This window comes from Hakea prostrata, chromosome 1, assembly GCF_041222555.1.
Source record: "Hakea prostrata isolate BN-2017 chromosome 1, UWA_Hpros_2, whole genome shotgun sequence".
NCBI lineage: Eukaryota > Viridiplantae > Streptophyta > Magnoliopsida > Proteales > Proteaceae > Hakea > Hakea prostrata.
In genome coordinates, this window is record NC_142600.1 from 77216969 (window position 1) to 77268107 (window position 51139).

At 37.2% G+C, this 51139-nt stretch overlaps 1 protein-coding gene across 1 annotated transcript; it reads left to right on the top strand.

Moving 5' to 3' along the window:
- The first annotated feature begins 1009 nt into the window (after nt 1-1009).
- On the top strand, nt 1010-31468 carry PGM (phosphoglucomutase). Its single transcript, XM_089142533.1, has 22 exons — nt 1010-1480; nt 1589-1654; nt 1736-1780; nt 1872-1964; nt 2083-2135; nt 3053-3104; nt 3194-3262; nt 3840-3908; nt 5590-5712; nt 5805-5857; nt 13475-13553; nt 13643-13707; nt 13790-13857; nt 18461-18579; nt 18713-18787; nt 18983-19098; nt 25390-25531; nt 29196-29277; nt 29365-29411; nt 29544-29621; nt 29826-29931; nt 30000-31468. Exons 1-22 carry the CDS (start codon nt 1241-1243, stop codon nt 30065-30067), a joined length of 1908 nt encoding a protein of 635 aa, XP_088998659.1. The 5' UTR covers nt 1010-1240; the 3' UTR covers nt 30068-31468.
- Nucleotides 31469-51139: the final 19671 nt, after the last annotated feature.

Below are 51139 nucleotides of genomic sequence, written 5' to 3' on the forward strand. Positions count from 1 at the left end.
ATCAAAAAAGAGATTTGGCATTTTTTTGGGGTCAAGAGCTCATTCATTCATTCAAATGAAACAATTTTAACCTACAGATATGGAAGACAAAAGAGAGAGATTTACAATGAAAACATGGGGAACACCCACCACTACTTACGTGTAGGATTTAAACGAAGCTTAGCACCCTGAGCTAGGAAATCAACAAAATGGATTTGTGACTTGGATCTATAATTAAAAACAATACTACTAGACTTAGAAACAAGCTTATAAATCTCTAAATTAAACTCCTACTCATCCAATCTAAAGATGTATTAAGTCCCAGTAGAGCTTGAACAGCTACCCTAAAATCTGAATTAATTTGTAACTTTTGAATACCCAAGGATCTTGCTAAAATTAGGCCATCACAAATGGTTCCAATCTCCATAACAGTTGCAGAAGAGCACTCACATCCCTTGCATTGTGTTGCTACGTACAAACCCTTCACTATAATCTGGTAGATACAATTCCTTGAAATTTGCCAAAGGTGGTATGTTAAAGTGGTTAAAGCCCCAACTTCCTTAGGGGAGGTCTTGGGTTCGCATCCACTCGGTGGCATTAATATAAAAGCTCCTTTCTGAGGAAGTAAACGTGGTGCACCCAAGCTGGGCTGGATGAACCTCAGTTCAAAAAAAAAAAAAAAAAACCATACTACAGAGCTAGTTAGAACCTTTTCAAGCAAGCTTGCGCCCTCGATTACTTCCTCAGACGGAGATTTATTATCCACAAGAGTTGAACCCATGACCTCTAGAAGCCAATCTACCAACCTGCATCGACATAAATAGAAATTACTATCACGTATCCCTACCCATCGGTGAAAGTACGATAATGCACGTAAAAGCCTATATTTGAATTTTTGGTTTCTTAAAATACACAATAAGGTTAAAATAGGTAGACCAACAAAGAACGAGGGTTAAAAAGGGAAAGAAAAGGGAAAAGAAAAGAAAAGAGAGAGCTTTAAGCCTAGAAAATAACGGAAAAATGAAGATCAGTAGGAGCGGAAATCAAGAAATAGTATTCACAGGACAAGTGGAGTGGCAGCAATGGATTTGGTCAGCAGAGTCAGCATCGAATCTGAAATTGTGGATCTTGGAATTGTTTTTCCATCGTTCAATCGCTGTGTGGGGCTTCTACTCTTCTTAACCTCTCTGCCTATCGACTCCATCTGTTCAACTCCTACAAGCCAGTTGCAGTCACTAGAGTGAATCGAAGAACACCAGCCATGGCGTTTGCTCTGAGTTCGTTTGAGATGAATTTGAAATCGCCGGTCAAAACGACGGCATTGGGAACTCCCAATGCTTCTCTTCCCATTGGTAGCAGATCTTGCTCCTTTCTCTCCTGTTCTTCGCCTTTTCTCATCAATCTTAATCGCATACCCTCGAAGTCATCAACTTTCGTCGTGAAGGTGTCTTCCTCTGCTTCTCCCTCAACCGCTGCTGTGGCGGAGCCTGGAGGCATCAAGGTTTTTTCTCTCTGTTTCTCTCTATCTTGTTGTCGATCACACTAACCCGTTCCGAGTTGATTCAGTTTTTCTACTCTTTCTAACTTTTACGATTCTGTCTATGCTTAGATTTCGTCAGTGCCAACTAAACCCATCGAGGGACAGAAGACTGGAACAAGTGGTCTGCGGAAGAAGGTCTTTTTTGCTGCTTCGTGTTTGTGCTTTCGTTTATCGATGCTTGCTTCTTATTACTGATCATTTCATGCTTATTCACAGGTTAAAGTCTTTATGCAAGATAATTACCTTGCAAATTGGATCCAGGTAAGCTCCACACAGTTCTGTGCTGTAGGATTTATTTGCTTTCACGAGCCTGTATGGATTCTGATGGTATACGTTCCCTTTCGCACTGTAGGCTCTGTTTAATTCTTTGTCACCAGAGGATTTCAAGAACGGTTTGCTTGTTTTGGGGGGTGATGGGCGTTACTTCAACCGTGAAGCTGCGCAGGTCCACTTCTTATACCTCAAACTTTGTCCATCATCGTCTTCTTCACTTACGTCTTTGTCATCTCTCTCTCTCTCTTTCTACAAGTGTAAACTAACTGTTAGCTCGACCCAATATCCAGACAATTATCAAAATCGCAGCAGGAAATGGCGTTGGTAAAATTCTAGTCGGCAGGTGAGTAGCTTCTTTGGTAGCCATTCTTGGTCTTGTATGAATCTGTTTTTCTGGACGATCATTAAGGTCTATGGGTGAAATTTATGGGAATACATTATTTATTTGGTAATTGGAGGCAGAAGTCGGCCGAACTCAACTCCATCTAATGCTTTTAGATATTCTATTTTCACAAGTTCTTTTCTTTCATCAAATCTCTAAACTAGTAGAAAATTGAAGAAGCTTGTCTTTTGTTGGTAGACGACAAGCCTTTTGAATAAAAACTTCACAAACCTAAGACTTGGTGAAATGTTTGCTTGCTTTTTCAATTCCGTTTTTGATCTTGAACATTCAATCTGATTCAGTGTCCAATTTGGGTTTCAATCCTTTGCTATGAAGGCATTATTGTCTCGCAAACATGTGGCTATTCATAAAGATTTTCTTCGATTGTTGATGGAATGATGTAGCTTTTGAAATGCAAAAGAACTCAATGCAAGATATAAGTATTTTAAATCAGCATTCTATACGAGTCCAGGACAAGTATCCACTATCTCAATGACTCCAGATGGTAAAATCCTACTTGGTTGGTGAGTTACTGGATAAAATATTCCCGATTCTCTGTTGAAACAGAAGTATGTTCACAGAAACTATTTCATACAATTATGACCAGGACTGTTAGGATTTTGAGTCATGGTCCTGGTGCCAAAGCAGGAATAGTATTTGGTCCAGTTGCTGAATCAAGTAGACAAGTACCCTACATATTTTGCCAGCAATGCTTCATCCTCTGAAGTATAAACAAAAACTTGAAATTCAAAGCCATTTTTGGTTCAAAATTTCTTATGCATTTGCTTGTTTCCTGCTAATATGGCATTTAGTGTACTCTCTGTGGATTTAGAGGTGAGTTGTATAGAATTCTCAGTATTTTAGTGTCTTTATGGTAGGGATGGCATATTTTCAACACCGGCAGTTTCTGCTGTAATTCGGAAGCAGAAGGTATTTTCTTTATCTATATGCGTTCTGCATGATTATGTCAGAGCATTAAAACCATTATTATTTTTCTTTGTCACATCTTGTTTGGACAGGCAAATGGTGGTTTTATAATGAGTGCGAGCCATAATCCAGGTGGCCCTGAATATGATTGGGGTATCAAGGTGATCTAGTCAACTCATATACTATTCCATATAATAAACCCTTCCTATCAAGGTGGACTTATGTGGTTTTATTTATTTATTTATTTATTTGGTTTGCCAACCCCGGTTTCCAAGGCTTTGCCTTGACTAATCCGTGTTCCACCTGGGTCGCACACCTGGCTGTGGTGGGTGAGTCTCCCAGCGGGGATTTTTTGTATCCACAAGGTTTCGATACCGGAACCTTGCTTAAGCGGACCAAGCTGCTTACCACTTGGACCAACCCCCGTTGGTATGTGGTTTTATTTTTTAGCCACCAATTAATTAAGACTTATATTTCAATTCTTTACTAGTTCTAAAAGTAATATATTGAGGCTTGTTTATTGGAGAATATGTTTCATCAATTTAATTAATTTTCCCACTTTGTTCTTTTAAATCCTGAACTTGCTGATATTGCATGCGTAGTCTTTTCAAGCATTCAGCGTAGAAGTATTGCATGCATAGTCTATTCAGCATAGAAGTTCATTGCATTTACAATGTTAAGTTTACTTAAGATTATATGTAGGTTTTGCTACTTATTTCTTTCTTTCTGTGTTTCCAGTTCAATTATAGCAGTGGGCAACCTGCACCTGAGTCCATAACCGACAAGATATTTGGGAACACTCTGTCTGTATGTTTTTATCAATTCTTCAATTTGCATGATGTTTTAGTTTCCTATTTAATTTTCTTCCAGCATATCAACATGCTTGATTCCTTTCTTGTCAAAAGAACAAATTATTTGTGTTATACGATCACTGTATATCAAAAAATTAAGATTCTTTTAATAAATATTTTTGAAGTCTCTTAAGTATGTTATGTGATATAAAACTGGTGGATGTCTCCTTCTCTCTCTATCTTATGGATCAAAAGGAGGTTCGTGGTAAAAATGAAGATTCAATTGAGATTGTCTTGGAAAAACTGAATCCCAACATGACTAAATTTGTTGGGAAAAGAAATTCAACCATTAATTATTTGTTGTTGGGTTAAGGAGTGTAAAGATGGCTAAGATAGTTGAAACAAGAGGAATCATTCTAGAAAATGAGGGTGTGCAGCAGTAGCCTGTGTAGAAAAAGGGAACCTAGACTTGCTTTCCTAACAACCTATTCTTAATGCAGCCTGTGGGGACCATGTATTTCTAGGCTAAGCACTTGCCAAATTCAACTTCAATTTCTATCCCTGTTTCAAAAATATGGATGATCTCACTGCAGAGCTTCACTCTAATGTGTTAATGCGAAAGAACTAAATTTCATGGGAGTGGTCGGAGAAGAGATATCTGACAGTGGTATTTTCTACAGAGCTTATAAAAAACTGAGCAAACATGTGCATTTGTACGTGTAACTTTCTATATGTGGTGCTTGCTCTCTGAAAATAGAAACTACTTATTCTATGAATAAACTAACTTTGCAGAGAAATCAAACTGATTCTTTCAACACTAGAATAGAAACTCTAAGTTGCAACGTTTTTAAATAGGAACCAAAAAATTAGAACCTAAATAGACTTAAAAGATCTTTTCATGGTCTAGTTTTGGGTTTCAAAGATCACAAGATTTTCTATATCATGGGCACAAAGGAAAAATAAGTGGCTGTGACACTGTTCACGTGAACAATGTTTTGGTCTCCTCTCTCCATGTTTTGTCCTACATCAGAGGGCCTTATGAAGACCTCATATCTTTTAGGGATCACTGTTGTTTTACTTCAGAGGGCCTTGTAGCTTCCAGGTCTGGTGACTGTTTATGGTGCATTGATTATCAAAAGAAGTGCCTTAGTTTTAAGAACAAGGCTGGACCTGCCAACCGGTATGCCTAGGCTAGAGAATCTCCTTCTTGGCTGCTAGTTGCAATAATACCTTCATGGGATAAGTACTTTACAGACTGGATGGCTTATTTTGTATGATTCCCATGCATATGAAGCGTACGTTTCTATTTGTTTTTTTAATTTCTCTTGGACTTGGTATAATCTAGCAAGATAGATATGTACGTATATTTAAATCCATTATAAAGTTTTGTGCTACCAGTTGAAAAAGGGGAGCAACAGCAATAGTTCTCTGATTGGATGTTAAATTGGGCCACATGTGCTGATCTGTCAAACCTAGTGCATCACATGGGTGTGACCTTCTTTGCTTTTCTTACGACCTTTTTGATGGCCATTCCATTAGTTTGTTCTCATCTTTGGCTTGGGTTTGAATCTGCATGGAACTGAATTCCTAATTTCAACCAAGGCACATCCCTTGTCACTTAGCATGACAATGGTTAGTTTAGTTGGTTAATTTATTGTTCAGCATTTGATTTTTGAATGATGGAACTGTATGTACAGATTTCTGAAATTAAGATGGCAGAAATTCCAGATGTTGATCTGTCCCGTCTAGGAGTAACAAAATATGGCAACTTCAGTGTGGAAGTTATGGACCCGGTGTCTGACTATTTGGAGCTACTGGAGGTTTATCCCAAGAACTCTAAGTCTTTAATCTTTGAATGACTATATTATCATCTCTGTGCATCTAAGAGTTGTATGGAAATCTAAATGTGCAGAAAGTATTTGATTTTCACCTTATTAGAAGTCTTCTTTCTCGATCAGATTTCAGGTACGTAATTTTTGTTGCTGGCATGCTCTGTTCCATCATGTACAAGGATGCTCCTTCTTTGACTCTTTGAGAGTAGCATTTCACTGCTTTTCTGTATGTTTTTTAGATTTTGCTACTGTTATTTTATCTTACAAGCTCATAACAGTCTCTCACTTGAACAAAATGAGATACCCCTGGTTCTGCAATGACTTTCTGCTTTGATAAGATCAAATTTTAAGGAGGGGAAGGTTGTAGCATTTAAACAGCTTAGCTGTCCAAATTGATCCCTCACTTATTGTATATAATATCTTACATTTAAATATGCTAATATTTTCTGAATTTTGAAACAATTAGCCAACCAGTAGTCATGGTTCAAGAACTCATGAGACATCTTGTTCTTTTCAAATGGTGAGGCAAGACTAGAGGCAACATGAGGAAGTTGTAAATCTTGGTCAAGTCAAGATCTCAGAAACTCAAACCACCCCATGTTATAAAAGGGTCTTAACTTGATCGAGTTGAGATATTTATATTTGATCTCATGGGGAGGAGGCCCTTCTCCCTTTTGAGCTGCTGCTGGATTTGCTGGAAATCCTCTGTTTGTTTGCTGGATATTTGTTGTGACAACATACTCCACCAGATACTTAGCACTTCAACACCCTCTGTACTTCATTCCGTCCATTAGCAAGCTAATTTACAGAAGGTAAGCCCTTTGTGCTTAGTGCTTATGACATAGGATCAGTCTTGACTCTCAAATTGTAACTTTGTCATTGGGTTATCCTTTGAATTATGAATGTGTATAATGTATAAGACTTGTTTGAAGTTGAACTAATGGGGGGGGGGGGGAGGGGCAGGAATAGAGAAAAAAGAAAGTTAAAGAAGATAGAGGGAAGAAGGGAAAATCCCAGAAGAATCAGTCTTGAAGAAGGGGAAAAGGAGAGGAACACTCATAAGAAGAAGGAGAGGAGAGGAGAGAGGAAGAAAGAAAGAGAGGGGGGCGGGGCTGCAAACCTACACTGCTAAAGCTTCAAGTCATCCTTTTTTCTATTCTATAAGTCTTTGTTATATTGCAATGTAAGGGCCTCTTTAATAGAAACTTAGTAGACTAAAAATAGAAACTAGTATCCTAGTACTAGTGACAATGGAGTTCTGTAAATATAGAAACTAATTAAAATTAGAAACTATTGGGCTTTATATTTCAGCCACATGCACGAATAACTTAAATAGAAACTACCGAAAGAGAAACTAAATTAAGGTCCTAAATCTCCCAAGAATAAAATCTTCATAAAATCTGATCTTGGGCCCACCAATCCTCCATGGGACATTCCTTGTAGGCCAAATAATGGGCTGTGATACTGTTCACGTGAACAGTGTTTTGGCCTCCTTTTTTCATATTTTGAGGTGGCCTTCAATGTTGGTTCGAATTGGTTCCTGGCTGGTTGTCCTGCATCAATTAATGTATGAGTATATGATGTACTAATGTGTATAGGCCATTTTAGGGCCTTAGCAGTTCCATCGTGGGTCCAAGGTGGAACTCACATTACACTACTTCTTTTTCACGTATCTCACAATATGTTTCAAAAGGGCTAAAATAGGCTGGAAAGCAAGTTTCAGCTCTAAATGACCCCTAATACCCGTTGAGTTGGTGGATTGATTTAAAAAAAAAGAAAAGAAAAAAAAAGTACTGAAATATAATTAAAAAAATCCCCCAACTTGGTGCGCTCTTGAGTAAGCTTGTTTTTTAAAGTTGGGGAGATTGTCACGGGGATTGAGTTCCTAACCTATGCTCACAATTCGCCACCCCCTTCTTCTTTCCTCTTCTCCCTCCTCTTATCTTCTCTTTCAAACGACCTAGTTGAACCAAAACTGTTGAAAGAAACGATTGTAGTAGAATGGCTTATTGATCCATGATCTCAAGCCCTCTATTTATAATTAAGTGGAAAGTAGACTATTACAAGGAATAGAAGTTTACATGAATGCAAACTCTAATTTAACTCCTATACAAACTCTTATTAGACTCCTAATAGAATCCAACACTCCCCCTCAAGTTGAGGCATGGATATCACACATGCCCAACTTGACCAAAAGAGTATAAAACATCTATCCAGGTAAACATCTGCAATTTGATCTTCAAACTTATAGATTACGTCTGCCTTATAGACTTTCATTTGCTTTGTCCTCATCTTTACTGCAACTTTATGTCTCCAAGGAAGAACGCCCAAGAAAAAAGGTAGAATCTTCAAATGTTGAGAAGACTAAATTTCTGCCCAAATCTGAGGGAAAATATATTTTTGGGGTAGCAATTGCTAGGGTAAAACAACCAAAGTGAAACTTTTGATTTGTAGCAATGTTAATCTTTAAAGGGAAAGTTTGCCAAGGGACAATCTCCAAAGGTAGGGGAAAATTTGTCAAGATAAGTGACAATCTCCAAAGGTAATAGAGATCAAGTTCTGCAAAGGTCAAACGACAAATCTTTTGCAAGGTTAGATTTTCGAAGGGAAGATGTCAAGTTAATGGGCAAATCTCCAGGGTTAACAGAGATCAAGTTCTGCATAGTCAAAAAGATAGTTCTATAGCAATGTTAGATCTCCAAAGTAGAAGATTGCGAAGGTAAGGGACAAACTTTCAAAGGAGTAGAAGATTGCGAAGGTAAGGGATAAACTTTCAAAGGTAACAAAGATCAAATTCTACATAAGGAAGTCTACATGAAAGGCTTTGAATTGTAGACATCTTCAATCTCCCCCTCACGTGTAGCGTTACACTTGGGAAGATAATAACAAAGGAAATTCCAATGGGGAAACTTGGAAAGGAAGAAATTGTAATGGTAAGATAAAAGTATCAGGAAAACAAATCTAGAGAAAATGAAAAAATTTGAAAGGGGGTTGACCGAGCCTACGGTGCCACTAATGAAGGTCTGATATTACCGAATGGATCGGATTACAAGATGTAGTCAAAGCAGAAGTAGATCCTCCAATCGGCTCGAGCAAATAAAGTCCATTTACCACGACCAATCTCCTTCCCCAGATCCTGAAGTAGCTAGGTAGGAGTTGGTAGGGGTAGTAGAGGAAGCAGTGTTCGAGGCTGTACCGGCAGTAGAAGATTGCAGAATATTTCGCAGAGTAGCGAACTCCTCCTGTGAAAAACCAACGTCTGCAGAGGGTGTGGTGGAAACTGTCTCAGAAAGATTAACCTTTTGTTTTCCCTGTCTTTGTGCTCGTTTTTGCTCAAAATCAGCAGGCTTCCCGTGCAGTTTCCAACAATTTTCCTTGGTATGATATGGTTTGTGACAATGCTCACACTTAACAATCTCCTTAGCCGGATTAGATTTAGTGCGAACAGACTGTAAAGCTGATTTCTCCATAATAGGAGTATGAAGCATGACTAATCGACGACTTTCCTCACACTGAACAAGAGCATAAGACTGTTCTAGTGTAGGAAAGGGAGAACGACTTAAGACTTGCACTCTGATCTGATCGTACTCCACGTTCAAACCCCGCCAAGAAGTCATATACTCGAATCTTATCAATGTACTTCTTATATGTCGCCACATCATCTGGATTAGTGGGGTGATAATCCCCATAATGATCCAACTCTTGCCAAAGAGATCGCAACTCAGCATAATAGTGGGGCACAGTTAGTTCCTTTTGGGTAGTCTCATGAAGCTTCTTTCGTAGCTCATAAACCTGTGCATCATTCCCCAACTGTCCATATGTTTCAGTAGTAGCCTTCCAGATTTGGGCTGCAGTATCAAGTAATAGGTAACCCCGGGCAATATCTGGATGCATGGAATTCAAAAGGAATGACATAATAAGAGAGTCGTTTGATATCCATTTATCCTGTAAAACACCTGCGGTAGTGGGTTTGATAGTAATGCCCGTAATGTATCCAACTAGTCCTCTTCCAAAGAATAGTCAGGTAAGCAGATCGAGACCAGATCAAGTAATTTGTGCCGTCAAATCTTACCGAAAGAGAATGAAAAGTGGAAAAATATTCGGATCCAGTGGGAGCAGTAGTATCATCAATAGGTGTCATGTTGACAAAATTATCTGCAGTTCTTCAGTCTTCACCCTTTCGAAGTAACAGAAACGTCGCAAAATGCAATAGCCAAACAACTCAGACAAATTTTCTCCTTTTTTTTTTATTTTTTATTTTTTAATTTTTTAATTTTTTTTTAGTAGAACTAAAGAAAAAATCTGGTCTGGTCTACTGGTTTTTGGCTAATAGAACCAGAGACAAAAAGGAAAAATATGGTTTGTCTATTTTGGATAATGAGCCAAGAACTGAACCAAACCAAGCTAAAAAACTGAACCAGAGGTTCAACCCAAAAAACCAACCAAATAAAATAACCAACAATATCTTCTTCCTCACACGCTCACACCTGAAAAATTGAAGACTTACCTGGTTCGATGGCAGAGGAGCAGCGATCGATCGAAACTCAGAAGAAGAAGATAGAAGAAGATGGGTTTGCGGAGTTCTTCTGCTCTTCTTCTTTCCTTTTTTTTTTCTTCCTGTTCTTGGTCTTTTCTAATCGAGCTCAGTGCAGCGGAACTTGAAGAACTGCCAGAAAAAAAGGCGATGAGTTTGAAAAAATTAGGAGCTTCAACAGTGTGCGATGTGATTTCTCTTCTAATCAAAAGAAGCAGCAAGAAGCAGCGAAACAGTAGGAAGCAGTTTGTGAATCGGTTCTTGTTCTTCTTCTTTCCCCCCCTTTTTTTTTTTTTTCTTTCTTGGCCTTCCCTAATCGAACCTATGTAGTGCAGCGGAACAAAGAACAAAGAGAGAAAAAAGGACGGAATTGCTAGAAAAGAAGAAAGAAAAGAAGGTCGATGGGTTAGAACCAACAGTGATGGTTCTTCTCTTCGATATTTTTTTTCTGTGGTCTTCTTGCAACAGAAAAGATAGTGCGTGAAGAACGAGAAGAAAAAAAACCCAATCGAATTTGCAGCAGTAACTGAAGAACGAAAAAAGATAGTGCAGAGAAAAAAAAGGAAAGAGAAGAAAAAGATCCTAATCGAATTTAGGCTCTGATGCCATGTTGAAAGAAACGATTGTAGTAGAATGGCTTATTGATCCATGATCTCAAGCCCTCTATTTATAATTAAGTGGAAAGTAGACTATTACAAGGAATAGAAGTTTACATGAATGCAAACTCTAATTTAACTCCTATACAAATTCTTATTAGACTCCTAATAGAATCCAACAAAAACAAATTCAAATCGAGTAACCTGGTTGAAGGTGGAAGTCTCCTGAAAAGTAGTTGCTAGCTTGGATAGAATGGAAGGAGGAAAAAAGAACCATCAATGTCGTCTTAAAATTTAAAGTTGAAAACCCAAAAATTAGAAAAATTCTCCTAAAATCATGGTTGGTTCTAAGTACTCCATGGAATTATATTTCAAGGACCAGGAGAAAAAAATGTAGTGTCATACTTGGCCAGGAGAAAAAATGTAGTGTCATACTTGGTATCAAATTATTTAAAATGTGTCCTTTAAAATAGGGATCCTACACAATCCTACTACAGCACAGCTTCCCCATTTCTTTTTCTGTGCATTCAATTGCTCTTTTGCTTGTTTCACCTTTAATTGTGGGGTGGGGACCCTTTTCTTTATGACTAGTTGGTAGAGGTGGTGAACACTAAATCGAATTGGTTGAGCTGGCGAAAACCAACCAAAAAGCCCTAAAGCAAACTAGTCAGCTTAGGGCTGACTGAAAATGTGACAAACAGAAAACTGAACTGAAACTGACTCCAAACTGATATGAACAGAAACCAAATTGAACTGAAACTGAAAACAAACCTTCTCTTATTGGTTTGGCTTTGGATGCACCCATTCTCATGCCAAAACTGATTCAGGCTGACTGACACATTAACACCTTTAACAATTATGAACCAGTATGTTGCTTAGTTGCCCTACATTGAATTTCTCTCTTTTTATCTTTTACTTCCTTAGGCAGGTATGGCAATACTTAAATACACAGCATTGCACCTCCTTCTTCATCCTTCCACCTTCACCTTTCTTGTTCTCTTGCACCTAAACTCCTCCACAATTCTATTAATCCCATCTTGGCCAGGTGCCTTGCATACTTTCAGCTTCTTAAGGATTCTTTTAGATTAGACATCCTACCCTTTTATATTTATCTATGGTGTGTTGTGTGCTGGTCAATAATGCAGTCTTTCAGGTCATTCTTACTTGAGTAGCTCCATTTAGGAGGTCATAAAGTTACTCTCCCATCTCTTCATAATACCTTCCTCCCTTTAAGTACTCTACCATCATTATCTTCAATACATCTAACATGACCAAATCTCTACTAGCATAATTGAGCACTAATTTCAATTATGAATTTGGTATTCCTTTTTAACTTTTTCCGCACCAATGGGTAATAGAAGATGAAATTCCAACATAGCTCCAAGAATTGGATCTCTCTCTCTCTCCCTCTTTTTGTCTCTCTGTCTGACTGCAACTCCACCCGTATCCCTGCTTCTCTTCCCAGACTGAACTAGAACAAGATGACACCAAGAGTAAAAACCTTCTAAAAGGAATGAATTATCTTGCAGCAAATGGCCTGCATTATCAATTTCTCCTCACAGTGTGGGTCATGAATTCAAAGAGTTATAAGTCAATCTGAGGTTGAAACAAATCCTTGGCAGTCATCTTCAGGTACATCTTGAATCAAAATTTCAGGATGGTCACCGAACCACTACCTGCTCAATCAATTTAATTTGAAGGAAGACTTCTTTTATGTCAAATCCTGCCCGAGCAAAGTTGTCAAGGACAACCAAAGATAACCAATGATCAGAAGGGGGGGGGGGGGAATGAACCAGAGAGTGAGTTGAACACAAATGTTCTAATTAATTTCAACATGAGGGGGAGAGAATCAAAATGCTTGTGAATGTTGTGAATGAGCTTCTCTAGAAGCTGGCTAACAGGGTGCAGCTGGGTGACTCTTTAGAACACCCAAAATATGCTTTCTATATTATGGAGTAATGTTGGGCAAATTGCATAATCGAGATACTGATTTCTTCTCACCTTCTGTTTTTAAGTATGAATATTTCTTTGAAAATCTTAAAAATGAGAGAAGAAAATAAGATGTACTGAGCTTCCAAGCTCTTAAACGAGAGATGCCCAATTAGTTTTGTAACTTTCCCAGCACCTTGACCTTATCAAAGTGAGAAAGATGCAACCAAACAACTTCAATTTCTTGACCAGAAAACTTTCATGACTTGTTTAAAGAATAGACTAGGGTGTTTTCATGTCTATAGTCCATGATTCAATTGGATCTATAGTACTTTTTGGCTTCTGTTATTTAATATACAAAGAGGAAGACAAATGTGGTCTGGAGTCACTGGACTGGATCAGGCTGGGTCGAATTTGCAGCCTGAGTGTGGAACAACCTGGCCTATCCTGTAAAGGCACATCTTTGTGCCCTTGCCTGGCACTAGCCAGGTGGGCCAGGGGTGGGGCTGGATTGAGACTTCCGTCCTTTATTCCAAACAGCATTTTACACTCCTTGTGCTAGTTACATATTGCACTGGATCTAAGACCGCTCATTATTATTTATTGCAATTTTCAGGTACACAATTATTTAATTGATTTTCTCCAAATTGGGTATGAATTCTCTGACATTTAAGTTGGGGCAACTTTTCAGGTTTGTATTTGATGCCATGCATGCAGTAACTGGTGCCTATGCCAAACCTATATTTGTTGATAGGCTTGGAGCCAATCCAGTATGTTCATGAATCTATGGACTTCTATTAACATTTACGAACTCAAGTTAGAGATGAAATTATTCATGGATGTTGGGTACATAATGTAGGATTCAATTGCAAATGGAGTGCCACTTGAAGACTTTGGCCATGGCCATCCTGACCCTAATCTGACGTAAGAAATCAAAATATTTCATAAGAAAATTGATTTTTTGTTGTTATTACTGTTTTGTTAATTTTGTATTCTATTGAAACAGGTACGCCAAGGATTTGGTTGACATTATGTACAAAGAAAATGGACCTGATTTTGGAGCTGCAAGTGATGGTATGTAAGGATAACTAGAAGAGTTTAAATTGGTTCTTAATGGTTCCCATTTATGCTCCTGTGTGCTTTCAAGACTAGTAGTGTTTTAGGTTTTGGATCATATTTCTTACTACAGTTTTTGAGGTTTTCTCTTTCAAAAGGTTTAAGATACTTTAGTTGGCCTCAGTTTGTTTGGCAAAGAAACTGTTAAAAGGGTAGAATCATTGTTGGTGTAATCACGATTCTTATCTAATTCCTACAATTTGCTGCTAATTTGTGGGCCTGTGACACCGATTGAATAGATAAATTGGCTGGTAGAGGCTCCAAATTTGAAGGCTACCTTACGAGCTCATATTGCCCAGATCTACCGCACAGCTCTAATTACTTATGGTTTTTCAGGTCTAACTGCCAGAATTTAAGAAGATAATTTCGAAAAAAAATTCAGGATGTAATTGCTTAAATTCAATATTGGTGACTTGGATTGGGAGAGACAAGGGTAACAAGTATGTTGTGGGGACTGGGAAGACAAAGGTAGGTAAATAAATCCTAAAATCTCATTTCAGAGAGTAGTATTCCACGGATAGGTGGAAAGGGACATCTGTTGTGCTTGTTCAAAGTAGGAGAGAGATAGAAAAGAAAGGAGGGAGGAAATTCACTACTGTGGGGGAGGGAAGAGATGGAGAGGTTGATTACTCAATATACAGAACATATTAGGCAATACCCCCCAAAAGAATCCCCTTTCCTATCTTATAAGGACTCCAGAAAATAAGTTAACTATTTTATATGTCATACTATTATATAAAAGCATGTACTCTTTCGTGGCAAATCTTTTTCTGTCATTTTTTGTCCTTATCTTCTTTTTTAAATACCATTAGTTTTGTAATGTTTTTTTTTCTTTGCTTATTTTTGTAGGGATATTTATGACATTTTAATTTTTAATAATAAATAATAGTAATATATATAATATCTGTATGTTAATCATGTTTTAATCTCTCTCGATCTCTCTCAATCTCTCCCAATCTCTCTCAATCTCTTCCTATGATGAAAGGTATTTCAATCGATCTCTCTCAATCTCTCTCGATCTCCTCCTCTCACGAAGGGAAGACGGAGCTATGGCTTCCCTCAATCGATCTCTCTCAATCTCCTCCTCTCACGAAGGAAAGACGGTGCAAGGGCTTCGAAGATTCTCAACCTCCTCAGCTTCAATACAAGGTTTGTCGAGAAAATACCATCTTTTTTCAACCATTATTTAATTCGTTAACCTTTGAACCATAACCACTATCCTTTCGAAGGCGATTTCTCCTCTTCGTCTTCTCTGTTTCTAATGCCAATCCATTCTCTCTGTTGAGTTTGCAGCAGCTCATCTTTCTCCATCTCCTGGTGCAGGGATTGTGAGAGGCAGAGCAGTTAACTGTAGGTTAGTTAAATAAATCTTTGAATTAATGAATTATTTAAGATTATCAGTTTACGATTTCATAGTGACGCAAATGTGGGAGTGAAGGATTGTATGTTTAAGAGCTACCATCTGATATTAGTAAATGGAGGAAAATGAGGCCTTCCGCGACTTTCTTGTTCTTGTGTAGGGTTTTGGGGTAATTCAGAGCTTGCTGGAACTTAGGGTGCCAAAGAATTAGGGTCTATAAAGGGGATTGGGTCTTAGTACTGTATAGGGGATGATGCCACTGAATTTGGGAGAATTCTAATGGTTATAATGGCTGGAATAAAGTTGCAGGTTTTAGATCTATAGGGTTTAATGGATGTTATAGTTCCAAGGATAGGTTTGGTCAATAACAAGGATTGAGTGGGTTTAACCTTCGGGGACTCCTTGGATGGAATTATAGACGAAATTGATGGTTGTGTGGCCTGGATTTTAGCTCAGATTAGTTACAGTTTAGGGAAATTCGTATTCAGCAGAAGGGAGGATTTTTATGGTGAGATGAACATACTTTTGGGATCAAAAGTACACACATGGAGATTTGGGCCTGTTTTGATGGAGGGATCTGACTAAGGAGCTTTGGGATCAGTTAAAGTTTGTAGGAGAAACCAGAATATTAAAGGGAAAAGTAGCATTAGAGTTTGGGGTTCAGATCCTTCAAGAAAACTTATTATAGTTGTGGATCTCCAATGGCAGCAGGTTGTACAATCTGATCCATTGCAAATTCGTTGTGGAGAAGATGAACCTTCAACTTGATTTGTAGGGGAGTTGAGTAGAAATCCTGGGCTTCTCGCCGACTAGGAGTCGACTGATTTCATAGTCTAAACAGCAGCTTGGACTTCAAAATGGCAAGGGGTTAATCAGCTCAGACTTGAAACACTAGACAAAGGGATCTCATAATGGATAAGAATGAAGCAGCAGCTAATAACTTGCTTGGGTAAAATTAGATTATCAGTCTGAAAATACTATGTTCATGATGGGGCTTAAATACCCTGTTAACAAAGTCTGATTCTAGCTAGGAATGGAAATACAAAATTCAAAACAGAGCACAAACTCCCTTATGTGTGGAGGTGTGCTTTTTTTACTTGAAAACTAATAAAATAATATGACTTTTAAGTGGTCAAATGGCAACATAAGCTGCAACACAAGGAAACCATAATGTGGGACGTGGTTCGATTGAACTGAACAAATAATGGCTGAAAAAAGATGGTATAGAAAATACTACTATGCTCTTAAATAAATATAAAATTGCACGTGCAAATGCATGTCGCTTGTTGTGCATTATATGCTAAACAGACAGTGTTATAATAATGAAATAAAAAATTTGGTTGAAATAGTACATTCAAATAAAAATGACCCAAAGGAAGAGTTGGTTCAGAGAAAGGGTGAATGACTAGGCGCTGAGGAACTGCAGGTCCAGTGGCTATGCTTGTACCAGGCAAGGTTGGAACAGTTGGCTGGGGCGTAGAGAAAATACCCGGCCTTATGGTCTGCATGTGTTAAAGAAAACAATAAGATTGCCTACTGAATGTGAATCAAATTTTTAAAAACAATCAGATCACATCATATTTAAGCCCTAAGCAGAATTTCAAACTGCATAGCCGTTTTATAGCGGAAAGAATAATTGTAAAGGCATCAGTGTCTTAAGTCATATGGGCAGGTTTATGGGAAGATTTAGAGTGTCAGATTCTACAGGGACAATAACAATTACAATGTTCGATGCTATCCATAGTATTGTTGAGTATTCAGCAATTGAATATGCATCATCGCCAAAAAAGGTAAATACAATATCTATTTATATTTAATTAGCATTATAAAATAATATATTTATAATACTGATTTAGATGACTCAATTAGAAATCTAATGTGTGTGTATATATATATATATAATTTTTAAAAAAAATTGAATTTTACAGCATAAAAGCAAATTAGATCATTGTCATGGTTGGGTGCATTCGTTCTACTTCAAATTCGATAGTAGAAACTGATACAATTTAAGATCGAAGGCCATTGTTGCAGATGTAATAGAAAATGAAGATGATAAGCTGAAGCAAGTAGTTGATTTAGACGAACGTAAAATGTAAAAAAATCAAAATAGAGAAAAATTATATATGATAAGTTTAATTATTCTTCATATGTATTAAATACTAAGATTATTTTTTTCTTTTCTTTTCAATGTCAATTTTTATTTGAATTTACTATTTCAAGCAAATCTTTTATTTCATTATTATAACACTGTCAATATAGCATATAATGCACAACAAGTGACGTGCGGTTGCACGAGCAATTTTTTACTAGTATATACATACATACATATACTTACTCGATACACAGAATATAAGAGGCAATATCCCCAAAAAGAATCCCCTTTCCTATGTTATAAGGACTCCAGAAAATAAGTTAACTATTGACTTCTAATATATATATGCCAAAGAGATTTGAACTCTTGAAGTCTTATTTATGAAGTGTTGCGTTGCCAACTGAGCAAGCCCCTTGGACTAACTTCTAGTGTTGGAACTTTTTTGACTGACAATGTTGTCTATGACTTGGACAGCTGTACATACCCCTTTCTATGTAAATTTCATAAAAAAAAAAGCTAATACCACGCCCCACACATCTAAGCATTGGCCTCCATGAAAAATTGAAAAAAACTAAACTGCTTTTTATTTAAAACGTATCCTTTAGTTTGAGCTCTGGTATTACAATTTTCCCAGAATACAGATCAAGATCTTTTTCTTGGACCCTGCTTACTTGTCATGGTTCCACTAATCGTACATCCAATTCCTAGAATGCGTCTCAAAATAGGATGAGTTACTCTAGAAGGTTCCTGGAACTATACTAAAAGTGATGTCATCACAAACAAATTTTATAGTATTTGAGAAGAAAACATGAATCCTTCAAGCCTCATATGCAGCTTAACTAAGGCTTTATTCATATACATTGGCTACATGAATTCTGTTCCACCAATCATTAGTTGGGAAAAGGCCAAGTTAAAGTTGAATATTTGGCCATTCATCAAAAATCCCCCCCCCCCCCACCGCACAAAAAAAAAAAAAAAAAAAAAAAAAGCTGAACATCTAAAGGTTGGGCGCATCCAATGTAAAGCTGTAACTAAATATAGTTTTTCTGACAAAAGTTTATGTTGGGATTTTTTTTTTAATAAAATGGAAAATTTTAATTTATTTTCAGGAGATGGTGATAGAAACATGATTCTTGGTAGAGGCTTTTTTGTCACTCCTTCAGACTCTGTTGCAGTAATTGCAGCCAATGCGGAGGCATCAATTCCTTATTTCAAGGGTGGTCCTAAAGTAGGAAGTTGTGCATCCTTTTTATTTATTTTTCTTCCCCTGATCAATATACATTTTTTTTGGATGGATCTGATCAATATACTTATACTCGAGATAATCACTGTTTATATTATTCTACCGGTCTGTTTTACAGGGTTTAGCCCGATCAATGCCAACTAGTGGTGCTCTTGATCGTGTTGCCAAGAAACTGAACCTTCCTTTCTTTGAGGTGTGACTTTACTGGATATACTTGGATTTCCTTCTTCTCTCCCCCCCGGGGAAAAAAAAAAAGAAGAAAAGGAAACCCTCTGGCCACTTTTCTTTGAGTAGTTTTCTGGATTTTCTTACTATCTGAGTGTGTATACCATATGCTCTCTCTATTTCTCTTGATGAACTGCATGTTAAATGAGTCCTCCTGGATCAGGTCCCTACTGGGTGGAAATTCTTTGGGAACTTGATGGATGCTGGGAAGTTGTCAATTTGTGGGGAAGAAAGTTTTGGAACAGGTTCTGATCACATCCGTGAGAAGGATGGTATATGGTAAAGCAACATTACTAGAGCTGAATTCTTTTTTCATTTGCAGTTGACTTACTCCTTTGGATTTTTTTTTTAATTTGTGGAGTATCTTTTCTTTTTATTGTTATTGGATTGGTCTATTTTGTGCTGATGATTGGACAGGAATATACCTACTTTTAGTTTAGCCACAGTTAGAAACCTCATTTTGTTTGGGGGTGGTGAGGTTGAAGCCACTGAAACACTGAAATTGGGGTGAAGATTTGCTGAAACCTTGCATATATTTTTTAGGTATTCATTATGGTAGAAAGTACAAACTATAAATCATGGTGATTAACTCATCAACACCTAAGTACAATGACTTAATACAAATGACAAGGATGCCCTAGTCTTCCACATCCAACAACACAATTTTGAGAGTTCCTGACCATGATATGAAATATGAGATGCTGCAAATTTGTCACTGCAATGTGAAGAACCAGCCAATGAGACACATGCACAGAAGATGGTTTTGAATGCATGTATGGTTGGTGGGGTGGGTAGGAGAATCTGTTGACAAAAGGCACTGCATTATGTCTCTACGAGTGGGTATCCTGCTCAAAACTGGGAATGAATGGAGAATTGTCACATGGACTGTACTCTGTCTGGCTATTCTTCCAATGAAATATTGGCCTTGTAAACAATGGTGATTTGAGAAGAGAACTGAAGAAGAAGAAGAAATGTATATGTGGTAAACTAGAGAAGAGAGTTGTATATACCACTGAGAGCATGGATCAAAAAGACCAAACTCTGGCCTCTTGGTTCTCGAGATTGGTCTTCAACACTCCCCCTCAACCTAGAGCTTATATAGTTACCATGACCAGCTTGTTACACATGTAGCCTATTCTGCCATTTCTTAAAGACATTATGAATGTTTGCAACTTGCTCTCCAGTTCTGACATGTCAAATTGACAGTCAATTTCGATGTGCTTCATCCTCTGAAGAAATACATGATTGGAAGCAATATGAGCTGCTGCCTGATTATCAAAACATAGCCTCCAAATGAATCTGCTCAGTTTGAAGTTTCTGCAACTTTACACCTCTCATACCACAAATAGCCTCCAATTGAATCTGCTTGAATTTGTAAATAGCAGATTTACATTATGTCTGAGGTTGCCAACTGTTGGATTCTATTATGAGTCTAATAAGAGTTTGTATAGGAGTTAAATTAGAGTTTGCATTCATGTAAACTTCTATTCCTTGTAATAGTCTACTTTCCACTTTATTATAAATAAAGGGCTTGAGATCATTGATCTAATAAGCCATTCTACTACAATCGTTTCTTTCAACATGGCATCAGAGCCTAAATTCGATTAGGATCTTTTTCTTCTCTTTCCTTTTTTTCCTCTGCACTATCTTTTTTCGTTCTTCAGTTACTGCTGCAAATTCGATTGGGTTTTTTTTCTTCTCGTTCTTCACGCACTATCTTTTCTGTTGCAAGAAGACCATATAAAAAAAATATCGAAGAAGAGAAGAACCATCACCGCTGGTTCTAACCCATCGACCTTCTTTTCTTTCTTCTTTTCTGGCAATTCCGTCCTTTTTTCTCTCTTTGTTCTTTGTTCCGCTGCACTACATAGGTTCGATTAGGGAAGGCCAAGAAAGAAAAAAAAGGGGAAAGAAGAAGAACAAGAACCGATTCACAGACTGCTTCCTACTGTTTCGCTGCTTCTTTCTGCTTCTTTTGATTAGAAGAGAAATCACATCGCACACTGTTGAAGCTCCTAATTTTTTCAAACCCATCGCCTTTTTTTTCTGGCAGTTCTTCAAGTTCCGCTGCACTGAGCTCGATTAGAAAAGACCAAGAACAGAAGAAAAAAAAAAAAAAAGGAAAGAAGAAGAGCAGAAGAACTCCGCAAACCCATCTTCTTCTATCTTCTTCTTCTGAGTTTCGATCGATCGCTGCTCCTCTACCAGCGCCTCTGCCATCGAACCAGGTAAGTCTTCAATTTTTTCAGGTGTGAGCATGTGAGGAAGAAGATATCGTTGGTTATTTTATTTGGTTGGTTTTTTGGGTTCAACCTCTGGTTCAGTTTTTTAGCTTGGTTTGGTTCAGTTCTTGGCTCATTATCCAAAATAGACAAACCATATTTTTCCTTTTTTGTCTCTGGTTCTATTAGCCAAAAACCAGTAGACCAGTCCAGATTCTTTCTCTAGTTCTACTAAAAAAAAAAAAAAAGGAGAAAAATTGTCTGAGTTGTTTGGCTATTGCATTCTGCGACGTTTCTGTTACTTCGAAAGGGCGAAGACTGAAAAACTGCAGATAATTTTGTTAACATGACACCTATTGATGATACTACTGCTCCCACTGGATCCGAATATTTTTCCACTTTTCATTCTCTTTCGGTAAGATTTGACGGCACAAATTACTTGATCCGGTCTCAATCGCTTACACGACTATTCTTTGAAAGAGGACTAGTTGGATACATTACGGGCACTACTATCAAACCCACTACCACGGGTGTTTTACGAGGATAAATGGATATCAAACGACTCTCTTATTATGTCATTCCTTTTGAATTCCATGCATCCAAATATTGCCCGGGTTACTTATTACTTGATCTCGCAGCCCAAATCTGGAAGGCTACTACCGAAACATATGGACGGTTGGGGAATGATGCACGAGTTTATGAGCTACGAAAGAAGCTTCATGAGACTACCCAAAAGGAACTAACTCGTGGCCCACTATTATGCTGAGTTGCGATCTCTTTGGCAAGAGTTGGATCATTATGAGGATTATCACCCCACTAATTTAGATGATGTGGCGACATATAAGAAGTACATTGATAAGATTCGAGTATATGACTTCTTGGCAGGTTTGAACGTGGAGTACGATCAGATCAGAGTGCAAGTCTTAAGTCGTTCTCCCTTTCCTACACTAGAACAGTCTTATGCTCTTGTTCAGTGTGAGGAAAGTCGTCGATTAGTCATGCTTCATACTCCTATTATGGAGAAATCAGCTTTACAGTCTGTTCGCACTAAATCTGATCCGGCTAAGGAGATTGTTAAGTGTGAGCACTGTCACAAACCATATCATACCAAGGAAAATTGTTGGAAACTGCATGGGAAGCCTGCTGATTTTGAGCAAAAACGAGCACAAAGATAGGGAAAACAAAAAGCTAATCTTTATGAGACAGTTTCCACTACACCCTCTGCAGACGTTGGTTTTTCACAGGAGGAGTTTGCTACTCTGCGAAATATTCTGCAGTCTTCTACTGCCGGTATAGCCTCGAACACTGCTTCCTCTACTACCCCTACCAACTCCTACCTAGCTACTTCAGGATCTGGGGAAGGAGATTGGTCGTGGTAAATGGACTTTATTTGCTCGAGCCGATTGGAGGATCTACTTCTGCTTTGACTACATCTTCTAATCCGGTCCATTTGGTAATATCAGACCTTCATTAGTGGCACCGTAGGCTCGGTCAACCCCCTTTCAAATTTTGTCATTTTCTCTAGATTTGTTTTCCTGATACTTTTATCTTACCATTACAATTTCTTCCTTTCCAAGTTTCCCCATTGGAATTTCCTTTGTTGTTATCTTCCCACATGTAACGCTACACGTGAAGGGGAGATTGAAGATGTCTACAATTCAAAGCCTTTCATGTAGACTTCCTTATGTAGAATTTGATCTTTGTTACCTTTGAAAGTTTGTCCCTTACCTTCGCAATCTTCCACTTTGGAGATCTAACATTGCTATAGAGCTATCTTTTTGACTATGCAGAACTTGATCTCTGTTAACCCTGGAGATTTGCCCTTTAACTTCACATTTTCCCTTCGGAGATCTAACCTTGCAAAAGACTTGTCGTTTGACTTTTGAGAACTTGATCTTTATTACCTTTGGAGATTGTCACTTATCTTGACAAATTTTCACCTTTGGAGATTGTCCCTTGGCAAACTTTCCCTTTAAAGATCTAACATTGCTACGAATCAAAACTTTCACTTTGGCTGTTTTACCCTAGCTATTGTTACCCCAAAAATATATTTTTCCTCAGATTTGTGCAGAAATTTAGTCTTCTCAACATTTGAAGATTCTACTTTTTTACTTGGGCGTTCTTCCTTGGAGACATAAAGTTGTAGTAAAGATGAGGACAAAGCAAATGGAAGTCTATAAGGCAGACGTAATCTATAAGTTTGAAGATCAAATTGCAGATGTTTACTTGGACAGATGTTTTATACTTTTTTGGTCAAGTTGGACATGTGTGATATCCATGCCTCAACTTGAGGGGGGAGTGTTGGATTCTATTAGGAGTCTAATAAGAGTTTGTATAGGAGTTAAATTAGAGTTTGCATTCATGTAAACTTCTATTCCTTGTAATAGTCTACTTTCCACTTTATTATAAATAAAGGGCTTGAGATCATTGATCTAATAAGCCATTCTACTACAATCGTTTCTTTCAACACCAACTGAACAGACCAACTCATTCGAGCCGTGGGGTGAACATCGGCCCTTTTCTGAGATCACAAACCTCTAGTAGAGCTAGATAGATAGACACACAGAGAGAGAGAGAGAGTAGAGTCTCTAAAGAAGAAGAAGAAGAAGAAACGTATACTCAGAAGACTAGAGATGAGAAGTGTGTATTCCACTGAGAGCAATATTATGTATATATAGGAAAGGAAGGGAATAAATAAAATCAGAAAAAGGACCAAACTAAACCCAAGTTAAGTCTCGACATTCATCTCCAACAAGCCTTATACATGGAAACCAAATATGGTACAACAATTGAAGCCTCATATGCCCTCTAAAACATGATAATCAGCAACATAAAATTTCTATTTTTTTCCTGGATAAAGCATAAATCCCCCCCCCCTCTTTTAATTCTTTAGCTAGTTCTAATGATCTTAAATATTTCAAGAAAATATTATTTTTTGGAAGAAAATAAATTCAGACACCATGAGGTAGATCAGCCAGTGGTGAGTATATATCTATAATATGGCCTCATCTAGTTTATTTTAACCCAAGATTTTTTTTTGTGTGTGTGTGTGTGTGTTGCATTTTGTTGTTGGAAATTCTTTATTTGACCAGTAAAAAATCTGCACCTTGAGGTCTTGCATTGGTCTTTAGTATCCGATATATGAAAAACTCCCCATACAAGGTGACCCGGTGTTGGAACCAATGTTGCAAGGTGCAAGCAGTCCGGATGCTGTGATAGATCATATCTGTGTTTTCTTTCTTCTTTCTTTTTTTTTTTTTTGGGGGGGGGGGGGGGGACAAAAAACAATTACATTTACACCCCCCGGAAATTTATTCTATTACATTTACATCCCTTGTGTTTTGAATTATATAACAACCATGCCCCTATTGTTAGAATACTAGGGTAAGTAATGAGTCAGCATGTACTGTATTTTCAAAATTCCAAATATTACTGTTCTTTGTTTCATACCCTAAAAGAAGAAGGCATATTCAAACCGTAGAACTTGGCTGAACTATCAATAGAACTTTGAAGTTTTTCATATTTAAAGATGACACTTTGAATCCTTGATAAACTAAAATTTTCCTTGCAGTTTCCTGAAAAGAAGTTGGCTCACCTTAAAAATTGACCGACTTTTATGTATATTGTTTTATTTTTTAAAACTTAGATTAAGACTCAATTGGGGTAAGTATGTCTTACTATGTTTAAAACTCACAGTGTTTGGCAAGGGGGACGTTTGTAATAGAATAAATTCCAAGGGGTGTAAATGTATTTGTATGCAAATAGAGGGGATGTAAATGTAATTTGCTCTAATTTTTAAGAACAGTTATTCTGAATATAGCCAAATCTTCCTTTGTAAGGATCAATTGATCTCTTTAAAGTAATGTGGCACCCCCTGCAGCAGTGTATTTTAGTAGTATGGTGTGTTTTTGTGGTGATAACTTTCCAGCATTTTTCCCTCTTCAGGTACAAATGAGCGAAATCACCATGTTCTGGTCAATATTTCAATTTTTACATGCGAAAAGCTGTGTAGTTTCAGAGAGATGATGGTCATGATACACACAATACTAGTGTTTTGGAAATTTTTTTGGTTGAATCTCGTATACATTTGTTCTGTATGTTTTCATCTTGGGCTCTTGGAAACCACTGAAGTATTCGAAATTGCAGCAAACTTTTGTGTGGCTTTTAAACCATGAACTGTCAGCCTTGAACGGTGATTTTACCATTTTTTTCAGAAGCTTCTAAACTATATATGAGCCTTGCTTTATAACTGTATATATTTGTATTGTTTTTGGCATTCATGATTACTTCCATTTAGCCTCAGTGCCTTATTCCACATTTGAATGAGGTGACATTTCCCTATTCACAGGGCTGTGTTAGCTTGGCTGTCAATTATTGCATACCGTAACAAGGACAAGAAGGAAGGAGAGAAGCTGGTTTCTGTTTCTGATGTCGTTAAGGAGCATTGGGCTACATATGGAAGAAATTTCTTTTCTAGATATGACTATGAGGTGAGCTATACCATCTGATTTTTTTTTTTTTTTACAATTGTTGTTGAAAGTATGGACTAAGGTTTTCTAATTAGAATATGATTCTGTTTCCTAATAAGTCTAGAGTTAGTTTCTTATTTCTATTTCCTACTCAGAGTGGGACTCAACTAGATTATAACTATAAATACTCTATTGGGCCTATGAATCAAATACTTTTGAGCAATATCTCTCCAAATTGCAACATGGTATTTGGGCCATGTCAGACCTGAGACACCACCAACCCATCGCAAGTCATAGTAGGCCATTGCAGGTTTCAAAGAACCAGAAAAGCTTCTGCTACCTTCGCTCACCTCTATAACTTCATTCCTGCCTCTATCGATGCCTCCAACAGACCTTAGTCTTTTTTATTTTTTGGGTAGGATCCAACAGACCTTAGTCACCCATAACCAGCATCACCTACTGCTGTAGAACCATTTCAGCCCCAATCGAACTCCAATAACCTTTTTTTAAACCCAACGATTGATCTTAGAAGAGTCGCTGCAATTTTCTGACTCTTTTAGGGCCATCGCCTGCCTTTTTTAATCCCTTGCACCACTTATAGGATGATCTGAACTCCATAAACAAAAAAAAACAAAAAAAAAATTGTTTGTTCTTCAGTTTGTGATGGTGTTTAGTCTTTTTTTTTCCTTTCACCCAAATAGCCTTCTAAACCTATAGCCTACCACATTCAAACCCTCCAAATGTCTCGAGAGTCTTCAACAATGCTTAAGAATGGTTCTAGGTACATTGTAGGTAGCAACAAATGTTTTCTGAGTTCTCAGGAGCCTGCTTTGTAAATTCAAATAGTTACAAGGGGCTGTTTTGTAAATTTGAGCAGTTTTGGGGATCTGTTTGTATAATCGAATGGTTCCAACAGCTGTTTGTAAATTCGAATAGTTTCAGGGATCTGTTTGTAAAATTGAGTGATTTCATCCTGTGATGGCTGATCCCACATCTCCCTTGTTTGGTACATCAGAAGAGTCTCCCATGTCTTCTATTCATAGGGATCGTGAGTTTTCTCCGCTTCAGATGACCGCTGTGAAACTCAATGGGACAAATTAGCTTAGATGGTCTCGTTCAGTTTCCCTTCCTGTTGGTGCTCGTGATCTCATTGGCCATCTTAATGGGACTTCTACCAAATCTTCCACACCTGGTGTGCAACTTTCCTAGTGGTACACAGATGAGTACTTGGTTATGGGTTTTTTCATCAGCTCCAGTGAATCAAGCATAGCAGAGAGTTATCTCTTCCTTCCTGATGCGACAACTATTTGGAAAGTTGCTTAGGATACATACACCAGAGTAGGTAATAATGCACAGTGCTTTAAAATTAGACGAAAGATCAATTAGTTGCAGCAGAAAGACCTTACTCTTTCTTAGTACTGTAACACTTTATAGATTTCTATTGGAAGTTTATATCTAAGAATGCTGAAGATGCTATTGCCTATCAATAATAGGAAGATAAACAGAGAGTTTATGAGTTTTTGGCAGGATTGAATATAGAATGTGATCAAATTCGTGCACAAATCCTTTCTAGAGAGCCTTTCCCTTCTCTAGCTCAAGCATATGAATGTTAGATACAAAGTACAGTCGACGGACAACCATGGTACACACTCAGATATCTAATAGATCTGCATTAGTGTCTGGTTCCTGTAATAATAAATCTGGTTCTGGTATTTTTTTCCTCCAATAAAGTGCGAGTATTGTGGAAAAGAGCGTTATACAAAGGAAAAATGTTGGAAGTTGCACGGATGTCCAACAAATTCCTGTGGAGGAGGTAGGAATGGGAATAGGGGCAACAATCAAACATCTACAAATCAAACCCTTCTTTAGATCCTACTTTGGACTTATCAATTGCATTAAGAAAGTAACTCGAACTCACACCAAACATCTTATTTCCAATTATGTTTCGTATCAATCCCTATCCCTAAAATTTCAAAGTTTTATTTCCTCTTTGTCCTCTACTTTTGTTCCTAACACTTGGCATGAAGCATTATCTCGCTTAAACTAGAAGGAAGCTGTGGATGAGGAAATGCAAACTCTGGAGAAAAACAAAACTGGAGTTTACAATTAGATGTGAAGAGAGCTTTTTTGCATGGAAAACTCCAAGAGGGGGTATACATGGATGTACCACCTGGGTATTCTACTGCCAAGACTCATGGGAAAGTGTGCAGGTTAAAAAGGGCTTTATATGGGTTGAAGTAATCTCTAAAAACATGGTTTGGAAGGTTCCATAAGGCAATGATATCTAATGGTTATAAGCAGAGCAATGTAGACCACACTTTGATCATTAAAAGAGATGGTTCCCAAACTACTGTACTTTTAGTATATGTGGATGATATTATGATCACAGGCAGTAAAGAGAATGAAATTTCAACATTGAAGACTTTTTGGATAACTAAATTTGAGGTCAAAGATGTGGGAAAACTAAAATATTTCCTAGGTTTGGAGTTGACATATTCTGCCAGTGGTGTATCTCTATCTCAGAGGAAGTATACATTGGATCTTCTTGAGGAAACTAGGATGCTAGGATATAAGCTTGCTGAGACTCCTATTGAACCTAATCTGCACTTGAAGGCAAAGGAAGGAGAACTAGTTGACAAGACAATGTATAAAAAGTTAGTGGGAAAGTTAATATATCTATCTCACACTAGGTCTGACATCACATTTGCAGTTAGTCTTGTTAGCTAGTATACGCATGATCCTTACTCCTCACACTTGGATGAAATATATCGGATCTTGAAGTACTTGAATGCCACTCTAGGAAAAGGGATTTTAATTTCAGCTCATGGACATTTGAAGATTGAGACGTATACAGATGAAAATTAGGCAGGATGTCCAGATGATAGGAGGTCTACCTCTGGGTATTGTGTATATGTGGGAGGTAACCTTGTGACTTGGAGAAGCAAGAAATAGGCGTGGTTGCGACTTACGAGGTCCAGTTTTGAGGCCGAGTTTGGCGATTGCTAAGGGCATTTGTGAGGTACTATGGCTGAAAGGGCTGCTTCAGGAGGTTGGGACAGATTTGGAGGTTCCTATATAGTTGTATTCAGATAGTAAGTCTACAATCAACATAGCTCACAACCTAGTACAATATAACAGGACTAAGCATGTGGAGATTGACAGACATTTCATCAAAGAGAAGGTTGAGGTTGGGTTGGTCGTTATCACCTTTGTTACTTTGAACGAGCAGCAGGCTGATGTGCTCAAAAGAGCTTAAGCACGAAGTTATTCAATAGTATTATTGCCAAGTTAGGCATGATAAATATCTATGCTCAACTTGAGGGGGAGTGTTGAAAGTATGGACTGAGGTTTTCTAATTAGAATAGATTTCTGTTTCCTAGTAAGTCTAGAGTTAGTTTCTTATTTCTATTTGTTTTGTATTTCCTTTTCCTACTCAGAATGGGACTCCAGATTGTAATTATAAATACCCTATTGGGGCCTATGAATCAAATACTTTTGAGCAATATCTCCAAATTATAACAATTGTAGAACTCTACAATCAGGTGCTGCAGCTATTTTGAGAAAGAAAAAAAATTGTGATTCCTGGAGTTTTGACTTAACGTTTGACTTTCTGTTCTACTGATTCTGATTCATATTTTGTAACGAACACACTCCAACCAATCCTAATTTTAGAATTTAAATTCAGGAATGTGAATCTGAAGGAGCCAATAAGATGATGGAGTGCCTTAGAGATTTGGTCTCCAAAAGCAAGGGAGGTCAAAAGTATGGTAAGTCTGATGCTCAAATTTGCCTACATTGCTCTTGGAGAATTATATGGTCTTGTTTCAGAAGCTAAAGGATCTCCCTTGTTACAGGAAGTTATGTCCTTCAATTTGCTGATGACTTCAACTACACTGATCCTGTAAGTCTGGCTTCCAGACATGGTTTTGGCCTTTTCATATTTATGATTGTGATAGCGCTTAAAGAGATGAAGTCTTATCAAACTGTTGTTAGGTATATGGTGGGCTCTAATGCATCTTCATTTTTTTTTCAGGTAGATGGAAGTGTAGCATCCAAGCAAGGTGTTCGGTTTGTTTTCACAGATGGGTCAAGGATCATATTTCGTCTATCAGTAAGTACTGTTTTTTCTGATCTTCGTATTCCCCCCAACACTATTTTACTTGTATATATTTTGGCTGGCCTGTGAAGCATTAACATTGCCGCATCATGCTATTTTAGTTGCGTACTCTAGGAATCTCAAAATTACTTTGCTTGGGAGCTTTGACTTTCTATTGCATAAAATATGAGTGTGATTTCAAAGAGGTTTCTATTTTAGGGGACTGGTTCAGCAGGTGCAACTATCCGGATTTATGTTGAACAGTTTGAGCCAGATTTCTCCAAGCATGACATGGACGCTCAGACAGCATTGAAACCATTGATAGGTAAGTCCACTATCATTTTCACATGCTGATCTTTGTTACAACTTGATTGATGTTGGATCATACTTTAGATTTGGCATTATCGGTTTCGAAGCTAAAGGAATTCACTGGAAGGGAGAAGCCTACAGTCATCACATAAACCCGGGTCTGCGACCATTGCACTCAATAGGTGCTGTCTATATTTGGTTGAAGGCAAGTGAAGCAGTCCATCTTTTCATGTTCATCTCCCGTATTCTTACTTCAATTTTCAGTGCCGTCAAGTTGTCCCCCTTGGCTTTGCCAGATCATATGCTAGGAAGAAATGTAAAAAACAGACAATGTATCTGTCTAATAAGTTAATACTTGTCTCTCTGTAAAGTTGAGATAGTATAGAGCCAAATGCAGGATATTTAAAAATAAAAAAATCATTTCATCAATAAATATATAAAATTCATTTTTCTTTGGTTGGATCCCATTATTTTCTTGGTTATGTTTGCCTTGTAGTCTTTTTTTTTGGTTTGTCCTGGCTTTATTTTATTACAGTTTGGATCGGCTTTCTTTACATGTCATGTTTCAAACATCCACACTATTGTAATTGACCCATAGGAATATGTGATGTTAGTATAGCTCAGTGTTCGGAAAGAATTGATTTACTTATTTGGAAACCTAAATGATGTTCAAATGGAATATGGAGCTTCACGATATTACAGTGGAAGCTGGTTAAAATTCCATGGCAGTCACTTTCTACAGGCCTCTAACTTTTTTAGCTGCATGTTTAGTTCTAATTTACATAAAGCTAACGAAGTTACTACTGTAATTTACAATTGGGATTTCCATAGGTATATCAGTACATGAGCAAAACATTGACATTCCCCCTTAGGGCCATTGTTATTGCCTCCTGCTTGCCATTGCACAGTTGTGTAAAATGCAAGAACTACCATAATCAGGAAAAGAATGCAAAGCTGATTATCCAGGAGTGCCACATTAGGTGTCTGAAAATTGATCTACTGGTTGCTCATTTAAGAAAGTAATAGCCTACAGCCCATTGATAGAACTGAACTTTATCGTTACACTCTCCTTCCAAAGTTCAGTAAACAGCATTTTTTTTTTCAAATGCCTGACATAAGGTTTTCTTTTTCCCTATAAAGTAAAAGGAGCAAGTCTCATGATCATTGCATAAACAGGTTAAACATGAGGTATGTCCATTATATTACATAAATGATGAGAAATCAGAGAGAGAGAGAGTAGCATATCTTATTTAATTAGGCCATCAGACAAAACATTGACTAAAGAACATGTTAACTAAAAATGTTTTTTCTTAACAAAACGAAACTTGTCCAATTAGGTCATATGCTTGGGTCATCAGCAGTAAGTTTTTTCTTGAGTTGACGTAATGGCTCTGAGTCAAATGCCATAATCATAACAATTCTGTTCTGGTTTCACTTTTGGCAATCCAAATGAGTTACTTCAGAGAATCCAGTAGTGAAAGAAAGTTCTTGTCTGTCATTTAGTTGTTGAACAAGCAATATGAAAAATGCATCTTTCGTGCCGTTGCCATGATCAGGCTGTCATCCATGACCTTGGATTCTATATGGTCTTACAGATGGTTTTAATCACCTCATCTTCTTTTGAGATTCACCATTGGTGTTGTCTTTCATGTTGGTGCCTTACAGTTTATGGGTGTTCCAGATTTTTTTTTTTTTTTTTTTGGGGGGGGGGGGGGGGGGGCATTGTTTGTGTGCATGATCATCTTGGGTATTCTCTGGGGCAGAAGTTGATATATTTACTAGAATTTCTGGTAGTTAGTATATGGTCAAGTTGGATTTGTCTATCTGAATGGTTTATCCTACCAAAGTAAAGATCTTCCTCAACAAAGCTTGTCTCAAGTAAATGGTACATTTGGTTACTTGGCTGCAGGATTTTCCCCACCACCCAAAATCAAAGTAGTTCAAAATTTAAAGATAATATTTATGATATAAATTGATGTTTTGACACCAGCTTCTTGGCATCTCAATGGTTGAGGTACCTTGTGCCTCTCTTGAGAACCAAGGTTTGAGGCTGGTGAAGAGAGAGAATCAGAAATTGATGTTTTGACATAGATAGTTCAATTTGAATTGTTAGGATTATTTGATTATTGTTGAAAACATGGACTGATGTTTCTTAATTAGAATAGGATTATGTTTCCTAATAAGTCTAGAGTTTTATTTCTATATTTCTTTTTCCTACTTAGTATAGGACTTAACTAGGTTGTAAGTTGTAACTATAAATACCTTATTGGGGTCTTGTAAATAATATACTTTTAGATGATCAATTTCCTCACATTACAACATGGTATCAGAGTAAGGTTTTATTTTCATCCTATAGAGGTGCTATAAATTTTTTTTTTTAAAGTCGCTATTCACGTGTTTGTTTTCTTTTTGGGTATCTTGGAAATGTATATTATTAAGTGCATGTCTAGGAAAATTTTGTCTAAGGAGTCTGGTATTTAAGCGGACCGGTTGTGTCCCTCCGGTTTTTCCTGGAAACTTTCCTGGTGTACTTTAATTTAACAATATACCAATTGGAGGTAACCTGAGGAGATATTTTTCATGTGAATTAGTAGGAGTATTTTGAAAATAGTTCAGGGATTTTTTGAATAATTTATCCTTGCGATAATGGCTGATCTCATGTCTCCTTTATCTGGTACATCTGAAGAGTCTCCTATGTCTTCCATTCATAAGGATCGTGAGTTTTTTTGCTTCAGACAACCACTGTGAAACTTAATGGGACAAATTATCTTAGATGGTCTCGTTCAATTTCCCTCGCTGTCGGTGCTCGTGGTCTTATTGGCCATTTTGATGGGACTTCTACAAAACCTTCCACACCTGGTCTACAACTTTCCAAGTGGTGTACAGATGAATGCTTGGTCATGGGTTTTCTCATCAACTCCATTGAATCTAACATAGCAGAGAGTTATCTCCTCCTTCCTGATGCGGCAACTATTTGGAAAGTTACTAAAGATACATACTCAGAGTTGGCAATGATGCACAATGCTTTGAAATTAGACGGAAAATCAATCAGTTACAACAGAAGGACCTTCCTCTTTCTTAGTACTATAACACTCTTCGGGGATATTACCAGACTTTAGATTTCTGTGGGATGTTTACACCGAAGAATGCTGTTGCTATTGCCTATCAACAATGGGAAGATAAACAGAGAGTTTATAATTTTTTGGCAGGATTGAATATAGAATTTGATCAAATTCGCGCATAGATCTTTTCTAGAGAGCATTTCCCTTCTTTGGCTTAAGCCTATGCCATGGTAGATACTGAGGACAGTCGAAGGATAGCTATGGTACACACTCAAACATCTGATAGATCTGCATCGGTGGCTGGATATGGCAATAATAAATCTACTTTTGGTAATTTTCGCCCTCCAGTTAAGTGCGAGTATTGTGGAAAAGAGTGTCATACAAAGGACAAGTGTTGGAAGTTGCATGGACGTCCAACAAATTCCCGTGGAGGTAGAAATGGAATCAAGGGTAGCAATCAAACATCTGCAAATCAAGCCAGTTTTGACACCTTGAGTACTCGAACACCTCTTTCCTCAGATGAACTCCAGCACCTTCGCCAATTGATGTCCAAACTTGACTCATCTTCTCCAGTACCGACTTCTAGTACGAGTATAGCCTCTGTCATTGATCCCTCTGTTGATCCACAAATCCCCACAGGTATTTTTGGTTGTCACAATGTCAATTTGACTTATTCCTCCTGGGTAATCGACTCTGGGGCAACCGATCATATGACAGGCTCATCTACTCTGTTTCATACTTATTCATCTGTCCCTATTGCTCAAGATGTTCGAACGGCTGATGGGTCTCTCTCCCCTATATTTGAGAAAGGATCTATTATCTATTCGTCTTCTCTTACCTTATCTAATGTCATGCATGTTCCTAAATTTTTGGCTAATCTTTTATTTATTAGTAGCCTTACTCGTGATATGAATTGCAAAATAACTTTCTTTCCTTCTCATTATGTGTTTCAGGACTTGGAAACAAGGCTTATGATTGGCAATGGTAGACAGAAAGGGGAGTTCTACTTAATAAATGGGTCCCCATCAGCTCTTTCTACGATCTCTAGTTCCACCTCCCCTGCACTTTTTACCTTATTATAGTGGCATAGTTGTCTTGGCCACGTTTCTTTACCTATTTTATCCAAATTATTTCCTGATCTGATTAAAAGGTGCAATTTGAATGATTTTTATTGTGAGGCATATATTTTGGCCAAATAGACCAAGCATATTTACCCTATTTTAGATAATCGTAGTAAAATTCCATTTTCAGTCATTCACTCTGATGCGTGGGGTCCTTCTCAGACCGTGTCTGTATCTGGTCATAGATGGTTTGTTATCTTTATAGATTGTTGTACTAGAACCACATGGCTTTACTTCACAAAAAAAGTGACATTTTCTTGTGCTTTCAAAATTTTCATAATATGATTAGGACTCAGTTTGGGGCGACAGTCAAAATCCTTCGTACAGATAATGGAACTGAGTACTTGGGTGGCGCATTCCCTTCATACTTAGCAAACCATGGCATCATACACCAAACTAGTTGCGTCGACACTCCACCTCAAAATGGGGTTACCGAACGCAAGAATAAACATCTACTTGAGGTAGCACGTTCCCTCATGTTTTCTATGCATGTGCCTCTTCGATTTTGGGGTGAAGCCATTCTTACTGCGGCATATCTAATTAACCAAATGCCTTCCCGAGTCTTAGACCAACGCTATCCCCTTGAGGTTCTTTTAGGTACAATAGTCTTTACAGTCTCACCTAATGTTTTTGGATGTGTTGCCTTTGTCCGGAACCACCATGTTCATGGAAAGTTAAATCCTCGTGGGTTAAAGTGCATTTTCTTGGGTTATCCTCCTACACAGAAGGGGTATAAGTGTTATCATCCTAGTTTTCGTCGTTTTTTCATCTCTATGGATGTTGTGTTCCAGGAACAAATTAATTTTTTCCCCCTACACCTCTTCAGGGGGAGAGTTTTAGTGAAGATGTTCAAGTGTTGATTCCTCCTTTCGATATTTCTCCTGAGATTCCTGCAGATGATCCTCCTTTGGAAGATGGAATGACCGGACAGGAACAGCTGGTGGATGATATACAGGGGGAGACTAGACCTCTGAAGACCTATAAAAAAAAGCAACAAGTGACCCCTTCTGAACCAAGCCAGTCAAAAGCTTTGGTTCCTGGCCCTGAACAATCCGTTCCTCTAGCTGAGTCTGTCTTTGACCCTTCTTCTAATCCTACTTTAGACTTACCAATTGCATTAAGATAACAGCCTCGAACTTGCACCAAACATCCTATTTTCAATTATGTTTCATATCAGTCTCAATCTCTAGAATTTCAAAGTTTTATTTCCTCTTTGTCCTCTACTTCTATTCCTAACACTTGGCAGGATGCATTATTTCACTCAAACTGGAAAGAAGCTTTGGATGAGGAAATGCAAGCTCTGGAAAAAAACAAAACATGGGACTTGGTGATTTTGCCCATAGGAAAGCAGACTGTTGGGTGCAAATGGGTGTTTGTGATCAAGTACAAGGTAGATGGGACTGTTGAAAGGTACACGGCAATATTGGTGGCTAAAGGTTTCACTCAGACTTATGGCGTTGACTACCAGGAGACATTTGCCCCTGTTGCCAAGATGAACACAGTTCATACTATTATTTCATGTAATAAAGGGTGGAGTTTACAACAATTAGATGTGAAGAATGCCTTTTTGCATAGAGAACTCCAAGAAGAGGTATATATGGATATACCACCCGGGTATTTTACTACAGAGACTTATAGAAAAGTGTGCAAGTTAAAGAGGGCTTTATATGAGTTGAAGCAATCTCCAAGAGCGTGGTTTGGAAGGTTCCATAAGGCAATGATATATAATGGCTATAAGCAGAGCAATGCAGACCACACTTTGTTTATTAAAAGAGATGGTTGCCACACTACTATACTTTTAATTTATGTGGATGATATTGTGAGCACAGGCAGTAGTGAGGATGAGATTTCAGCATTGAAGACTTTTTTGGGAATTGAATTTGACATCAAAGATATGGGAAAACTAAGATATTTCCTAGGTTTAGAGTTTGCATATTCTACTAGCAGTGTATCTCTATCGCATAGGAAGTATACATTGGATCTTATTGAGGAAACTGGAATGCTAGGATGTAAACCTTGCTAAGACTCCTATTGAGCCTAACCTACACTTGAAGGCAAAGGAAGGAGAACGAATTGACAAGATAAGGTATCAAAAATTAGTGGAAAAGTTGATATATCTATCACACACTAGACCTGACATCACATTTGGAGTTAGTCTTGTTAGCCAGTATATGCATGATCCTTATTCCTCACATTTGGATATAGTATATCGGATCTTGAGATACTTGAAGACTACTCCAGGAAAAGGAATTTTAATTTCAACTCATGGACATGTGAAGATTGAGGCATATACAGATGTAAATTGGGCATGATGTCCAGATGATAGGAGGTCTACCTCTGGGTATTGTGTATATGTGGGAGGTAACCTTGTGACTTGGAGAAGTAAGAAACAGGCTGTAGTTGCTCGGTACAGTGCCGAGGCCGAGTTTAGGGCGATTGCTCAAGGCATTTGTGAGGTACTATGGCTTAAAGGGCTGCTTTAAGAGGTTGGGACAGATTTGGAGGTTCCTATACAGTTATACTCAGATAGTAAGTCAGCAATCAGCATAGTACAGCATGATAGGACTAAGCATGTAGAGATTGACAGACATTTCATCAAAGAGAAGCTTGAGGCTGGGCTGATCCATATCACCTTTGTTACTTCAAACGAGCAACGGGTTGATGTGCTCACAAAGAGCTTGAGCACTAAGATATTCAATTACATTATGAGCAAATTAGGCATGATAAATATCTATGCTCAAACTTGAGGGGGAGTGTTGAAAACATGGACTGAGGTTTCCTAATTAGAAATTTAGAATATGATTATGTTTTCTAATAAGTCCAAAGTTTTATTTCTATATTTCCTTTTCCTACTAAGTATAGGATTTAACTAGGTTGTAACTATAAATACCCTATTGGGGTCTTGTGAATAATATACTTTTAGAGGAGTAATTCCTCACATTACAACAGTTATATTGTATAAATGTTATCTATTTATCATTGTAGTGAGTAACTGTTATAATTGGCAAGTCTCTGCATTTTGACCGCTAGCTTCATTGATGAACTCTTGGATTTACTTAGGTTTCTTCTGACAGTTTTGGAGGGAATCCTATAAGAAATAAATAGCAGTTTTCAAAGTCAAACTATGCCCTACGAGTGATAATGAAGTGAATTGAAAGTTGTTTCCATCTGTGAAGAGTGGCAATGATAACTAGAAGGTGATTGTACAATTTTGAGAAGTATTGGTTGGTAATATGACTTACAAAGTAGAGACTATGATGAGACCCTGTGCTGGTTTCTTTGGGTTTTTTTTTTGGGGGGGGGGGGGGGGGGGGGGGGGGCTAGGAGTGGCAAAAAGAATCAGTATCTTAATCAAGCCGAATGGGTAATAGTACACAACATCTTATGATGTCTAAATAATCAAACTTTGTTCATATTTTATATTGATGAGTTGAACTTAAAAAATCTCATGTTTCCACTCTGATGTTGAGGTTGGTTATTTTGAAAAAGTTCTCCTGTTCTGCTTCACCCACAAATCTACCACCACACTTATCTGCCTCTCATCAACAAACCCAAACCCAAATCCACACAACCCTCCGGGCCAAAAAGAATATGTTTATCAAATGTCCCTTCATTGCTGGTGAAGGAGAAGCTGTTCTATTTCATTTTCTTTGAGATAGCGTGGATTCTTCTACTTCTTGCATGTAACTTCTTTGACCATTATTTTTTTACCAGCTGAGAGATGTATGATGGGTCTCATAACTCATTGCTCATGTAATCTTCTCTGAGGTACTGTGGTTTGTCATGTTGGTTTTATTTCAAGAGTTCCTACATAGGATCATTGCTTTAGGCATTCTTCTCTGAGGTAGTGTGGTTAGTAATGTTGGTTTTATTTCAAAAGTTCCTGGTTGAGTTTAGAACATAATTGTGTATGATCATCAGATTGTACAACCATTGCAGCACTCAGACAATGCTTATTACTAGTTTTTCTGTTGCTGCTAATGGAAAAATCCAGTGGGTGATATTACAGTTTTGTTGTGATTTTGTCAATCTTGAATTAGAAAGGGTGTCAAACGATCAATGGTGGAATTGGTGAGGTCTACATTGTTCAGGTCATTAAAGTTTATACCCTTGGTGTATTTAATGTCAGGGATGGTTTCTTCAAAGAGTTCAGTGACCTTTTAGAGTTATAATTCTCTAACACGGGAAAAGGATATTTGGTTAGGATGCCATTCAGCGTACCAATATGGAGAGGTAAGTTCTCGTCTTTGTTTTATTTTCCCTTTAGGTTATTGGAACTTTTTCAACTTATCTAGTGATTGCTTTCTTAGGAAGAGTCCAGGATGGAGAGCATATAGTGCTGTAGACTTGTCAATCTGATGGTGATGTGAATCAGGTCATCCCTCTACATGGAGGAAGAGTGACTGCAGAGGGATGATTTCTAGGGCCAGACTGGTGAAAATAATTAAGGAGGCTCGTTTAGAGGGGTTTTGATGGGGGTGGGAAAGTTCCCAATCATCATTTTGGGATGATATTTCCCTGCTTCTTGGGCAACATCTGCCCCATTCTTTTCCAAAGGAAGTGGGACTTAGTTAATGGTTAACAGGAGTAGCAACTCAACCTTATCCTAACTATATGGGGTCTATCACATGGATCCTTGTCTATTGATCAGCTTTGTTTGAGGGTATACTTTATACTAGTGTTCTAGGATGCAAATCGTTTGCTTACCATTTCTCCTAAGATCATTGTAGGTTCGGTCTCTATCTCTTTAGTTTCTTCATTCTTCTGGAGTAAATCATTAATTTGTATTGGAGCACCCATAAACCTCTATTGAATATGGCCAATGCCATCCCAAAGAAACATTCAATTAAGCTAGTTAACGGAGTTTGAGGTGTGCCATCATTGTTTGTCTCCCCTTGTTTCTGTGTATTTTGCTGCCACGTCTCAATTGCTACCGCTGCAACCCCAACAAACATTGCACCAGCCAATTTTAGTGTGAGCCGTGCTGCTCTCTTAACATGCCACAGACCACACCACACCACCCACTACTCTATTGCCAAATCCAATGTTTCACCATGGTGCCTTGCTCACACTGAGCAATATATCAGTCGCCCAATTTTAGCTGCATTATGTAGAAACCTTCTTTGACCCTTGCCTGTATGCATCACTGTCCTCTGTTGCCCGTGTCACTGTACCGTGCCTCCCTACGCCGCAACTGATCTTTTTTCCTTGTCTTTGTGCCAGTAATCAACTTTGCTCAATGACACTTCTTGCAGTAAATGCACCATCCAGCTGCACTGGCCTTGCCTTTGTGCATCACTGTACCCCCATCCCCTGCGCTTACCCCAAACCCTGCAACTCATCTTCTCAATTGCTTTTGTGCCAGCAATTGCCACTGCTAAACCACTGTGCATTGCACCCATTGCGTCCTATGCATCACTGAATCACATTTGACTGCCCTGCAACTCATTCTTGCCCAGACGGCGTCATTCACCCCCTGGTCATAGGCCTCTGATCTTGCAAATCTACTTAAATCACATCCCAAAGACCCCGGCCGGCCCGTTAGCAGAGCCTCCATTGAACCCAAACCTTGCCACCCCCATCTCTCTCCCCTCTCTGCTTTCCGACTTCCTCATCCCACCCTAGGAAACAACTTGGGGTGGGATGGTACAGTACTTCTATTGCACCTTACCCTTATTGTCTTCTACCCCATTATATTGGGGGCTGAGTTGTCCAACTGGTACCACCCCTTTAAACAAGTGACTTAATGGTGCAGCATGCACTCATAGCCTAAGGTAGGTGACCCACGAGGACTTTTCTGTTTCTTGTCCCAGACAAACTTGGAAATTTTCGTAATCATCCGCACCACCTTGAAACAGAAACTATCTTTTTCTTCTCTCTGTGCACTATAGTGGAATACTTTTGGTGAGATTTGATGCGATGGTGCTCTGATATTTTCTACTTCTGGTATCCCTGCCCCTTACCCCTTATTGCCATAGGAGAGTGTCCGAAGAGGCCACTTCCATGATCCAATTCAGTTGCAAGTACCCAGAGGAAATATCAAACTCAGATTATCCTTGTTCCCCATTACCTCATAGAACAGAAGAAACCTAAAAACCCACCAGTGTTTACCCACGTCTCACAGTTGAGAAGTGAGACCACCAAAACAAACAATTGGGTATATAGCCATTATATCTTTCTTCGTTCCAATGATTATGTTGCTGTCTTCTATGAAAACTCTCTTTGCAAATTACTTAAAATTGGAAAGATCTAAGCCGAGTTTGTTTGCTTTGTCAACGTATCAATGTCACTCATTGTTTGAGATATTTGTGGGACTTAGTTCAGGAGGAAGTCAATGCATATGGCTGTTCTCCACTTTTATCTGCATAATGTTAGTAACCTTTGTGAGTTCTGATGATCCACGAGATTGCTTAGTTGCTTCATTCGGTTCTGGCAGCACACCTGTGTGAAGTGAGTTACAATGCGCCTACACCACCTACTTTACGTGTGAAGCTTAATTTAACATTCCCAATTCCACCTCGGTTAGCATTTCCTGTGTTTGTGATTACATTTTAAACTCCAATGGTGAAGCTTAATTAATTGAATTTGCAGCCCAAATTGTGAATCAGAAAATGTTTAATCAAGCACAGCACGACTCGGTTTCTAACTGTAGAACTTGCGAGTATGGATCAAGAAAGGAGCTTTATAAGTGGCTGTAAAGAAAATTTAATTGATTTATTCTTCCTATCATCACTTCCGATGAGTCAAGGAGTCGAAATATGAGCCATGTTGTTCCTCATGTATGCAATTAAACAAATTTTCCAGAACAAAAATGAGGTGAGGAGTAACTCTGGAAGCCTAAAGATCTTCTTTTTATATAGAATTTAAAGTACAGCGATTTGTGCTACTTAGGGGATTATCTAGGCTTTGTTGGAGTTCTACCTGGATTTGTTTGAAACTCAAATTTTAGACCTAATGTAATTGCCCCAGAAACCTGAATAAACTGCCATTTCAATTCCTCTTTTAATTGTAGCAATATCCATGTTCCCAATAAATTTAAACAACTTGCTTGCTGCTTGCTGAGGTCTTGGTGAAGTAAAATTTGTTCTACTTTGTGAAAGTATCTTTTTCTTTTTCTATTATTGGTGAAAAAGCTCTCATTTTCTCCCTGGACACCAACATGGACACCAACACTTATGTGAACCACATAAATCCTTGCATGGTGTACTAACAAGATAAGGAAAAATCTTTAGGAGTAGCTCAGTTATTGAGACTTGAAAGAACAAGTGAGCTAAAAAGAATGCTGGTCTTTTTAAGGGAGGTGAGGATTAAAAGGCAGGTCACCTGATGAGTAGATTTGAAATAAAGGGATTGAAGAGCGTAAAGATTTTCAATTATTGTGTTCCCATGCCATTTCCTGAATGTAAATGATGAGACTGCAGTTAGAGGGTGTCTCTCGCGAGTTAGGATTTGTTATCATCCACATTGGTAGAAGTCGGATCAGATTATAAACCATCCATAAAGCATGGGTCCCATACCATCATCCTACACCCTCCTCAAAGGTGGGGTCCTATACTCTCCTACCAACGGTGAAGATCATCTCTACATATACCTGTGTGGGTTCTTCATCCAAGTGTCTCTCACTGACTCCTGAATTGACCAACCATCCCTTTCAGTTCAACCAAGCAATCAACTTTGTGGTTTGGTTTACTAGTTACACCCTACAGGCCGTTGAGGCCTTCCTACTTAGGATTGTAGTATTTACAAGTACATAAACTTCCCATTTACTCTTGGGAGAGGGCTTAGCTAGTTCAGAGATGTATTCTTCTGCAGCTAGAGAGATGAATCACTTTGCATTTATGAGTTGCATGCTCTCTTTCTCTATTTCTCTTTTGAATTGTGAGGTTTGATCCCAAAACTGGAACTGTATGGTTGGAGCTTAGATACAAGTACATTCATGCGATTCTCGACCGGATGACCCAAAACAGGCTTTGATTTTCGTCGAACCGGCCTGAAGCAGGGAGAGTTTTCATCTGGGTATCAAAGTGACTAGAGCAAAAGGTACAATGATTTGGTGGGTCAAGAGAAGTGATGTCAATAGAAACTATCAGTAGGTTGCCTCAAAAAGAGGGGGCCTCCTTATCAAACTGAATTATTCATAGATCCTATAAAATCTCACTATGCCTGATATACTTGATTTCCTTTTGTACCTTTAAAAGACTAATTACCACAAAGTCTATCACATGAACTCTGAACACACGTAAGGAGCAAACTAAGGTCAAAATAAAATATCTCTCCTGTTCTTCTTTATGTGGGTGTGCGAGCTTTTGAAGCTTCAACTTCTTGGTTCTGTAATGTGACCCACACACCACTCAGGCTTCAAAGAGGGTGGCAGTACTAATTGAACTTTTGACCTCTATATCAGTAGCTAGATATGATGCTTGTATCATTGATAATATTGGAAATGGAGTTAATGTGTAGGAGAAGATGGAGAACCAAACAATTTTAGCAAGTTGAATGGTTTAGATGCGCATATCGTTAGGGTTAAGGACAACCATGATAGGACTGCTATCAAATTAACTATTTTTTTTGGCATCAAAAGAAACATGTTTTGTGGAGTAGATGTTAAACAATTACAGAAGATGCAGGTACAACAAAGTTTCTTTTAGATGCTTTGAAAGCATAGGAATAGAAAGATTTAGAAAGGATGAGATCAGATATGAATCATTTACTAGAATCTAAGGGTGACAGTAATGGGTGCTGTCTCCTATTGAACATATATACGACTGAGATAGTGGAGATTGATTCTGTCAAAAAAATTATTGAAAAAAACAAACAAGATGAGTCCTTTGAGTCCTTGCGATTTAATGTGTAGATGTGTTTTGACACCATTACAGGTCCACATTTTACAAAAAAGGAAAAAAATTACAGGTCCACAGAGCAGATCCTATTGTGCCTTGAGATAACCTGGGAACCTATTTTTGGGAATCCCATTATCAGCTATTTTAATGTGAAAATTTGTGGCTTCACTCACTCAAAGCTTCAATCCATGGATGCAATTTAAAACTCTTTTAAGTTAAAGAATAAATATTGGAGCCAAAAGAAAAAAAGAAAGAAGAATTGAAGGAGAGTAACATTAGCATGGCATAATGCACTATGAGCTATTTATAAAGTATTGAAATCTTGGCTCTTGACTAACTCAAAAGCTTCAACCAATGGATGCAAATTTAGCCCTTCAAAAATTAAAGAATGGAATGGGAGTAATATTACCATGGCATCTCCAATATATATAGTGTATAATACCTTATAAAGCGAAAATTTGAAACCTTGTGCACTAGATACGATTTTTTTTTTTTATTTAAATAAAGTGAAAACTTGAAGTTCACTCACTCAAAGTTTCAACTAGTGAATATAAATCTTTTCATTAAAGAAATGTATAATGAAGATATGCAAGATGCAACACAATGTAAGGCCTTGAATTATATACATTTAATCAGAATGAGTATCAAGATAACAACACAAAGCAAGAGACATTAAATGCTAAGCTGGTTAACTTCATTGATAATTAATTAATTTTGAAATGCTTGAAGGTTGATTAAGTTGTGCTATTGAGATTTTGCTTCAGAGCAGCACTGCTCCAAGTAGTCCATTCACATTAACGGTCCAGATTTAATGTAGACCTAACTTTAAATCCATGCAGTAAATTGCCAAAGTAGCACTACTCCCAAGCATTTGCTACTGTAAACTATGTTGTTATAATTTTTTTTTTTTTTTTGGATGATGTAAAATAAATTTCATTACCAGTAAGTAATTAGTACACTATCAACTATATTACTGAGGATGTTTGTAGTACTACTTATTTCCTGTATATGAGTAGATATGTACATGCAGATTTGTTGATGGGAATCAGGCACTAAAAAAAAAACCCATTTTTGCTAGTATGGCCAAGGTTCATCAGTAGGTTTGGGTAGCATTCTAAATAGTTCCTTAAGAGTTGATCCATAATTGCTGAACTGATATATTTACATCCTTGGCATGATGAAGGCCTAGTGCAATCTCATTTAGAACTGATTGTGCTGGTGTCCACAGTGCTATGTACAAGATTACCACCATGGACCAAAAAGAAACCTGAAATCAAGCCTTTCAACCAGGTAACTATATTCATGCAACCATTAAAATTGAGTTAGTTTTCTCAAACCAACTTGTAAGGCAAGAATCGATGTTCCTACTATAAGAAGGAGAATGAATGTTTTGAGTATTTTGTGTGTCACTTGGGGTACATTGCAAGTCGCTGGGGGAAGTTACCTGAAGGGCCAAAATCCAGAAGTTTATAGTTCTAATTATTTCATCTGGGTTTATGGTTTTTGCGTTGAAAGCACATTGATTTCGTGACCTTTAAATATAATAGAAGGTTAGTGCAATTACTGAAAAAAACTAGTTCGTCACTGGAGTGTTCCAGGAGATCTGAACTCCAGGTTACACATAAGTCAAATAGGTGCTGTACAATTACCCTTGCAGACTTAAAAAAATACTAACACAAGCTTTTTTAGAGTTCTTTTTTTTTTTTACTCATCGATATCGTTATATTTCTAAGTTTGACATCCTCAGAGGGAACTTTGTCGTATGCAAAGGTCGAACCCATGACCTCTCCACTGAGAAGTATGAATTTTACCACTCTACCAACACTGCATTGACAATATTTTTAAGTTTTCTCTCAAAAGATTAATGCAAGTGCACGTAGACAAGTTTAGACTAGGGGTGTAAATGGATAACCGAAATCCGCTTTGGAATTCACATCCGCCTCCGTTTAGGGGTATCCAAATGCTTTTGATTACTAATAGGATGCAGATATGGTATACTCCTTTCTTTCCGATTATTATCCATCCTATAAAATTATCCAATTAAGTTATTTGTTTAGATTTATTTTTCTTATTTTTATAATTTTTTTACATGTGATATATGACTATTTTTTTTAAATTTTATACTAAAATAGCTGCCAAAGTTGTTAAATTCTTAAATTTCAAATCTAGCCCTCACAAATAAAATGGTAAAGATGTAAATAGGTAGTCAAAAACTTGTATTTGATCTGTATTCATGTAGAAGAATTTACTTAAGGAAATAACTATCCAATTATCATACGAATCTGACTGAATCCGTCCGAAAACCGATAGGTTATTATCAAAATTCGTATGAATATAATAGAATGCAGATATGGTATTACTACTATCCGATCTGTTTACACCCCTAATTTAGACATCTTAGTTAGCCCCCAAAAAAATATCTTTGTTTTTTTCTTTCCTACCTTCACTCCTAAGAAATAATTTAAAATAGATAGAATTCGCTACACCCATCAATTTCATTGATGATAGATGAGATCATGAGATTTCTTTAACCCTCCATCCAAATTACTTTTGTTTTGTAGGGTTAGTGCCTATGGATAGGCTTTCTGACTATAGATAGAGAAATGAAAGCTTTGCATGGAAAAAGGCCTGCAAGACACACCTTAGAATCCTCGGATGTGCCATTAGCAAAATTACAATCAAATGTCATATATGGTACGTTGGAATCCTAAATGCAAATATATATATCCGTACCATATCACATCATAGCCATACAGCACAGCATAGCATAACATATTATAGAATTAAATTGAACAAAAAAAATAAAACATAATAACAAATTCTTTCTGGTAGCTATAGCCTATAAATATATAAGAGTCGAATAGAAAAAATTAATTGTCCACATATATGGTGATGGGACCTCTTGTCTTTTGATTTTTCTTGCCATAAATGTTTTACCAAATAGCAGCTCTTTTCCTTACTTGATTTTTGCCTTTTCTCTTTTTTCTACTCTCTTCCCTTTCAATTGTAAGGATGACATTTCAAACTCAAAATCAATCATCTTTGTCTTTCTTTCTTTTTTTTTTTTATTTTTTTTTTAATTCAGTTCTTTTGTGAGAGAGACTTTGTATGAATTTTATTTTATAGATTAATTTATAGCCAAGTTTTCAGAAATCCCTCTCTTCCTAAAGAATGAAAAAGATAATAATAATAATAATAATAAAAGCTTAGGTTAATATATAAAGTAATTTTAAAATTGGATGTTCTTGAAAAATAATTATTAACAATTTAATTATGCATAAATAAAATGTCTATTTTGTGAGGGTGGAGAGAGGAGGCAATGTATGTGTATGTGTTTGATTATCCCAATCTCATATGATCACCTTAAATATAGAATCTAATTTATTTTTTGTTTAATTATTTCTTATTTTCTTAAATTATTCAATTCTTTAGTCAGATAATTAGGTTCTGTGACTTTACTCATATTATCAAAAAAGAAAAAGAAAAAGGCCTGGTGATTCATCCTTGTCCAACTCCAACATAGTCAAAGGAAGTCACAGTCTTCAAGTTTCTTATTACAATTAATTTGTATTAATTAATCATAATAATATGAAAAAACTAGAACGAAAAATTAATACATTCTGAAGTTATATCATTGAGCAAGAGAAATGAATATCCTTATTGCTTTCGAATATGAATGTGTTATTTTACTGAACTCAATTATTATATAGTTTGATCTTGTAGTGTTTTAAAAAACAATTAAACTTGTTAAGCTTACAGTGAAACGAGTAATGATATTGAGTCCTTTTTTTCTTTTTTTTGGGAGAGGGGGTATGATTTATGACCTTGCTTAGTCTCATCAAATTTTTTTTTTGAATTAGCCTACCTTACTCTTGACAGGATCAAAACCTGCTTTGGCAACTATAGCTAACTTCTCTAGAAGAACGATTTTTTCTTTTTAACATAATGAAAGAACCAACTTATTTGCCTAATTAAATGTTCCTCTTGAACTACACCTAAGTAGTTGACACAATAGGTATATATATATATGTAACTATGAGCAAGGGTGAGAAATATTGACAAATTTCTTCATTTCATCCGTTGGAGGAACTAGCGAAACGGCAAAATTCACTGAAATTTCGGTTGAAATTTCACCATGTTTTGGTAGGATTTCAACCCCCCCCCTAGTTTGGGGAGGTATTTTTATGTTATTTTTTGCTGAAATTTGATGTTTAGCCTAATTTGAGGCCAATAAACACACAAAGAATGCTATTTTGGCCTAAACATCAACTAAACTGATGTTCTTGATTTGCACATACCCAATAGGTGTTTTGACTGGCAAATTCCATCGTTTTGTGGGTTTTTGGGCCACTCTTAGTTTTCCTAGCTAGATTTGGGTTTCTAATTTTGAGTCGTTTTAAGCTTTGTTCTTCCTGCACGTTGCATCAATGTCGAATGTTGAAGCAAAATAGAGCAAGAATATAAGAAATATGAAGAAAAAAAAACCCTAGAAAACAAAGAAAATTTTAGTAGAAATTCACATAAAAATATCGCGAGAAATTGATAAATTAGCACCAAACATGCTATGAGATGTGCCTTCTCACGATATTTTGGTGATTTATTATAATGTCGTTTGCCCTATATTTTGGTTCCCTACCTTTTGAGCTGAGTGAATTTCCGCCAAGTTTCGGCCATACTTATGAGATGTGCCACTTGACTGACACTCAGAAAAATGATGTAGCCTAAGTTTGAACTTGTGATCTCTTGTCCGTAGACACATGTATTGGAGAAGGACAGGCATGGACATGTGGCATAATGTGATCAAATCCAATGAATGGATCTATATACCTTTTTGAAATAGTGTACCATTCTCTTGTAGGGTCATATAGTAATATTTGAAGTTATTATTACATTTGGATTTTGTGGTGAAACCTTTTGGCACCTTTTTTTAGGGATGTTCTTGAAAGATTTTCATTGTAGAACTTTCTTGTCTTTGTCTTCATGATCATGAAAACATCTTAAATTTCGCCCATAATTATAGCATGCTGAATTGATGTGTGAAACACGTTAAATTTCTTTGTCACATGGATCTGTTTTCATCGTATTTCATCATTTCTGTGAGATTCATTGTAATAGTTACAAAGACTGCCATCTCTTGTGTCTTCTTTTTTGACTTTTGGTATCTTCTGATTGGTGGTGGTTGCACTTCTTTCATTTTTCCTCAAAGGCAAATCCCTTATTAGAAGGAGAAAGATTTAATTTTCCAATCTCCTGTATATTAGAGTTGATGAAAGTATAATATCAACTTGTCGGCAAATATATATATAATGTGGAATGTGCACTGCAAGGTGCTTTAATGCTTTGTACAAATTAAAGACAATGAAGTACAACCATTCCATAATGAAAAATCAAGAATGCAAGACTAATTAACTAGCAATTATGGATCCGATACAGCAACCTTGTTTTGACTCCTGCAACATTTACAATTACATTTCCTAAGGATGAATGATTTCCTAAGACTAACATTTATGAATCCTAGAATGAATGATTTCACTCCCTAAAGAATGACCACTTTTCTCTGAATGAACAACTTGTTTGGAAGTGCTTCAATTTTTTAATACACTAGATCTCTTTCATACTGTTTTAAGATCAAATGATTCAAGCATAAGCAAAGTAGGGAAAGCAAAATCCAAATTGGTCAAACCATCTTAGTGTCATTTTTCCTTCTATACTTGTAAAAATCATGATAAATTTTTAGACTTAGGAAAAATTTCCATCAAAAGATACAAAAAATTTGGTATGCACCTAGAATTGTAGGGTATTAAGCATACACGTGTCATGTTCTGTATGCCCTTTTTGAAAATACGTCCTATTCTTTTCTATTAAGTTCGGTGATTGACGTGCGTTTTCAATTATCTAAAAGTTGTCGGCATAGCAAATCATCTGACCTGAAAGATACCGTGTGGAAGGAAAGTGAGTTTCTATAAAAGAATCGAAATAGTGTAGGAAGCTTCCTTTATATTTGAGTAAGTTTTATATTATAACCATTAAATCCAAACACCCTTTTTAAACAAAAATAATTAAGGTCTCATTCAATTTAATTATATTTGAATAACTTTTAATTTGGTAGCACTTGCATACCCAAAAATAAAAGGAAGAAAGAAAGAAGAAAAAAAAATTAAGAGATGAGATCTCAATTATTCTAGTGCTTCGATGAAACTCCTAGAACAACATGGTAACTTGATCATTTTGATACATGGAAGTAGGTCACTATGGCATCTCAGTGAAAGAATCCCTTCACCAATGATGATATAAAACTTTAACCTTCCTTTTCACATCTGATTTTACCAACACCCATGGCAAAATAATTCTTCGATTTGGTGAAAAGAAACTCGATCTTTAAATCATTTATGATTCTTTTATTTCTGATCTAATAATCATACTCTATGCTCTAAAACCTAAAAGGAGCTTTTTTTGGGTGTGGGTGTGGGTGTGGGTGTGGGTGTGGGTGGGGGATGTTTTGATCAACCCAAGATATTTTCTTAGGATGATGCAAAGGAAGACGGTGAAAGGCATTAACTAGGTAAACAAGAAATGAAATAGGAACCCTAAAAAAAGTAGGAAGTTTATAGAGTAAGAATAAAATAAAAACTGGCAAATGAAGACAAGTTCTTATAGGGTTGGGGTCCTACAGAAAACCTATCCTTCCCCACCATTACAGCAACTTAGTTCTCTTTTGGGGTTCAAAGTCTTCAACATCCGTGAAAGTGTGTCTGTGTGTTGAAACACTTCAACTAGGAGGGTTGGCACGGCACGGGGGCAATGAGGCAACCCTTGATATCATGAAAGTCCAAAAATCCGGTTTCACTTGCAATGTGTGCCTCACTATTTTGGGTCTGGTTTCCACCTGGGTGGGCAGTTGTCTGCTGAGTTGAGGACCAACTCCACTGCACTGCCCAATTACTGAAGTCATAACCAACCGGCTTCAATGGTTTATTCACACATTCCTCAATGCACCCACACCCACAGCCACAGCAATGCTGTGTTTCTAACACTCGAGGTTTCAACTGTGGTCCACCTGGTTTGGATGGTTCACCACCCAAACATTCACCCAACTGGATTTCATTCGGCTCTGTCTGGTGATTGCAAAGAAAATATATATATAGAGCACACCCCCCCCCCCCCTTCTCTCTCTCTCAGTTTCCAGATGTGTTCATGTCATAGTCTGTTACTGTAATTTCAACCCATCTGATTTTCTCACACTGAATATATATAGTTTTCAAGAATCTTGCATGAACCATAAGAGAGAGTTGAGTATATTAACAGCAGTATATGATTTATGAAGCTCCATGTGTCTGCATAACTGATACTACCTTTGAAATATTGACTCTTTTAACCTTCAAGAGAAAGTAGAGAGAGAAATAGACATATGATACTAGCATTCACAGCTTTCTCTATCTATATGGAAAGAGAGAGAGAGAGATACATAGAGAGAGAGAGAGGATGCGTCACCATCTCACCTCTCTCTCTCTAGGTATGGATTAATTATCCAACACAAATCTCCATTTCTAGGTGTAGGTTATGATCCAACTCAATACAGGGAAACACTCTTCAAGTTGGAGTGTGAATGTCATGAGCTCTCAAGTTGCAATTTAACAAGATAAAGATGCAACTTTGATTGAGAGTTTTGTAAATATATCAATCAGTCTTGGTGGTTGAATGAAACATAAGCTATCCAAATTTGTTGATTCACTAGTCTATCAAAAATCACATTACAATCAATTTCAATGTTTCTTTGTTCGTTCACAGAATATTGGATTTGCTGCAAATTGTCGGACTGTTTGATTGTCATAATCTATATACATAGATCCCAAAGATGTGACCCTCAATTTAGTCATTATTTCTCTATTTATGTAAATAAGAATATCAACAATAGAAAGATGGCCATAAGTATTTGTTGGTGTAACTTCTCCATTAATCTTGCCACCCAAAAAACATAAATAAATAAATAAATAACCTTCTCCATCAATTTTTTTGAAGACTTGAAATAATTTTGAAAAGATCTCCAAAGAATTCTTGGATTGGATGGACCGACGGTCAGGCCAACACATAAAATTTTTAAATGGCTTTTGAGGACCATAAAGTTTAACTCGAATGAATTTGTAGGATCCATTTTACTATCAACCATTGGAGTATGATATGGGAAATGACACAAACATATG

What these genes read in the sequence shown, in the direction of transcription:
- PGM (XM_089142533.1), top strand. Translation starts at nt 1,241, where the DNA reads ATGGCGTTTGCTCTGAGTTCGTTTGAGATGAATTTGAAATCGCCGGTC. An exon ending in CTTTCTCGATCAGATTTCAG is followed by an intron (nt 5,858 to 13,474) that starts GTACGTAATTTT and finishes GCAACTTTTCAG; the next exon opens with GTTTGTATTTGATGCCATGC. An exon ending in GGATCATATTTCGTCTATCA is followed by an intron (nt 29,622 to 29,825) that starts GTAAGTACTGTT and finishes TTTCTATTTTAG; the next exon opens with GGGACTGGTTCAGCAGGTGC.